Source organism: Convolutriloba macropyga, unplaced genomic scaffold, assembly GCF_964194025.1.
Source record: "Convolutriloba macropyga unplaced genomic scaffold, txConMacr16.3 SCAFFOLD_665, whole genome shotgun sequence".
Classification (NCBI taxonomy): domain Eukaryota; kingdom Metazoa; phylum Xenacoelomorpha; order Acoela; family Convolutidae; genus Convolutriloba; species Convolutriloba macropyga.
Window position 1 is genome coordinate 1 of NW_027451959.1, and position 72,089 is coordinate 72,089.

At 35.8% G+C, this 72,089-nt stretch overlaps 1 protein-coding gene across 1 annotated transcript; it reads right to left on the bottom strand.

The window, feature by feature from the left end:
* Positions 1-5,168: 5,168 nt before the first annotated feature.
* Positions 5,169-45,456, bottom strand: LOC142357077 (uncharacterized). The gene is made up of 4 exons (XM_075408789.1): positions 45,183-45,456; positions 22,097-22,367; positions 18,701-19,283; positions 5,169-6,388 (listed from the first exon to the last, which is right to left on the bottom strand). The coding sequence occupies exons 1-4, from the start codon at positions 45,369-45,371 to the stop codon at positions 5,188-5,190; spliced, it is 2,244 nt and encodes a 747-aa protein (XP_075264904.1). The 5' UTR covers positions 45,372-45,456; the 3' UTR covers positions 5,169-5,187.
* Between the last annotated feature and the right edge of the window lie 26,633 nt (positions 45,457-72,089).

The window sequence follows — 72,089 nt, forward strand, 5'->3', positions numbered from 1 at the left end:
ATCAACTCTTGAGATAGATAGACAAATTTTTTGCAGTATTACAAGCTGTAATTCAAAAGATGTTTAAAAGTACTTAGAAAATATCTCGAAAGAAAGCTCATTACCAGCAAAACGATTTAAAGTGACAAACAAGACCTGAGAACATATGGGAAACTTTCAATAATCATTTGGCATCCGTTTTATTTTGGGACGAATCGGTTCTATGTGTACCAAAAACTTCCGAATAACCCATATTTGCCTAGACGATAAAATTTTTTTCTGAGAAAAAACTTGGAGAGAAGCTAATAAAATCAAATCGGTTTAAAATCTCTTGACGAGATGTCACCTGTTTTCCTAAAAACTGCTGCAACATGTCTGATAAACTATATTTTACAAATTTTCAATTGTTCGATTAGCAAATGCCAGATCCCAGACATACGGAACGTTCATGACAGCCCTAGTTTTTAATATGAAACCTAACTTGATACCGAAAACATCCGACCTATTGCAATGTTTTCGTCTTTGTCATTTGTGTCTGAAAAACTGCTGTACAAATATTCTTAGCAATTGGCTCGGAGCTATTTTTGTCATGAACAATTAGCAACAACTTAACATTTTGTTTGTTTTGACAAACTTTGTTCTGAGCTATAGGCGGAAAATGAACCAAAATCTGTCCTCTTGAATTCGACACAATTATTCTCAGAATTATCATCCACAAACTATCTCAACATGGTTTTGTTGAGAAGTTCCTCCTGTACGAAACATATAATTTAGGCAGGGAACAACAAGTAGTTACTGCAAATTTTGCGTCGAATAATGTGAACGTAACCAGTGGTGGATCACAAGTGTCACTTTTGCAAATTTTATATTCTTGGTTTATAAAAACGATTTGTCAGAAATGTTTTTGATTGAAGGTTTTTTGTTTGCGGACTACAAAAAATCGTTGACTTTGAGACGTTTCAATTATGTTATAGAGTTATATTGACAGTGCTGTCAACTGGGGTGAAGAAGACAATTTGAATAAGAATAAACAACAACTTAACATTTTGTTTGTTTTGACAAACTTTGTTCTGAGCTACAGGCGGAAAATGAAACAAAATCTGTCCTCCTGAATTCGACACAATTATTCTCAGATTTATCATCCACAAACTATCTCAACATGTTTTTGTTGAGAAGTTCCTCCTGTACAAAACGTATAATTTAGGCAGGGAACAACAAGTAGTTACTGCAAATTTTACGTCGAATAATGTGAACGTAACCAGTGGTGGATCACAAGTGTCACTTTTGCAAATTTTATATTCTTGGTTTATAAAAATGATTTGTCAGAAATGTTTTTGATTGAAGGTTTTTTGTTTGCGGACTACAAAAAATCGTTGACTTTGAGACGTTTCAATCATGTTATAGAGTGATATTGACAGTGCTGTCAACTGGGGTGAAGAAGACAATTTGAATAATAATTTCCCAATGTCCAAGATCATAAAAATTTTCTCTGAAAAATCGCGCCGACCAAGAACTGATTTTTGCAGCAAAAGAACATCAGAATGAACAAATCAAGTAGATACGAGATCTGGACTACAGTTTGTCGCGATGCGTTTCTTGGGACTTTCACAATGATAGAATAGCATGAAAAACTCCACAAAATACAGTTCGCTTTCGACGAGTTTTTTTACCTGCTGAAACGAAAATGATAATAAAGTGTGTTCTGTTGAGTGTTATGCAAATTCAGTTTATTGGTGTGGATCAAAGGTATGGTTCCCCAGTACAATTATACTAGTGCGTTTGAGAAATGTTCGAGCAGGTATTAAGTGGATCTGTAGAATTTCTCCGACTCATACTATGTCTTAAGTCTAACTAATCAAGGTGCTTCACAGATTGGGTACAAGCTGGTCTTTCAAGCTCTTCGACTTTTAAACAAAAAAACTTGTTGGACAGGCAACTCTCATTTCAAAGGTTTTCTGGAAAACAATATCACACGACAGCAAAACAACATTCATTGGTAAAGTCTTGATATACGCAAGAGAGACGAGACAAAAGTAATGTCAAATAAAATTTTTTCATTCTTGTAGGTAAGCATAACCATGCGTTTTCTTTTTCTGCAATTTTTCCTGCTGTGTTCCTTTGGTCAATCCCAGAATATTCCAGCAAAAAGCAAACAAATTTTTTGAGTGAGAAGCAAAATCGAAGACCAGATACTAATGCTATTCTTCTAGAAGGGATCCACTCGAAAATATAAATAAAAACTCTATCGTTCCTAAATAGGACAAAACCAAAATGGAGGATTGAAGTCAACGATATTATATTTCTTACTAAAAGAATTAAATGATTGAGAAACTACAATCTGAATGTGACAAAAAAATATTGGGCCGTAAATTGAATAGGTATCAAAACTTGTTTATCTGAGATAAATGTTTTTACGGAAAACAAAATAGCGTGGTAACAATAAATGTTTATTGTAAGCAAAAAACAAATTCACTTTCCCTTTTAATTGGCAGAGTTGATTGCTGGAGTATAAATTCTTTTTTGAAAGAGACATAAACGGAAGCAATTAAGACAAGAAATGTAAACAAAAAATCTAAAGATGTCTCTAGTTCTTTAATGATTTCATTTTTTTTAGTAATCCCAGTTTTATACGGAGGCACAGACTGGCTACACGCTCCTAAAACTAACAAAGTCAGTATTTTTTTTAAAAGAAAATTTGAAAAAAAAACTAATATAAAATGAGTTCCCAGAATCAGTGTTGTCAGTTCTATTAAAACAAATTTTTTTTTTGTTTGACGTTCTTCAAAAGTAAAAAAAGTAAAATTAGTGGGAAAATTGTCTTACTAAAATGTGACAAATTGAAAAAATTGTAAAAGTTTGGAAGACAAGAACAAAATTTTTAACTATTTCTCAAAAAATTGTCAATCATTTAATTCTTTTTAGTTCTGGTTGACTCGCTTCCCAAAATGAAATCTTCACAAAATTCAATATTTCAAAGCCAGCTCAGTCTGTCAGAAAAACAGACTTTTAAGCCTAAATTATCAAGGTCCTTCACCGATTGGGTTTAAATTGGTCTTTCAAGTTCTTCGACCTTTGCAAAAAATACTTGTTGGTCAGACAGTTCTCGTTTCAAGGGATTTCTGGAAAATCATATCAAACGACAGCAATACAAGATCCAGTGGTAAAACCTTGATAAACGCTAGAAAGGTTAGACAGAGGCAATGTCAGAAAAACTTTTTCATTAGTGTAGCTAACTATAACAATGCACTTTTCTTCGTACAATATTTCCTGCTGTGGTCCTCCGATGAATCCCAAGACATTCCAGAGAAAATTAAGTAATCTTTTTGAGAGAAGCAAAATCGAAGACAGTTACTACTGCTATCTCTCTAGAAAAGATCCACTAGAAAATCTAATTAAAAACAACCTCCTCTTAATAGGAAAAAACAAAGATGGTGGATTGTGATCAATATTATTATTTTTTTTCTTATTGTTATTATATTTTTATTATTATTATTATTATTATTATTATTATTATTATTGTTATTATTATTATTTTTATTATTATTATTATTATTATCATTATTATTATAAGATTGAGAAATTAAAATTTGAAAATCTTTAGACATTCGATTGAAAAAGCTTAAAAAATGGTTATCTGAGATAAACAATTTTATGGATAACAAAGCAGCGTGGTAACATTTAACGCTAAATGTAAACAAAAAGAAATTCACTTTTCCTACTAATTGGCAGAGTTGATTTCAGGAGTTTAAACTGTTTAATGATGTCTCTAGTTATCTAGTGACGTCATATTTTTAGTAATCTTATTTTGTACGGAGAAACAGACTGGCTGGACGTTTTTTAAAAAAACTAACAAAATAAATAAATTTTTAAGGAAAAAAGAAAAAAACAATATAAAAATAGTTCCCAGAATCAGTGTTGTCAACTTATTAAAACAAACTTTCTTTTGTTTAAAATTGTTCAACAACTAAAAAAAAAAGAAAGACAAGAACGGAAGAAAAGTCTTGAAGACAAGAACAAAACTATTAATCATTTCTCAGAAAAAATTGTAAATAATCTATTTCTTTTAGCATTCGTTGACTCGGTTCCCAAAGCTAATTTTTCGCAAAACTCAATATTTTGCAGTCAGCACAGTTGGCGTATCAACTTTCTGAAAATAGCAATTGAGTCTTAACAATTTGGAAATCGAAAGAAGATCTAAATAAAACGTTTTAATTTTCTAGGTCTCCCATGATTCTATTTTCATCGGAAAAACAAATGTTGGGTTATTAAATAAACTGATTAAATATTGCATCCAATCAAAGTAAAGTAAACTTTACTGCTTTTAAAGGGAATAGTTGGCTCGTGCGAGTCTGTGCTTAGCACAGTACGTTCCAACTTAACCCTGAGGCTCCCTAGTAGAGGCGAAAAGTTTACCTTCTAAGAAAGTTTCTCTTGCAAGATTTCTCATAAAAATTTTTATCTTGCAAGATTTTGCAAGAAAAAGTTTATGTTGCAAGAGTTTTGCAAATAGATAAACCACGTTAGGAAAAAGCTGAAATTGAACAAATCTAGCCGAAACAAAAGCATTTTTTTTAATACAGAGACAGAGTTGATATCTAACGCAAGTCAATTATCTCTTTGTTCAGGAGATAATTACATATTTTTTGAAGCTAAAGAAACTCTCTTCTTCGCCAGGGAAGCTTGAAACACAAGAAATTAGAAGATTGATGCAAATTTTGAAAAACGAAGACTGTTTTCTCATGCCTTAGATTAATAACTTTTTGATGTTTATTTTCTTCGGCTTCAATTTGTCGATGCCAGAATTTGTGTACATTAATTCATATCTTTCAACATTTAAGATTTTTTTCTTTGAGTATAGATCATAATAATAGGTGCTGGAGAACCAGTTTTGAAATTAAAGAAGGCTATATTGCGTAAGATTCTTGAAAGAAAAATTTTATCTTGTAGGATTCTTGAAAGAAAAAGTATGTCTTATAAGATTCTTGCAAAAAGAGTTCATCTTGTAAGATTCTTGCAAAAAGTTTATCTTGTAAGATCTCGAAAGATTTAGGAAAAAGTTCTTGTAGGACGTTGCACCGTCTTGCAAGATTGAGCCTATTGTCGTCAAACTCACGAGAGAACGAGTTATTACAAAATCGAGATTTTATGACCATGATGTACATAAGAGTTATAACAAAAAGGTGCGCAGAAATGAGAAACTAATCAAATTTAAACATTTTCCTGAAATGCTTCGTTTTTCCACTGACTTGGTTCTTTCAAGTTTGTTCGAGTGCTGAATGCACTCGCAGCTCGCTTGTCCAAAACTTTTTTACTCCATAAAAATTCACCCGAATCCAAATCATTGCTGAAAATTTCCCGACTATAATCAAATTTGTCGTCGATTTCAAAGTTCGGATTCGTAGCCTGGAACCGTTTCTGCTTTTTTCGCTTCATTTCTTTCATATGTACGGCGTGTGGTAGTGGCTTTGCTGAAACGTCAGGTGCCGTTTCCTCGGTGTTCGATTCGGGAGTCTTCGACTTTCGGGATGTTGCATCGTCCGGATCGGTACTTCGGGTGTTCCAGCGACTTTGAAGTTCTGCCTCCATCAATCTTTGAACTCTATCGGCTTCCATTCGGTCCAATTCGGCCTGCCGAGCATCGTTTTCGTGCAACATTTTCCTCAAAATTGACCGGTAACTTTTCCATTCGCAAACTCGTTTTATGTCATTGTCAATAACACTTTCGTCCACGATTCCGCTTCGAATTGCCATTTTCTTTTTGATTTTGTTTATTTTTCGCTCTATTTTCTCGTTTGTCCGTTGCTCGAGCAATGTTCGTTTTTGGTCCATTCGACTTATGCGTGTAAACGTATTGTCTAGTCGTTTTAGAGCAATAGTTGACGTCAGCAAATTTGTTCCTGAATTTTTTACAGCTTGTAACATAGCATACTCGCTCGAATCTTTCTCGTATTTCATCATGTAAACTTCAGTTTTGGCCGCCAAAAATTTTTGAACCACTCGACCCCAAGTTGACCATGCTCGGTCGAGCATCAAAATGATTCCGGCAATTATGGCGAAAGTGTCCCACACAGATACGGAGATATACCTGTTCATTTCCTGTAAATAACCGTCTTTCCAGCTGTAAACAACCTCGACTGGCCTGTAATCATAGTTGAGGCTTTTCGAGATGTTGACCCGAGTCATAACCGTCTCGGCACTTAGAGCCATCTCTTTCGTAACACCCTCGATCTTCGCCTTGAACTGCGTAAGCAAAGTGTGGGCTCGAAACCCGCGTGAATACATTTTCCACTTTAGGGTTTGAACTAGATCGAGAAGGAATTGAAATTTGTTCGTTTTTCGCATAATCTGACTAAGCTCGTTGAAGTTGGGGTGCTCTGCGACCCATAGGCCTGCTTCTTTTGACTGGAGTCTGAAACCCGCGAACAACATGTTAGCTGAACCAGCAGTAAATTCTATATAGCAGCTCTTGTTTTTTGAGAAAGAGATTTTCCATCTCTTCCGTTAGTGTGAAAAAAATATTTTTTTTGAGTAAAATATTCTTTGAACCAAATTGTTTCTTGCATTTTTTGGTTAAAACTTTTGATAGGCTTTCGTTACAGATAAAATCTGAAAAATATTTGAGTGTATTTCGAGGGAAAACAGACTAAGAAAAAGTCAGTCAAACTTTACTTGCATCGTTTTAGGTTCTAATACATTCTAATCCAACTCTGAAGGAGGATAATTTCAAAACAAAAGCAAGATAATCTGTTGTACCCTACCAGGAGTGATCATGTCAAAATATGGACCCCGTTCTATGATGTCAACCTTAATTAACTACTCTCTTTTTCCTGCTTTAAATCTGGACATGAAAGAGATAATTTTTTTGGAATAGAATATTGGTTTATTTGTTAATTGTTCATAGCTGTATACTCCGCAAAAAACATGAAGTCAAACATTATAGAAGGAAAATAAAAATTGCAACGATTTATAAAACTGTCTCCAGTTTTTTTAAAAACTGTAATAGATTTCAAAATAAGTATATTCTAAGTACACACAACGAACCACCACCAATTACATTTAATCAAGAAATTGTTATCGCAAGATTTATCGATCTTTTTTCAATGTTTACATTTGATAGCGTTGTACTGTAGATTATGAGTTTCTCAATTTTTTTATGGGGCAAGAAGGCTTGTTAATGTGCGTTCGCACATGATCTTCCGACCCGACCTCATCTATATTTTTGATTTAACTGTCAACCAAATGAAAAGATAATCAAAAAAAGATTCTTTCAATCTTAAAAATCGTTACACAAACTACTAAATGAATGACATAATTCCAAGCCTCATTAAAACACTCACGAGCTCATTCATCAATAAGACTACAGGAGGAAAACAAACAACAAAATAACCAAAAACAATAACATTTTAAAAAAAACTCAACATCTAAACATAAAAACACCTAGTAACAACGTCAAAATACAATCAGAAAAACCTTAACTACACAAAATTACTTTTTCATTAATACAAGGCAGATGCGACTTTATATTAATGAGACTACGTAAAAAGTCGACAGAAAGAAGAAATAATGACGCGAAATTAGCTGTTAATGGAAAAATTCTTGATAAATTTACTAAAAAAATCTTTCCGAAACCAATAAGGCCTGTTTTTGTTTAGACTAAGCCACAGAAAGAGACTAAAGATGAAGAAAAACTTAAAAGGTACAAACAATTTGCAAAAACAAATGTTTTTGAAGCCATTAAAATCCTCCGCTGTTTTCTGAATAACAGGGTTTTTATTTCAAAATGTTATGCAAACTAATCCAGTGAAAAACAATTCCTAGTGAAAGATTAAGCGGTTGTAGACTTATGTTTATGATATTGTTTCTTTCCAAACAATTTGTTAAACTATTTAAATTTTGTTGTTATATTTGTCGACTTGTATCTAATTCTCTTCATCGAGAGTGTATTCCATTCCATTTACTTCCTTATAAATTGAATATTATCCTGTCTATTGAATGTACGTCTTAACTGGTGTTTTATTTGTTGGACAGTATGCGTTTTAATAAAAAGTATTATTAGTGGTCGATATTTGTGTTCTGTTTCTCTTCTTTAATCACATTCTCGTAATAACAGACCCCAATGATATTCAATTGAGGGCAAAGTACCTGCTATAATTTTACTCCATTGAGCCACTTAATTCAACCCTCAGTTAGAAGTTTTTGAGACCTCTCAGCCTTTTACGACGACATAAGGAATAAAAATAAAGGCAAAAACAGCAAATTGAACCAAAAAAATTAAGAGGGAAACGTTTCAAAGCCATTGAAAAATGAACTGATCAGTAAAAACTTTTTTTCAATTTTTTTTGTAAAAAACTTTTTCAGAAAAAACTTTTTTGCGATTTTTTTGTAACAATATGGCTTCAAAATACAACAAAAATTATCAACAAATATAACAAAACCAAGAAATTTTTGAGAAAAACCGAAGTATCAAAGCCATTAAATTCAATAGCTTTCAACGCAAATCAAAAAATAATTAGTTATAATAGCTTATGCCACGATGGTAAGTAAATAAATTGCGTCATTCTTAAACCATCAAAATGACATCACAGTTTTAAATTGACATCAAAATGAGTCGCATGATGCTGAAAACTACAACAATTACAGGCAAAAAAAAAACCTGTAGAAATGTGCCAGAAGACAGCGTCGAAGACATTAAAAACCACACATTTTTCTTTCAAATCTTAATGTATGCACAAATGCACGTCTTCCATAAGCCAATGAGAGATTTCAATAACATGATAATATGATAAGGTTCATAAAGATTCCAAATTATGAAAAAATACCCTAAGAAGGTAAAAAATTATGAAGAGTTGTGATATCGAAATTATAAAGAAAATAGTTAGAAAATAAAAGTGCTGACCAAGTTAGCGTTGTTCGCTGTAGAAAAATTGGGGTCCTGGCAATATTGAGATATGTTTTCAGTTCCCAGAGACTACTGTAAGACTGGTTAAAATTCATAGAAAATTTTATTCATAATTTTTTTTGAAGTCTTAACAATCTTTAGACGTTCTTTCAAATTACTACATAGGTTTAATTACTGCTTCTTAGGAAGAGCATTGCAGATTTAGTCAACAAGTCTATGCCATTGAACAGCTTTTTTTAAAACAAAAATCTCAAAATAGCATCAAAAATTACAAAAAATGCCAAAAACTCATGGTCGCAGCCATAAAAAACATGAGCGATAACTTGAAAACGAATTATTTGTTCTTTGAGCATTGTTTGACAGCAGAATAGGTTTGTCATAAGCAGAATTTTGATTTGAAAATCCCTAGTCTCTAAGTGAGTTGATATAAATCAAAAAATTTTAAATGGTCTTCAAAATAAAAGCTCTCAATTGGAAATCAGAACTTTTGATGGTAAACTTGCCTATGAGACTTTTTTATGGACTTTCGTGTGTTAGCAACACAAAATTTTTGTTTTTATAGCACAAAAAACTATTTTATAATAATATTTTTACAAAAACCTTTATATTTGAGCAACAATTACGCTAAGAGTGAACAGAATTATGTCAAACATCACGTGTACACGCAAAATATTCAACCTGGATAACTCCTCAAACAAATCAAAATTTAAAAAAACTTATCACTCCGATCTCTACGCTGGACGATCTTTTTGATGATATCACTCACATTTCTCCACGATGAATATGTCGATTGGCCATAACTGACTGAAAAAAAAACCCATTTGAGTTCATCTCTCCTCCCCCACAATTGGGGTTGGAACGAAAATTATTCATTGTTTATCCTCACAGGAAAAACTTTGAGACACCTCTGTTACAATTTTAATCTTTGGTCTTAATGTATTCATAACTTCAACTATGATCAATTGAAAGTCTTCGTTATGCCAATGCGAACTGTGAATAATACGATAATGTGATAGGATTTCATAAGGATCCAAAGTTATGAAAAAAAAAACCAAATAATTAAAAAGATTATGAAAAGTTGTGACAATGAAGTCATTATGAAAACTGATAGAAGATGAAATCGCTGACGAGGTTAATTTTGGCTTCTGTAGAAAAGAATGGGGTCCTGGCAATATTGAGAATGGTTTTCAGTTCTTAGAGGCTAGTGCAGGATTGGTTAAGGTTCATTAAAAAATTTTTTTTGAAAAATTTTTCTCGAGGCTTTAACAGCCTTTAGATGTGCACTCAAACTTCTATACAATTTCAATCACTGATCTTTAGGAAGCGCATTGCAGTTTTAGTCAATGAATTTATGTCATAGAACTGCATAATTTTACGAAAATTTCAAAAGCAACGTAAAGTTTTCAAAAAAATTACAAACACTCATAGTCGGAGCCATAAAAATATGAGCAACTCCTTGAAAACGATTCATTTGTTCTTTGAGCATTGTTTGACTGCAGATTAGGTTTGTCATAAACAGTACTTTGATTTGAAAATAACTAGTCTCTTACTGAGTTGGTATAAATCAAAAAATTTTAAATGGTCTTCAAAAAAACAGCTCTCAAATAGAAATGAGAACTTTTGATGGTAAACTTGCCTATGAGACTTTTTTTATGGCCTTTTGTGTGTTAAAAAAACAAAATTTTTGTTTTTGTAGCACAAAAAACTATTCTAAAATAATGTTTTTATGAAAAAAAATTAAATTTGAACAAAGATTACGCTAAAAGTGAACAAACTCATGTCAAACATCACGTGTACACGCAAAAAATTAAACCACGATAACGGTTTCTTCTTCTTCTTCCAAAATCTACGCTGGACGATCATTTTGATGATATCACTCACATTTCTCTACGATGAATATGTCGATCGGCCAAAACTGACTGAAAAAAAACCCAATTTGACTTTATAGTTCTTCCCCCCACAAGTGGGTTCGGAACAAAAATTATTCCTAGTTTATAATTGCAGCAACAATTTTGAGAAACATCTGTCAAAATTTAATTATTTAGTCTTAGTGTCTTGATAACTTCAACTTCTGGAAACGATTATTAGTATTGGAATCTTGATTCTCTAAATTCATTACAATACGTTGTAGCATTGAAACTCCAAATAAATTTTTATGGACACTTTTTTTGTCAATTCTGCAGTTGCCACCATATATTTTTGATCAATATTGTTGCTGAAATTACAATTTACAATATGTCGAAAATGTCAATAAGAATGGATATCAACGATAACTTTCTCAAGAATAGATTTAGCCAACTGAATAATAATTGTCACTTAAAATATGCAAATGGCAGTACTTTTTTAAATTTTTTATGCTATCTATCTACTTTTTCCAATTTTTTCCAAATGTGAGAAAATATATACGAGGCGGGCTTTTTTTGAGGTCAATTTTTCACGGTTTGTCTACAAAACGAGAGCAAAAGAGAAAAATATTGTGTAACACCTACCGTCTAGGTTTGATTTATGTTTAAAAACTACAAATCTCTTTGCATTTTGAAACTGGGGAGCTGCTTAAAAAATTGAAAGGAAACCTGAAAAAGGAATAAAAGATTTATTTACAAGAACTAATTATTACATAGACAAAAACTAAAAAAAACAACAATTTCTCTACTGCTCGCAAGCCCCTTTTCTTCATAGTTGCCAATTAAGGTTCTTTTTTGTTGTTGAAACGAGTTTTGAACAATTTCAACAAAAGAGAAATTTTTTTAGGTCATGGGAAATGAAAGGAAAAAAAATCAACAAGAAAATTTTCAAAACAAACAGAAAAAAAAATAAATTCGGTCTTTTTTGAAATCTTAACTGATTTTTAAAGCCTTTCACTGACGTAAACAATTTTTTCAATTAACTTTCCAGATGCTGTAACCAAACCAAAACTTTGTTATACTTCTTATGTATAGGAATAGAACTGAAAATAACTTTTGTAGAGAAAAGTAAAAAAAAAAACCAATAAAAATGGATATCTTTTGTTCAAATGGTGTCTTTTTTTGATATTAGAATTTTGAATTCACCCGCAAATGTACAGAAACAATTCTATTCCTTACCGAGGAATGAAACAAAGAATAGAACAAACAGAGATCAAATATTCATTTTTTTAAAAGAAAGAATAATTTTTCTAAAATCTTGTGGGTACCTACAAACATAAGAAAGTCAATTGCGGACCAGAAGGGAAAATCAGGCTCTTTTCTGAACAATTTTGAGTAACTGCAAGCTATACATTGTAATAGCTCCTTATATAAACTATCAAGGATGCTGAAGTAGATCAGACATAAAATTAGAGGATTGTTGCTCTGAAGGTCATTTGAAAACATAACAACAGCACAGGAAACTACTTTAGGAAAGAGCGAAAAAATTGTTTTTCTGATTGAACCACCTTTCTTTTGCACGGATCATATGGTTCTATGAAATTTAGAATACAGGTTTAACGGAAAGTCTAAATAAGTCTGTCATATAATTGCATTCGAAATGATAAAAAATCTAAAACATAGAAAAAAGAATTGTAGAAATTGGTTTTAATTACTAGGCAAAAAAATAATATATACTAAAAAAATTCAACAAAAAGAGAGTGAATAAGTCATTTGAGGGAAAAAATTGAAGAGTCTAACCTTTGCAAACACTGCAGCACACTTTCACTTTATGCGTTTTAGACTTGAAACGTGCTTTATCCTGTGGACTCAAAATTAATTGAGTTTAACATATTGACAAATGTTGACATATTGAGCACCTGCTTTTTTGTTTTCTTGATAATCGTTCAAAAAAATCAGTCCTTTATTTCCTGGCTACTTTCAGCTTGTTAACTGGTTGCATTTTACTTAATATTTAGTACTGTGTATGTTTTCTTAAGATATTTTTTTCAACTGATTGCTTTTGCTGAACGAGCTGCTTTGTGTCACAATACAATTGATAATGCATTTGGTATAATATCTGTTAAAATCATATCGAAGTGAGAGTTCAGATTTGTTTACTTTTCATATCAAATATAGTTGTTATCAAGGTTGCTACGAAAATTTTTTCAATTGAATTTTTTGCAAAACTGATATTCATAAGATGTTTTTTTCTTAGAACAAAGATAATTTTTGGATAAACTTCAGTCCTATACAAGAACAATTTGTGCTAAGCACAGTCTCACATGCGTCTTGTTCTAAATGAAGATTGATTTTAAAATGATATTTTACCGCCGCGTTGAACCATTATTGTATAAAAATGCATATCAAAATACGTGTTTCAGACATTTGGCTAGGAAAGAAAGCCCCCGGTACCAGTTAGTTCAGTATAAACAAGAACTCTCGACATAAAATTCAACGCCCAATCAAAATATCGAAGATTTTTGTGATGCACGAAATAATTTCAATTACAGTCAATTACAGAATTTAAAAAAATTGACCTATCTTTGTTTGAAAACAAAAATTTGACTTTTTTGGATTCTGCTATGGTATAAGAAAACTCAAATGGGCATTAAGTATGAGAAAAAATTGAAGAAGCTAGCAGGAAGTTTTATCCTGCTTTGCTTTTTTTTATGCCCGAATAACTTCTCACAAAATATTGTTCTTCAATTTGTTATTATTGAGTTGTTCTATGGGGTGAACAGTTTAACTTGATAAAATTAATTAAAAAATTACTTAAGAAAAACATGCGCTGAACCAAGAGAGGACACTATAGTATAATTTGAAAACTATCGACTAGACCAAAGAAATAAAATAACGAAAGAAAATAAATGTATAACCATTAACAATCAAGTTTATTACAATAGCAGTTACAAAAGTTTTTTAATTTGTGTTTGCAGTTGGGCCAATGGCTCGAAACTGTGCACCGTTACTGGGGTACGGAGCCATTTTATACAACGTGGAGGGTTTCTACTGGCTTTTCTTGATTGCGACATTTCTCTTTGTGGCTAGCCGCGTTGTCAGTTGTTAGTCGTCATTGTTCGGCAGGAAGGTAAGTAAAACTGTTTTGCCTGGGAGAGGAAAGAAAAAAGTATAAGCAAGTGAGAGGGAGAAAAGAAGAAAGTGAATCAAGCTAAAACTAGAAGGGTTGAGCATCAACCTGCTATGTCTGTTTACTCGAGAGGGCTGTGGCGCGTTGGGGTATCGAACTCCTGCTGTGTTTTTCATCTCGTATACTGTGTTGCGCCAATTTACACACGTCCTAGCTGGGGAATTGTCTTTGCGGTTCATTTTTCGTTCACTTATTGTGGCTGATGAGATGGTCTCAAGTTTTGAATTGAATCTTTGATACGTAATTTCGAAACTCTTAGATCAGGTGCTCACTGATTTTCAATCAGTAAAAAAAGATAAGAAGCTTGATTGTCAGGTAATTTGCCCAATCAGAAAGCCCAAGATGCTTTTGCAATTGTCTTTGGGCCTTACCTTTTTTTATGAGACGTAACATTGATTGAATTTTGTTCTTTTTTGCGCGCTTGATATAGTATTTTGCCAATCATATCTGAAGTTGCCTTATAGTAGGTGAGTTAGATTCTTCGTATAATTTTGTACGTCATACCCTCGAGGTTACCTTAAACAGTTTCTCAGTGCTCTGTTTTGCGCGTTTTGCATGTTAGAGATGACCGTTTGCAATTTGTTGAGCCAGCAAGCGTTTGCATATAGAAACAAAAGCCGGATCCAGGACTTAAACAGCAGAATTGAATTTTCCTTTTCAACATTGAGGTTGTTTAGACGCCACAGCTGGAAGATTTGTTTATTTGTTCTGGTCAATATGTCTTTACAATGTTTATTTCAGTTGAGGCGTGTTGTCAATGTTATTTCTAAGAATTTTATGGTTTTAGCATCTTCAATTTGTTTTTCGTTAATATTTAGGCTAAGGCTTGTTATTTTTTCAATGGTTTTCTGAATAGCATGTGCTTGGTTTTGGAGGGATTGGTTTTGATTTTGAGCCTATCACATCATTAAGTGATGTTTGGAATTTTTTTAACTGACTCGACTTTGACCTGTTATTTTATGCAAAGTCATCTGCGAACCGAGAAATTTTGGCTGGAGTTTCAGAAATGTTTGAGACATAAATTGAGAACCATATAGGTGCCGCAACGCTACTCTGGGGAACAACCGTTGTCGATGAGAGTTCCTTGCTTATTGTATTCTTGAATTTCACGTAAGCGTTTTTGTGAGAAGAAAGAATTCTCTCACTTGATAATCTTCTTCTAAATTTTAATTTTATTTAGTTTGTCAATCGACCGTATTCACCGGACTAAATCAAAGACTTTTTTAATATCGAAGAAACAAGTCACACCCTTTCGGACCACTGGTGTGCTTCACTTATATGCTGAGTCAATGTAATGAGATTGTCAGTTGTGCATTTGTTTGCTTCTCGTATGCACTTTTTTGTGATCCAAAGACATTGATTGCTTCACAGTGGCCTATAATATGAACTTTTACAATAGTTTCACAGACCTTTGAAATGCAAATGTTGGGGCTGATTGGTCTGTAGTTTTCTGCCTAAGAAGCATTGTTGTGAATTCTGCCTATGATGATTAAAGCGCCATTAATATCACTTTCAGAACAATATTTCAAAGTGTGACAGAAAAGCCACAAGTAAGTACTGCACTTTGTGTAAAAACGTCCTGTCGGAGTGAGAGCTTGAAAAATAGAGATTTTTCACTAAAAATTGCTTAAGGTTTTAAAACCCGACTTTTTAATTCCCGAAATTTTCATTTTATTTTTCCGATGTTTTCAATTACTTTTCTGCAATTGCAATTTGTGTTATGTTGTGTATCAGGAAAATACTGCTTGAAAACATCTTTTTCGTATTGGTATTTTTTCATAGCCTCACTCAGTAGGCCTTTAAACATTTCATATTTTTCATGGTCAGTTACACTAACTTTGTTTTTAAACGTTATTGGTAAATTTGATCCGGTTGGCTCCTGTTCATCCCACGTGATGGTTTTAATTGCTCTCTAGTACCCCTTATTTCCTGCCTGTTTTGCTGTGCTAATTAGTTTTCTGTTTTGTCTTTCATTCGAACGATTGAATGCCCTTCTAATTCTCTTTGCTGGTTATGATTTACATCGTTCAGATTGTCTTTGTTTGGATGCTTTGGTGGGTACAAACAGGAATTTTTTGATCGAATTTTGAATGCTTTTTGAGCTTCTTGAAACTGACGTTAATATTCACTCAATTTCTGTTTGATTTTTCAGCCTCAATGTAGTAGGTGTCACTGAGTGGTCGCTGTCAAAATTTTCTGTTACTTGGAAATTGTCAAAGTATTCAAATATTGAAAAGCTGCAGAATTGAATATCGGTGTTGAATAACGGTTGTTTAGTAGTTTGAAGTTTCCGTCACCATTTATAGCCAGCAGTTTCTTGCCGTTTTCGGTGATTCATGTACAGTTGAGCTCTTAATGAGGAGAATTGAAATCTCCACAGGTGATCATGTTCTGGAGTTCGCTGTCAAATACTTCATTTAAATTTAGATTGGGCGAATTTTAATCATTTTTATCCATCAGTTTCCAATGATTGATGTGTGTCTTTAATGTCTTTTCTAAATCTAATTGATTTGAACTCTCTGAACGTTGTCCCCTTCTTTGCGATGATAACAGACCCATGAGAACTGACTGCTTTTGCTTCTTGCAATAAAGTATTTTTCAAATACCAAATATTTTTGCCCTTTCTTTACTTCATTTAGGCAGAAAATGTCAATGAATTCTTTCGTCGGAAACAAGAAAACAAGAACCATTCATGAATTTCGTTTTCTAGGCCACGACAGTTGCATTGTAAAATTTTAAGATTGTCCATGTTGAAGGTTTTTTTGGGCTGCTAGACTGACTCATGTTTGTTGTGCTAACAGTTTGCATCAGGTTTGTTTCACTGATGTTTTTATAAACCTCTTGCCCATCAAATCTTCCGTTAAGCATTTTGAAGGCACTGTTGCTAACGATGCTGGTTATATCGCAATAGGACATTGTATTGAAACTATTTCTTAATTTACTGAGAACTTCAGCAACTAGGACCGTAATTTTTGTAGTGCTTATTGCCTGAGTGTTTTGAGTATCTTTCTTTGAAACGGCACTTGAGTATTTCTTTTTTTGGTTTCTGTTTATTTGCTTCGGTCACCGCGTGTTGATATGCGAGACAGCCTCTATACTTTGTTGCGTGTGAGTTAACAAAGTATGCACATTTTGCCTGTTGTTTCGATTCGTTGCAATTTTTTATGTTGTGATTGCCTGCACATCGGAAACATATCAATCGTTCTTTACAATCGCTTGACGAATCACCAAGTTTTTGACTGTTGAACCACTGTTTGAAGTCGGGTGGTTCCTAACTTGGTTCGCAGCGATGAAGTACCCAGTCTATTTCAACGCCATCTTTGACTGCGGATGTTACGTGGTTCGAGCAATCAGTTATCACGCGAATCAATTTCGTTGCCGAATCACCAAGTTTTGACTGTTGAACCAGTGTTTGAAGTGGGGTGGTTCCTAATTTGGTTCGCAGCGATGAAGTACCCCGTCTATTTTAACGCCATCTTTGACTGCGGATATTACATGGTTTGAACAATCAGTTATCACGCGAATCAATTTCGTTGCTTTTCTTGTGGCCCTGTTTGTTATCGGATGCACCTTGATAACATTCAATGCATTGTTTTTGAGAAATTTTTCCATTACTTCATTTTCTTATATGCTATGTTGAACATTTACAATTTCAAAACTGGGTTTAGACTTGGCTTTTGGTAGTGTTGTATCTTGGGTTAATATAAGTGCTGGCTAAGACAAATTATAGATTTGAAACTTTAATCAGACTTTCTCTTGAGTTTTGGTCACTGGGCTGGAAAAAGAAGTCATTGTTATTTGGAAGTTCCCGGATGCAACTTATTTTGAGTTGAGGGAAGTTATTTGTCATCGAACGGGCAAATTGGATTTGTGTTGGTCTTGGATTACTCGTTATTATAACTGGTCTAATTAATTCAGAGTTGGTTTTTGGATAATTTCTGGTTCGGTTGCGTCTTTTTCTAACTTGAACGACGTCTTGTTCTTCTTGTGATGTTTCGTCTGCAGTGTTTCGTGCTCCAGAGAAGTGCACTTAGCTGACTCATTTTGGCCAGCGCCGTTTTGCGCCGTCTTGTTATAGCAAATCGAGTAAGGAAGGCTTAAATGTCATCTTAAGGCTTTTGACGATATGAAAAAAACTGGAAGAAAAGTAATTGAAATTTCGGAAATTAAAAAGTCGGGTTTTAAAACCTTAAGCAATTTTTATTTGAAAAATCTCTATTTTTAAAGGTCTCACTCCCACAGGACGTTTTTGCACAAAGTGCAGTACTTACTTGTGGCTTTCCTGTCACACTTTGAGGTTTTATTCTGAAAGTGACAATAATGGCGGTTTAATCATCATAGGCATCATTCACAGCAATTAGGCTAATAAGGCTTTGAAAGCTATCGACTAGCTAATTGATTGCTGCTATTTATGTTTGTTTTTTTACTTAAAAAACAGTTGGTTTTTGCACAAATGTCTCAACTCATCTAAAAAGTCAGAAGAACAAACACATTTTACAGAAGAATGTTTTCAAACTGTTTTGAGCTCATGAGAGCTGCCGTTTTCATAAAATTATTGCTAAAAGAATACTATTGTTTTTGAAATTCCGGCACCCAGAGTTAAAACAAAGTAAAGATAGGTGTGAAAAAAGGGGTTAAACTTGAGACGTTGCAGATTTTATAAACATCTCTGAAACAATATTGAGCCTCAAAATGTATTTATATGCCACAAAGACAAACATTTTGGCTTTTTGTGAATAACAGTGACAACTCATGCAATAAGCAGCAAAATTCAAGTAATTTTTTTACCTCATAGAAGCGAAGACGTAGTTTTTCTCAGAATAGTCAACTGGTCCCTTCACTATAATCAACCTCAGGGGATCGTTCTTCTGTTTTGCCAGACTTTTATCATCTTTCACAACTGAACTATACAATGAACAGCTTCGTTCCAACTCGAACCCATAAAGCGGAATTATGGTTGTCAAATCCAGACATTTGGGCTCAATTTGATCCTCCATACATTGGAAAAACTCGTAGCAGTACCCGGTTTCTTTTTGCCCGACCAAGAAGCAATCACGTGCAATTTCACACTCGCGCTCCATTACGTAATCTTCGTGAAGACATTTAAGATATTCGGAACAACTTTGCTTCAAAACTGGAGGTCCGCTCACGCATTCTTTAGTAGTCAAACATGGTTCGTGGTCTTTTAGAGGACTTTGTGGGTTAAAACACTGTTCAAATAAGTGGCTGTTCTCACACGTTTGAGGGTCGTTTGAACATTCCCAGATCTCGTGGCATCCTCCGTCGCATTTGTCAAGATCATCAGCCGAGTCTCGTTTTGACCTCTGTCGCTTTTTGTCGTCAGAATTTCCACTGAGGCACTGTGCCGAACCTGAAACGGTATTTCAATTTTTCGGTCTTTTTCGTTATATCTTTGCAGTTTAGAGGTCATATAACGAATGGACCTCCCCCCCCCCCCCCCCCCCCCCCCCCCCAATAGCGTAAACATATCATAATGGAGATATAATGGGTAAAGATTTCATTTTTTAAGAGACAAAATTAATTGTTGCTACCCCACTTGTGGGGGAAGGAACTATATACTCAAATGGGTTTTTTTTGTTCAGTCAATTTTGGCCGACCGATATATTCATCGTAGAGAAATGTGAGTGGTATCATTAAAAAGCTCGTCCAGCCTAGAATTTGAAATGAAAAAGGTTCCTGCTGAAATCTTTTCACATTATCCTAATATTGATTGCTCCCATTGGTTTTGAAACAACTTTAAATGGGGCATAGATAACATTAATTAAATAACAGGATATGGTTTAAATGGCTGCCACACTTTCTTCTCGCATTTTTCTAATGAATTATTGATTCTGTATTTGTTTTTGTTCTCATAGTCACAAGACCTATTGTGATATCTTATTGATTACAAATGCATTAAAAATATTTTTTTCTTTCTACCGAGTTATGACTCAGCGCTTTGTTGACTTCTGTTGAAAGCTATTGAACTTAATGGCTGTTAAGTCTTCAAAAATAATTTTCCAAAAAATTTTTTAGATCATTAACCAGTCGTAAATTATCTTCGTGAACTGTACTAACATCTCAGTAACTACCAGAACTCCTTTTTTCCTACTTCAGCAAAAAACAATTATTTGGTGGCTTTATTTTCTAACTATTAGTTTGACAAAATCGATGTGTGAGTTTTCATAAGTTTTTTGGTTATTTGGAAAGTTTTTGGATTTGTTTTTGGTTCTACTGAAATTTTTATCACATTATCCTATTAGTGTTGGTTCCGATTGGCTTAGAAAAAATTTTCAATGGATTGTAGATATAGTTCTCAAAGAAAAGTTTATGTTTTAAATGGCTTCGAAACTTTCTTCTCGCACTTTTCTACTGAATTTTTGGTTTTGCCTCTTTTTGTTTTTTTTGTTAGTCAATGACTTATTGTAATGATTTTTCGTATAGATGAACTGTCAATGACAGAAATCTTTGTTGTCCTATCGAAGCATAACCCTTATGCTCTTATTGAGCAATTTAATTGCTTCTCGTTGAAAGCAATTGAGTTTATTGGCTTTGACAATACCGGCTTTCACAGATTTTTCGTGGTTTTAATGTATTTGTGCATATTTATTGATATTTTGAAGTCATATGGAAAAAAATTTCATGCTGTTAAAAAATAAATGGATGATAGAAAAATCTTTGCCGAAGAGTTGTTTTTAATGGCTTCGACACTTTTCCCGCCCAATTTTTTTTGAATTAGCGGTTTTTGCCTATTTTTTTAATCTTTAGGCGTAAAATGCTGATGGGTCTCAAAAGCTTGTAATTGAGTAATCAATGATTGATGTTACCCGAGGCAGTAATTTTATTGCGAATAGTCTCAAAGTTTATGACATTAAACATTTTAAATGATTTTTTAAACTTTTCAGTTTTTGTTGTTTTTTTTGTCGACTTGTAGCTTATTATCATCATTGAGATGTCTCATTCAATTTCTTGTGTTCGAAAAATTTCAATGTCCAGTGATTTCATGTCGTAAATGATGTTTTGTTTGTGGACGGTATGCGTTTAAATAAAAGTTTTAGTGGTGTACTTGTGTTTCTTTTTCTCTTCTTTTAGCACATTCGCGTAATTACAGATCCCAATGATTTTCAAATGTGACCGAAATGCACTTATTTAATTTTCAGTTTAATTTTAGTTGTTTTTATTATGAATGAAAATGGAAGGAAGAATACATAGTATTCAGATTATAGCTAATGATTTTAACGGCTTCAATAATTTGTGTTTTCGCAAATTGTTTAATTTTTTGAGTTTTTCTGTTTATGTAGTCCGTTCCTATGGCTTAATCTAACCAACGGCAGATCCTGTTGGTTTCATAGTAAATGTTTTTTAAATTTATTAAGAAGTCTTTTGTTTAAAGTTAATGATTTTTAAGACTTTAGAAACTATTTGGTTTAAAAAATGTTGATTGATTTTTCAATTTCGCCTTATTATTACTTTTTGTCGACTTTGTTACCTAGTCTCTTTAAAGAAATTTGTCATCTGCTGTATAGTATGAACAAAGTAAGTTTGTGCAGTTGAGGTTTTATACGATTGCATTTTGGCGTTGTTACTAGGTGCGTTCAAATTTAGATATTTAGTCATTGCCGTGAAATTTTTGTTTCTGCTTCTTTTGTTGTTTGTTTTTTTTTCTCTCCTAGTTTTTTTCAGTGAAAGATCATCTCTTCAGCGCTGTATTGAGGCATGGTATTATGTAATTCAAAAAGTAGTTAGGTTTTTAAACGTTTTTTAAACTCAAACATCTATTTTTATTATCTCTTCATTTGGTTGACAATTAAGTCAAAAGTGTAGATGAGCTCGGGTCGGAACATCATGTTCGAACGCATATTAACGAGCACCCTTGTTGCGTATTAAGAAGCTTATTAGCTTTTGATTCAGAATGTAATTAGGTTTGAAGTTGCGTGTTTTTGATTGGTGAGTTATAGTTTTTTTTTTCATTCCTACGAAGGTAAGGCTCTTCACAATTTAACACATCCTTCGCTCCTGCCCCAGACTTAATGGGACCATAACCTAATTGCTTTACTTAATCCATATTGGGGCTCAGTGTTAATTGAACCGGTTGACGGGGGGGTGGCGGCTAATGAGAAAATGAGTTCAAGTTTCTTCACTCTGGGGGGCAAACGAAGAGAAAGATTTTGAAAAAAAATTAACCAGGAATAGTTGTGACGATGTTTTTAACCAGCCAATCAGGGAACTCTGAGATGACATCCCCAAACTCGTTCAGATCACCCAGAGTCAACTGGTACGAAATGGACGTCTCATTGCACACGTCTTGTATCTGGGATCTGACATTCTCAATGTTGTGGTTGTCAAAGTCTGATAGGGTGGGTTGGGGGTCTACTCGGAAGGCACTGGCTATGCATGAGTACGTGAACACCCCGTTTGAGAGGAAAATGAGGGCAGGTGCGTCGTACTGGGATACCTGTTGATATAAACAAACAAACAATGCAAAATAAAGTTAATTGTTATCTCTTATGTGAAGACATAGCGTCGGGAGGTTTGAACAAATATCACGAAGAACTATGATACGAAGAAACTGTGGTGTGCTAAAATATCTCCTACAGTAGCAAAAAGTTAGTAATGTAATAGATGTATCAATTTTTCGACCACAAAACTAGTAGAAAAAAGCTAGTAAAAAGCAAAGTAGCGTTTTACAAAAAAAACTTTTTGAAAGTAGAGGTGCATATGAAACATAGATATTTTTGAAGTCAAGATTGTGATTATTCTATATAACTAAACCGATAATGCAACATTCCGTTCTTGTAAAAACGCAGAGTTTGGAATTAAGCAATCTCTTACTTCAGATTTAAATAAAAACAATTATCAATTGACAACAAGTAACAGATCTCTACCCAGATTTAGAGTTCGACTATAATAAAACGACTTAATAATTCTATCAGGGGTGATCCAATGGTGACTATAAATGCACGGTCCAGCACATGGATTCAGCAGATTATAATCGGACATGGTCTTTTCATGGGTTGAGCAAGAATCTTTTCATGGGTCGAGGCAGGAGTCTTCTCATAAAATGTCTTGAATCGAGGATGATCTTTTCACGGAATTAATTTTTGGATCCATAATTTGAGTTAAGCTAAAATATTTTTTATCAACCGTTTGTGTCAAAGCATGGTTTTTCAAAGCATTGTTGGTCACGCTTGGTCTTTTCATGAGTCGAGGTCTAAACTTGGGTTTTGATTTTTGTAACTGTGGTCCGTGCTTGATCGTTTAAGACTATTGCAAAAATTTAGCAGTAATGCAAGTAATGCAGGTAAATATGTTCGAGTTAAGTTCTTTTGAGATTTAGAAAATTCTCGGAAAATCATCTATTAGAGGTTACTTCCTCCCCTCTTTTCAAGATCATCATTTGTCACAGCAAAGAAGCAATGTTATGTGCGACTTAAGGCACTGTGAAGGCAACTTATAAAAAGACACTATTTAAATTTATTAAAAAGTGTCTTCATTTTGGTGTAAGGGCAGCCGTCATGGCCCTTTATAAATGATCATTGTTGGAACCAGTTCATTGTTTAGTTCCTTGAAGACTCTCGAGCCCAAAGCGAGGGCATGGCTAACGATCGATACAACTGCGTTAATCCTGGACTCAACATACACGATAAGACACCAAACCCGAGGAAGTTGGCCTTCTTTTATTTCAACAGCGCAAAGTACAAGGACAAGAAGCTTGTGATTTGACACGTTGCCGTCAACAATTTCTCTCGCCCCACAGAAACAACTACTACCAGTCTTTCAAGAACGGTAGACAGGTTGTAAAGCATCTCAAAATCCAACTGAGCCGAATAGAAGCCATCGTATACTGTCGAAGGCAAAGTACCTCGAAAATTTACTCGAACCTTGTCAGAGACAAATTTCCCGTAGTCAACGTTTTCCGAGATATCTTTTCTCCAAATAACGCCAAAATCCCAGCTGTAGTAAACAAATTTAGTCAATTTCAGCTGAAACCCAACCTCGAATTGATAACGCTGCACGTTGTTCTAAAGCACGGCGCAGATTGCAACAAAAAAGCACTCAGAAGAAGCGCCCCAAACGATTGTCAAAACGAAGAAAACAGGCCCTTACGAAGAAACAGCAACGCGTGGAAGAACAATTGGAAGTCGCTAACTGAGGTAACTAACAGCATTTCCTTATTAGGGTGGCACAGCGGGTGTTAGCTTTTCTTTTGTGACCTTGTTTCTGACTGCATAGTCAACTGTGCAAGGGCGCGGGTGGAAGCCTTTCCCTTGGTACTATTCCTAAAAATGGCTCGCCACAACACCAGATTCAAGGCGATAGCAGAAGTCAAAACCTCTGCAAAACGGGTGAACTCGACACACATGCAGTCGAACAGGATTTTCACTGTTTTATTTGTGGTTGACGGATGCACCTCAATAAAAACTGTACCAACTCAGCAAAGTGGCCCATGATGGTATCAAGGAACTTGGACAAAATGCACTACTACCTTGCAGCTTGTTTGTTTTTCTGAAGAAACATCACAAACTGATTGAAATAGCCAACGCTATCAGACAACCCGGAGCCTTCAATGATCAGAAGCTCAAAGCACTTCAAATCAACTTCAACGAAATGATGAAGAATATCTCTGAAATCAAAGAGTAGGTACAAAGAAGAGCGGAATGCCGCCCCCCCTTCGATACCTAAGCACTTCGAAATTCCCATTCCGTAACCGAACGAATTGTGGAGTTGCCAAGAATACAGCAAAGACCCCGAGAGAGAAGCGAGCACAACATGAGTGAAATCCAGAACGCAATGACATTCATAGAACCGACTGTGAAATCACCGACGCCAAGCAACTTGGCACCTACCAAGTAGACAAGAAGAGGACCATTCTGCTACGAGTGCCAAACAACTATCATCGACAGCTGATAATACTTTTGGTGCAAAGCTGAAAAACTATGACAATGAGTACTACATGGACAGAGAACTCAACAAGGACGAACTGCAACAATTTACACTCCTGCTGAAGAGAAACGAAAGGAGCTGATAGATGAAGGAGTTAGTCGAAAGAACCTGCGGATAAAAGATTTAACTCTACTCCAAAAAGAGGGCAGAAACTGGGTCAAAGCGGAAATGGTTGAGTCCAGTGCATGACTCGTCGACACCGCAACAGAAAGTGCTATCCTTACCCCTACTATTCAAAGTAAGAGGTCTGCTAGATCTCACCTGAAGGCAGCTGTTCTCAAACTCAATACCTAATTGTGATTTCTACGACTTTGTCTGCATCATTAAAACCTGGCTCGTTGCCAACTCCGCATTCTTCTAAATCAAATTCGTCCTACATAGAAATGACCAAAACACAACAACGGGAGGTTGAAGCACGAATGAGCATTAGTAGCCGTCAACGGGTCAATACTACATGCAAGAGTAACACTCCCGGGTAACTGAACTGACACAGTAGCAATCCGATTTGAAGCACCGGATCAAAACTTTCTCATTGTATGCATATACAACGCACCAAAAAACAGTCCGTATCGACTGAGTTTAGAGTCTATTGAATCTCTTATTGCAAAAATTTTACTTCTGAAACAAAAGCTATGATGGGATACGTTCATAATAACTGGAAATATAAATTTTGAGTCCGCGCGTGGGAATGAAATGGAATCTTAGGAGCTTTACGAAACAGTTATTGTAAAATATCTCCTCAACGCCCCGGATTTCAACAGCTAATAACAGGCAGAAGAAAACAACTGAATATCATACTGACAGACAATCCAGATCCAATTGTGAATACCACCGTGAACAACCGAATGAAACAGCTCTTTTCATCCGACCACCTTCAATACCAGATAACGATAACGAGTAGCACATGGTACACAACTCGAAACAGCCTCAAGCAAGGAGAAAGTGACTTCTCATTTTTCTCATATACTAAAACGGACTGGCAACACTTGGAGAAAAACAGAATGGAAAATCCCTTCCCACCATACTGTTCAGCAATGACAACCTGATTGTTGAACTGTCGTTTGACTGGCTTTATGAAATTTTGCAGACGCACAATTCAATGAAAAGCAAATATAGGAAGTCACTGGCATCATGGGTCAAAAGTGAGACTTCAAACCCAATCAAACGTCTGAATACATTCCGACGACAAAATCTTTAGTTTCCAAAATCGAGAATCTAATCAAAATGAGCCGCAAACTAGACTCCGAAATTCAGAGAAACCAAGATGAGTTCGAGAGCAAAATCTTCCCAGCCCAAAAGTTCTCTGAGATAAAAAAATAAATCAAAGAGTACACGTAGAGGAACCCAGCTACCATCTGAAATGTATATCGAAGACGGGAAAGTGACTACAGATGAGGAGAAAGCCAATGTGTTCAACACTTTCTTCCAGTCAGTTTTTACAAAATCCGAGTATCAAGGGAAAATTGACAAACAAAACTAGTCCGAATTGACAAAATCCGTTTTTCAAGAGAAGAAATAGAGACTGCCCTAAAACCACAAAAACTTGTGAAGGCAAAGGGACCAGATGGATTTGAAAATCTCCCTTTGAAACGACTAGCGACCAGCTTGAGTAAATCACTTGAACAAGTTCTTAAAACTATTGTCAATGAAAACACAAAATTTTGTTTTGGAAAAAAATGGACTGGAAAACTGTATCAACTTTTCCTCTGTTCAAAGATAGAGATAAGCAGTCCAAAGCAAACTATGGACAATTAACCCTAACGGCATCTCAAAAGTGCTTGAAACTCTGATATTTGACAAACTGTACGAAGATTTATATAAATTTGTTGCACAATAACACGGGTTGACCAAAAATAAGTCCAAGATGACACAAGTGATTCTTCAAGTGTATCTCAGCGAATGAGTGAAAAACACTCAATGAAAATGTACGTGCTATGGGCATGGCTGGTGGGGCTCTAACTCTGTTAGAGAGCTACGTCACAGAACGGTACCAAAAAGTCAAAATAAGCCCCACGTTACTGATTCATTACAGGTATTGAGTGGTGTTCCCAAAGGAAGCGTCCGTGGACCTCTATTCTTCAATGTGTTTATCAAGGATCTTCCAGAAACAATAATGAGCAGCTGATATGGTTATACTCGCATTGGTTAAATTAGTGTTATATTCGCTGTTACGGCTATTCGCTGACGATTATAATGTAGTTGGCACCAACACCTTGAAACTTCAGATAGACGCAAGCAGAGTCCGGCAATGGTTTTCAAGAAACATGATGAAACTGAATCTGGCAATAAGCAAACTGCTGAGCATCACGGGGTAGGCAAACGTACTGCTTGGAAAGAAATTCTTAGGAAAAACAGAATTAGAGAAGGACATCGGGGTTGTTGTTTCCTCGGATCTTTATTGGACAACACAAGCAGAAGAAAAGGTTGAAAAAGCTATGAAAGCTTTCTGGAGCATCAAACCAAATTTCTTCAAACTCTCGTGCTGGATCACAATGAAAAACGTCTACAACAGCTGCGTTGCTCCAGTAATTTTCTACGGATCATCTTTGTGGAAGGCAAGCAAATCAGACACAGAAATCAGACAAAACAGATAGAAGCTGTGCAGACAAATGCGGCTTCCTAGATACTACACACAACACAACTGGAGTACAAACAGTGCCTTCAAAATTTCCCAATTTTTCCAACGGCAAGTTATCTTGAGGCTCACGTTCTCTTGATATTTATGGACATACATGAAATGCGAGGATTACGTCTTCAAAAAAATCCATACAAACGAACGAACTAGAAGGGCAGGGAACACGATCTTTAGTACCAGACGACTTCTAAAACAAACAAAAGAGACCGATTTCTGGACAAGAGCAGTGTACCATGCAAATCCGTTCGACAAACGCTTCAGCTGTGATATTCAGCGCACGAAGAACTTCAAAGAACGGCTCACAAGAGTGCACTTCAGATACTTTGACAAAAATTTGACTACGGATACATTTGCACATGGAGTTTATCATGTTTATGCAATGAATGCAGAAATATAAGGAAAATGAACTTTGACTAAAACTACTGGAGGAAACGAAAAGTTTCCTTGGATGGCATTAAATACTTTGTTATTATTATTATTATTAAAATTAATATTATTATTGTTATTATTATTATTATTATTATTGTTATTATTATTATTATTATTATTATTATTATTATTATTATTATTATTAATATTATTATTATTATTATTATTATTAATATTATTATTATTATTATTATTTTTATTATTATTATTATTATTAGTAGTAGTATTATTGTTATTATTATCACTATTATTATTATTATTATTATTATTATTATTATTATTATTTTTTATTTTTATATATTCGAACAAAGTTCAGAAATTAAGAAGAAGAAAAGTATAAAAAGTTTTTGTGACCACTTAAATTCACTAATTTTTGTCAATAAAGGGCTATTAGTCAAACGTTTTTTAATAACTGTATAGCAGCAAAATCAGCAAACGCCATTGATTTACCTCCAATTTATCCGAATTCCCCAATATAAGCAACATTTCTATAATTTTTTTTATAAAAAACTTCATCGCTTTTGATAATCTAAACAAATTCATGATTTCCAAGTTCCAGACATTTAAGCTGCTAAAAGATAATTGTTAGTTATGTACCACCTTCCTAAACAAAAACAAAAATTTGGATCGAACTGAACGTTCTACGACTGTTTCTTTATTTAGTTTTATTTTTTCATTGCAATAAATTGATTGAGCACAGTGTTTTCAGCTAAATGGAAGGATCAAAAAAATCTGAGCAAATACATTTTCGCTGATTTAAACGTTTTTACATTTTTTTCTTGAAAAGTTAAAAAGTATTTCTCAGCCCCTCATTCACGGTTTTTAATCACAAGCAAAATTAACCGTGGGTCTGGATCCAAAGATTAACAGCAATCCGGTTTTCAAAAACATCTATGCTCCAACTTTCACTAAATTGAGAGGAAATTAGTCTGGTCTCCTATTAAAATCAAATGTGAATAAAAGATAAAACATTTCAAATTTGATTTAAGTAAAACGTATCATATTATTAATCCGCTGTCACAGTCTTGATTGTTGCGCACATTAGAGTTTCTCTTCTAATAACTGCTCTCATTAATTCACTCGATAAAGTAACAAATATAAATTGAGACATTCGATTAAATTCGCCATGATGAATTTAGTATCCGTAGTAGTAAGAGAATCTGCCATATGCTTGTGGGGGGGGGTTCGGACCCCCCCCCCCCCTACAAGACATTTTACCACCGAAAAACTGATTTTCTCTTTGTGAAATAAAGTTTTTTGGATAAGTTTTGCTAGCCTGTGAGAAGATCTTGGGTTAAGCAGTCTGGCGAAACTTATCCAAAAAACTTTATTTCACAAAGAGAAAATCAGTTTTTCGGTGGTAAAAAGTCTTGTAGGGGGTGGGGTCCGAACCCCCACCCCAACAAGCAAATGGCAGATTTCTGCTGTAGCAATGTTCGCTGTATATAGAATTAGGTGTTACCTAGGTTTTGGACTCTCACTAAATGTTTTTGGTGAAAACTTAAAAAATCCAATATAAGACACCAGAAGCCAAAAAATTTCTAATATTTCAAACTTTTTTTCGAAAGTCTTTCAAAGTTTTTCAAAGTCCTAAAATGGTCTGAAATGGATTTTGCGCTATGAAAGAGCACTCAAAATTGATTTTTTGTTGACTTCACTTTTTTTCACCTATGCAGTATGGGGGGTCATAACATTGAAAATTTTGAATTTTTTTTCGAAAATTTTTCCAAGTAAACTTTGATCCTAAAATGGTTTGAAATGGATTTTGCGCTATGAAAGAGCACTTAAAAGTGATTTTTTGTGGACGTCAATTTTTTTCGAACAAGTAGGACCGGAACAACTCAGTTTCTGAAATAGTCTGAAATAAGTCAAAGAGCAGTCAGAAGCAGTTTTTGTTGACAATACTTTTGCAAATGTGCAGGATAATGTGGAAAGCATGCCTTTTTTTTATATAAATGTTTAACTATGTATGTTTCCCTCAAAACAAGTATGTATGTTTGCATGCATGCATTCATAATTCTACTTTTTATGTATGATCGAACAATTGAAAGAAAGGAAAGAATGAAAATTTTATGTATAAAATCATGCGTATTCATGTATATAATAGTAAAAATATTCATGGAAGTGTATATTTGTTTAAAAAAAAATATAACTGTGCTTAAGTTTAGTAATATATTTGTATGAGTTTAAGCTGAAGTGTAGGTTTGTGTGTAGAAATTGTAAATGTGTCAATATGTCAAGACGTTCTTGGTTTTATGTGTGTATGTTTTTTCTATATGTATACAGTGGAATGTTTGTATATATTTCTGAATGTGTTTATGTATTTATGTATTTATATGCTTGCAAGTCAGACGAGAGAGAGGTGATAAGTCCCTGGAGGGTAATTTGTTGACAAGAAGAAATATGTTGTTATTTGTCTCCACGATCCAATAATATTATATCTTGCAAACAGATTTTGACCTTCAGCGTTGAAAAACTCTGACCTTTGTACATTGGCAAGCAAAATGTCACAACCGAAGACGACCACAATTTTTTGATGTTCTGAGCATGCTTTTTTAAAAATTGAATTTTCTACACCTATCCAGCTACCATATTAAAAACTATCAAGATTTTTTACGGAAAAAAAATTGATGCTCTTTGTCTTTTAATCCTTGGCAAGAAAATGATAAAGTGTTGCAACACAGAAGGCAAAAACAACTTTCTGATGTTCTGAGCATGCTTTTTTGACAACAGTTTTCTCTACACTTATTCAGACAGCCGTCTAGGAATGAGCAAGATTGTTTACAGGAAAAAATATATGAGATGAATTGTTGAGAGATAAACAATAAATTGAGCTAAGTAAAAAGAATAAGCTCTGTAAAAAACCGAACATGTTGGTGGAAAACAATGATATGTAGGAGCATCTGAACTTTTTAGTTAAATAAAGTAGAATGATAAGAACTTATCAAGAGCTTGAATCACACAAAAAAGTTTAAGGATGTACAAGAAGAGTAGTTTGCACGGGAACTGTAAAAAGCGCTAAAATTTTCAAAAGTTAATTAGTCATTTTATCAATTAAGCAAGAACAAACACAAACTATTGATCTCTGGGTGTTTTCTAGAAACAGCTTCAGAAATGTATGGGTCTTGTTTGCGTACTGGTAATATCAATAATGGATACTGCGTGCTGAGACTGAAATATTGAACACTAGCGAAACGCATCGTCAGTAAATGCTTCCGATAAATTCAACCATTGAACACTGCAAAAAAGGTACCAGAGCACCTCAAGCAACCAGAAATCAAAAACGTTCGTTATAGTGTCTTCTTGGATCAAATTTACTGCGTTCAGTAACCCTGTGTTAAAACTTTGGACTGCTTATTGTTCTGACCACGTTTTAAAATGAGATTACCGTAACGATATTTCATAGAGCATCGGAAAGAGGTAAATCCAAAGTAATCGGAAATTAAAAGGAGCAGAGTCTTTATAACATATAATTGGGCTAAGCAGTCTGGCGAACATATTGGATTTTAACACAACACTACTGCTACCTACTACTGCTACTGTCTACTACTACTACCTACAACTACTATCTACAATTAGTACCTACTACTACTGCTACCTAGTAGTACTACCTACAACTACAACTAGATACTATTACTAACTACTACAACGACTTATTGGTTCTAAGTTACACTAGTACCTACTACTACTTCCTTTTAATACCTTCAAATATTACCTATTGTTTACTAACTATCTACAAGAATGTGTTTCTGTTTTTCTTAAAAATGAAAACCATTCCTATCTGTAGAGACTCGTTGAGCGTAAACAACAGAAGCTTTTATCTATCTCAAAGTAATATGCCCTGACTGACACAGACCGATAGAATTTACCCGCCAATTTTTTCAACAAATCATTAAGTGTTTGAAGTTTTTTCAAAGATATAAAAAACGCTAAAGTTTTGTCGTATACATTGACCCAGTAATTTTCAACTCAATGTTAATTCGTTAATTAACAATTGAAAAATCCATGCTAGGATATATCAGGTTGATATTTAATTAATTAAATCAATGTAGGTTTTTTTTGCTTTGCGAACGAGTCTGATTTTTAGAACTTCAAATAAGTTTTATTGCTATGACCTTTTTTTGAAAAAGCAAACTTTGTACAATTTTTTTCACTTATGAGGGATCAGTCATAAGCTTAAGTCTTTTGTTCAAATGCTGTTTTTTTGTTAATTCAATGTTTGACTTAATTCAATGTCTGATTTCATTTGCAATTAATTGATAGATATGAAACGTAAACTTTTTAAAATTTCTAATATGAAGGATTGTATAGCGTAAAAATTGACTGGTTCACAATTGCGTTGCACTATGTCTTTTTATAATATCAACTTTATAGAAACATGCTTGCTTCAAAAATAGTGTGTACCATAATGGAAACAAACAATTTACAGGGTACCTACATAATCCAAAAAACTGAGTTTTTACGCTATATAGTTGTTTTCGTATGTTTATTCAGAGTCACCTGTTGTTTCAGTTGTCGGGTAAAACACAACATTTTCTGAATCTTTACGTTTCAAAATTTGTATAGACTGAAAACTGCTGGGATAGCTTGCCAGAAGGACATATGTTAGTTGAGTTTGAAATTAACCTGAGCTTCGGCTCAGGATGTGTCCACAGCCCAGACTGTAATTGTGAACTTTTTATTCATTAAAAGTTTAGCGCTACATAGTTTCACATTTTTTTTATATTAACTTCTTCCTAATTTTATTGAAATTCAATTGGTCATTGTTTATCTGATGAAAATTAAAATTAAATCAACCTCGTGAAACGTTTCTCAACAAAATTAAGTGAAACAGTCTTGTTGGATTTCAGAGCTGAAACAAAAACCTTAAATTTAGGTGTTTAAGTGAAAAAATTTTTGTTTGTTTTCAACGTCTGCTTACACTCAAGGGGCACCAAATGGTTTCAGAGATGTACTTTTTGTGGAATATGAAACAAAATTCTTCTTTATTATAGTTCAAAACTCAACAACCGGAGACGGTATGGCTTTAGATAAGCAAGTATAATATAATTGTGAAACCTGGCCAATCACTTTACCTAAAAGTTGAACCATTGAGTTCGAATTCGAGTTTGTGATCTAAATATAGTATTCAACGAAAATTGACTTTTTAAAAACAAAAAGACCTCTTTTTTTAGTATTCAAAATTCAACAATCGGAGGCGGTATGGATTTCGATAAGCAAGTATAATAAAATGGTGATGCTTGGTCAATCACTTTACATAAAAGTGGAAGTTTTGAGTTTCTGTCTCAATTTATGATCTAAAAACACTATTCAAGGATAACTGACTTTGAAAAAAAGACTACTTTTAGTACTAAAAACACAATAATCGGGAACCGTGTAACTTTGAATTACCAAATATAATGAAATGTGAAAGTTTGGCCTATCGCTCTAATCAAATGTCAAAGTTTGAGTTTGAGTTTGATTTTGTGATCTAAAAATAGTATTCAAGGGATAATTAAGAGGCAATTAGGCTTATTTTTGATTTCCAGATTTTTTAATGCAGTATTTTAGTTTTCTCTGAGCTTAAACAATGTGAGAAATATGTAAAAATGTCTCTTAGAAAAAAGTTTCAGGTAGAATTTTACTACTATGTGTTTTGCTAAATGCCACTATTGTCAATAAAAACCATTGTAATTTAACATGATTTCTATCTTCATGAAAGTTTGTATCCTCTATAACGATAAATGGTAGAATCATTATGTACAAGAAAGGGTTTTTTCTCACGATTAATCATATTGCAAAACCTTAACCTTCAATAAAGCTTTTTTGATCTGCAATTTACGCTATGAATCAGCGGTCTCACACGTAGTATAAAAAATTTTTTTGTGGTGCTCAAAAAAGTAAAACCTCAGCGGAACTGCAAAATTAACAAAGGTAAGAAAAGAAACAATTTCCACGTTAACTTTGTTTTTTTATTTGAAAGAGTTAAAGTAGAACAATGCCTAGCTGACATAAAGAAGATTTAGACTATGCAAAACAAAGTTTTATAATACTTCCTTGTCAAACAAATGTTTATGAACAAGCTGAATTTTCATTACTACTTTAACGAATTTGTACTTTTAGAACCTCAATGATTTGCCTGGAGGAAACTCATAAGACAACGGACAAGTATTCACATCTTGCACTTATTGGAAATTTCGTTCTGATACGTTAAATGCTTACTTTTCTTGATACCATTGCCTTATGGATTAACGAAGTTTTGCGTTCGCGTTAATGAATACTTAGGTTTTAAAAATTTTTGAATTACTTAAATAACATACTGAAATACTTCATATTGACACATAGCTTTAAAAACTACTGAGTGATTTCTGTGAAAACTAAATGTTCCATGACAAACACAAGTTGTTGCACATGTATACAGAAAACACTAGTGTATACTTACATCTATGGTTCAGGTTGAGCCTTGAGCAAAACATGTTTGTTCCTCAAAATAAACGTCATAACTAAGCAAAATCAAAACTATTGTAAAAATAACTTGGCATTAAACGTACGACTTAGAACCAGTTGCTATATAACCTAGAAGCAATTGTAACCATGAAAGTCAAACAATGAAGCCAATAGGTGAATTTAAATGAATTTGATTTGTCCTGTTTATTCAATTGCTTTATTTAAGTTAACGTTATATGGAGCACATTGTGGGTCGAAATGTATTCCGTAACAAACAATTCCAAGCCTATGTACTCACTCTCTTTTTATCTCAACGTTTGCTGCAACACAGTAGAAAACATTTATGTACGGCTTCTTGATCACAGACAAGAGAATACTTAAGCAACCTAAAAAAAGTGCCTTTATCCGAAAATATTATGCAAGAATTTTGCAGAGCAGACTGAACTTCTCACACGCACAGTTCAATTCTTTTGCTTTATGCCTAGCAATTAGATCAAAACATTGAAGTGTCAATGTCCGAGGTACTTAGGAGAAACTTCAATCCATTTTACGAATGAAAACCTATAAGAATTGGTCTAACAGGTTTAACAACTGAGGCCTCCTTGACATGTTGTAGGTATTCATCGGAAACTATTTGGCTAATTAGGCTAATAGAACGAATGCTAACATTCCAGCCAACAGTTTGAATTTATATTTAACTGAATGACTTGCTTCTCAAAATGACATTTTAGCGTTTTATTCTTGACTGGTATTCCATTCAGTTAGTGTATGCCAAAACCCAACGGTTTGTAACTTATAATGTATCATATCCTAACGCAATTTGAAGGCTCATTTCAATGCACAATTGTCTATTAAACTCAATTTGAAAACAATATTGCTTTTATACAACAAAGGAAGGACAGTTCAATTTCAAGTTGGACTAACTTCGATCAATGCCTCATACCCAAAAAATTTATTGACTTTATTACTACATTACCTAATATAACCGAAGAAGAAGACTTTATCAACAACTCAACCCCCTCGGAAACTGAAGTAAATTCTCAGCATATACCCAATCCTTTGTTTTCTGACATAGAATCACTTCCCATGGACATCAAAAGCATTTTGCGCAGTTACGATTTCGAAAGTATGCCCCTCTTCAGGAGCCATAAAGAATACTTCGCTGCTTTAGAAGATTTGGAAAATCTGTGGAGAAAGCTCGAACCATGCAGAAATGAAACCAAACTAAACACTATTCACGATAAAATTGATCATACTACATCATCCACATCCGATGATAACAGAAAGACTGTGATATCTTCCATCTTAGAACGGTTCCCCAGTCTTCTTGAAGAAAATTCAAAAATTGAAGAAAACTTCCAGAAAACTAGCACTGAGCCGTCGTCTAACAATGATCGACAGAAGAAGAGACATTTTCGTGTAGTTCGAGGATGTGTACTTCAAAGTGGAAAATTTCCAAAAAGAATGAGATTCGATGAAAATGTGAGGTTTTCATGTGACAATAACAACTAGAACTGAAAAAAGCTTCTTGTTGATTAAAGCTTATGAACTAGACGTTGGTTTTTAGTATTTAATTTTTCCATTTACAACCTGTTATTTTGAAATACTGTGCATTATAAATATTCATTGTGTGTGCTTATTATCCAAAATTTAGTAGTTGCAAAACCACTCCTTTAAAATACAGTTTGTTTATTCAACTTTATCCACGTCAGAGAAACAAGAAACGGTGTTCTGCCTGTTCAAGGGAGTAGCAAGTCAGAAATTTGTTGTAGATTAGGATCCCCAAACCGTAAATTGTTGTTCTGAAAATGTTGAAACGGATACACGCAAGAGATTCGACGTTGTAAAGAGCTTACGTTAGAAAACGCCGCAACTTGTTTTGATTTAAGTAGAGCCGAAATCAAAATTTGCCGTTAACTACCCTAAATTGTTAGTTGATTACTAATAAAAGTACCTGAGTGGGTTAATTGGTCTCATGTTCGGTTATGATAGTTTCATATCAAGTCCCAAGAGCTGCTGAGGCATGGCCATGGTCCGCGATGGTTTCAAGATAATTAATTTTTAATTTACTTTCAGTGTCTATACTAGGAGGTACTAAATTTTTTTTCTCAAATACTCGGTTATGATTGGTGAAAAATTTATTAGTCTCATTTGAGAAGCCAATTTAGTCGGCCACAATATTTATCTTAAATTATCAAACTAATAATTTAAATAAAATGTCGCCTCTCTTTTAAATCGGCTCTTTTCACTTCAGCTCTCTTACAAGTCACCGGTTGAAATAAAAATTCAACTTGACCACTTGATAATTCATGAAGAAAAATACTTATATTGTGAGAAGTTCAGTCTGCTCTGCAATATTCTTGCATAATATTTTCGGCTAAGAGCCTTTTTATAGTTTGCTTAAGTATTCTCTTGTCTGTGATCAAGAAGACTTATATAAATGTGTTGCAGCAAACGTTGAGATAAAAAGAGAGTGAGTACATAGGCTTGGACTTGTTTATTACGGAATACATTTCGACCCACAATGTGCTCCAGTATAACGTTAACTTAAATAAAGCAATTGAATAAACAGGACAAATCAAATTCATTTAAATTCACCTATTGGCCTTATTGTTTGACTTTCATGGTTACAATTGCTTCTAGGTTATATAGCAACTGGTTCTAAGTCGTACGTTTAATGCTAAGTTATTTGTACAATAGTTTTGATTTTGCTCAGTTATGGCGTTTATTTTGAGGAACGATAAGAAACCCTCTGCTCACGTTTTCTGTTAGTAGATAACAAACATGTTTTGCTCAAGCTCAAACTGAACCATAGTATACACTAGTGTTTTCTGTATACATGTGCAACAATTTGTGTTTGTCATGGAACATTTAGTTTTCACAGAATTCACTCTGTAGCTTTTAAAGCTATGTGTCAATATGAAGTATTTCAGTATGCTTTTAAGTAATTCAAAAAAGTTTAAAACCTAAGTATTCATTAACGCGAACGCAAAACTTCGTTAATCCATAAGGCTATGGTATCAAGAAAAGTAAGCATTTAACGTATCAGAACGAATTTTCCAATAAGTGCAAGAAATGAATACTTGTCCGCTCTCTTATGAGTTTCCTCCAGGCAAATCATTGAGGTTCTAAAAGTACAAATCGGTTAAAGTAGTAATGAAAATTCAGCTTGTTCATAAACATTTGTCTGACAAGGAAGTATTATAAAACTTTGTTTTGCATAGTCTAAATCTTTTTTATGTCAACTAGGCATTGTTTTACTTTAAGTCTTTCAAATAAAAAAACAAAGTTAACGTTGAAAACGTTTCTTTTCTTACCTTTGTTAATTTTGCAGTTCCGCTAGGGTTTTCCTTTATTGAGCACCGCAAAAAAATGTTTTCATACTACGTGTGAGACCGCTGTTTCATGGCGTAAATTGCAGATCAATAAAGCTTTATTGAAGATTAAGGTTTTGCTATATGATTACTCGTGAGAAAAAACTTTTTCTAGTACATAACGATTCTACCATGTATCGTTATAGAGGATACAAACTTTCATGAAGATAGAAATCATGTTAAATTACAATGGTTTTTATTGACAATGGTGGCATTTATTCTGACTGGAACTTTTTTCTAAGAGACATTTTTACATATTTCTCACATTGTTTAAGCTCAGAGAAAATTAAAATACTGCATTAAAAAACGTGGAAATCAAAATTAAGCCTAAATGCCTCTATAATCAGGATTTGTTTTTTGCTGGTTTTTTTTGTCTTTGACTCAGTTGAAAGAACTCAAATCGACTCTTCATAGCATCCATAACAAACAAACGTTTGAAAACATAGAAACCCTTTCGGTAAGATACCATCAAAACGGGGTACACAAAGCCAAGAATACTTATTAACACACAGAAAAGTAAAACACTAATTTCCGAAAATTTTGAATACTTTAAACTTTGAACTTAATGTACTATGGATACCAAGGTTTTAACACTGGAACATTTTCCAAATTGACCAAAAGAATGTAGAAATGTACTTGTCAGTTTAACGATGGCATCAAAGCGCCTAATCTGATTTCTACTGTCTATGTTGACGGTTTTTATGGTAGCAAAATTCACAGTTACTTGTGTTAACTGTTACCTAATGTGGTCATAACTTAAAAGTATCTCCATATTAGTTATTTTGCTATATTTAAAGTTCATTAGCCGAACATTCTTCAAAGAAAATTAATCATTTAAGAAGTTGCACTGCCTGCTCTTTTCAAAAAATTACTGGTAAAATATGTCAACGCTGCTTATTTCGGAAAATCATGCCTTTTTTCTGTTCTTTTCTACAGAAAAATACAAAATTATAGTCTTCAGGAACGCTTGTAGAACTCGTGCAGTAAAGATTACATAATATACGATGTGAATATAGTCTATATAATACAGTAAACTATATCAAAAAGCTTAGTAAAACCAGAAGGTCGCCTTCGCTTTTTTGACAAATATATAGCCTTAGTTTAAATAGATTGTGAGAACGTGTTTCAATTGTTTTGCGTTCGCAACTTTATAACACAACTCAACTATTATGACGTAATTATCCCTTGAATACTATTTTTAGATCACAAACTCTAACTCAAACTCAAATTTTGACATTTAATTAGAGCGATAGGCCAAATTTTCACATTTCATTATATTTGGTAATTCAAAGTTACACGGTCCCCGATTATTGTGTTTTTAGTACTAAAAGTAGTCTTTTTTTCAAAGTCAGTTATCCTTGAATAGTGTTTTTAGATCATAAATTGAGACAGAAACTCAAAACTTCCAATTTTATGTAAAGTGATTGACCAAGCATCACCATTTTATTATACTTGCTTATCGAAATCCATACCGCCTCCGATTGTTGAGTTTTGAATACTAAAAAAAGAGGTCTTTTTGTTTTTAAAAAGTCAATTTTCGTTGAATAGTATTTTTAGATCACAAACTCAAATTCGAACTCAATGGTTCAACTTTTAGGTAAAGTGATTGGCCAAGTTTCACAATTATATTATACATGCTTATCTAAAGCCATACCGTCTCCGGTTGTTGAGTTTTGAACACTAATGAAGAAGAATTTTGTTTCATATTCCACAAAAAAGTACTTCTCTGGAACCATTTGGTGCCCCTTGAGTGTAAGCAGACGTTGAAAACAAACAAAAATTTTTTCACTTAAACACCTAAATTTAAGGTTTTTGTTTCAGCTCTGAAATCCAACAAGACTGTTTCACTTAATTTTGTTGAGAAACGTTTCATGAGGTTGATTTAATTTTATTTTGATCAGATAAACAATGACCAATTGAATTTCAATAAAATTAGGAAGAAGTTAATATAACAAAAATTGTGAAACTATGTAGCGCTAAACTTATAATGAATAAAAAGTTCACAATTACAGTCTTGGCTGTGGACACATCCTGAGCCGAAGCTCAGGTTAATATGAAACTCAACTAACACATGTCCTTCTGGCAAGCTATCCCAGCAGTTTTCAGTCTATACAAATTTTGAAACGTAAAGATTCAGAAAAAGTTGTGTATTACTTGACAACTGAAACAACAGGTGACTCTGAATAAACATACGAAAACAACTATATAGCGTAAAAACTCAGTTTTTTGGATTATGTAGTTACCCTGTAAATTGTTTGTTTCCATTATGGTACACACTATTTTTGAAGCAAGCATGTTTCTATAAAGTTGATATTATAAATAGACATAGTGCAACGCAATTGTGAACCAGTCAATGTTTACGCCATACAATCCTTCATATTAGAAATTTTAAAAAGTTTACGTTTCATATCTATCAATTAATTGCAAAAAGAATCAGACGTCAAACATTGAATTAACAAAAAAACAGCATTTGAACAAAAGACTTAAGCTTATGACTGATCCCTCATAATTGAAAACAATTGTAAAAAGTTTGTTTTTTCAAAAAAAGATCATAGCAATAAAACTTATTTGAAAATCTAAAAACTAGACTGGTTCGCTAAGCAATAAAACCCTACCTGATTTAATTAATTAAATATCAATTTGATATATCATACCATGGATTTTTTAATTGTTAATTAACAAATTAACATTGAGTTGAAAACTACTGGGTTAATGTATACGACAAAGCTTCAGCGTTTTTTATATCTTTGAAAAAACTTCAAACACTTAAAAATTTGTTGAAAAAATTGGCGGGTAAATTCTATCGGTCTGTGTCAGTCAGGGCATATTACTTTGAGATAGATAAAAGCTTCTGTTCTTTACGCTCAACGAGTCTCTACAGATAGGAATGGTTTTCATTTTTAAGAAAAACAGAAACACATTCTTGTAGATAGTTAGTAAACAATAGGTAATATTTGAAGGTATTAAAAGGAAGTAGTAGTAGGTACTAGTGTAACTTAGAACCAATAAGTCGTTGTAGTAGTTAGTAATAGTATCTAGTTGTAGTTGTAGGTAGTACTACTAGGTAGCAGTAGTAGTAGGTACTAATTGTAGATAGTAGTTGTAGGTAGTAGTAGTAGACAGTAGCAGTAGTAGGTAGCAGTAGTGTTGTGTTAAAATCCAATATGTTCGCCAGACTGCTTAGCCCAATTATATGTTATAAAGACTCTGCTCCTTTTAATTTCCGATTACTTTGGATTTACCTCTTTCCGATGCTCTATGAAATATCGTTACGGTAATCTCATTTTAAAACGTGGTCAGAACAATAAGCAGTCCAAAGTTTTAACACAGGGTTACTGAACGCAGTAAATTTGATCCAAGAAGACACTATAACGAACGTTTTTGATTTCTGGTTGCTTGAGGTGCTCTGGTACCTTTTTTGCAGTGTTCAATGGTTGAATTTATCGGAAGCATTTACTGACGATGCGTTTCGCTAGTGTTCAATATTTCAGTCTCAGCACGCAGTATCCATTATTGATATTACCAGTACGCAAACAAGACCCATACATTTCTGAAGCTGTTTCTAGCAAACACCCACAGATCAATAGTTTGTGTTTGTTCTTGCTTAATTGACAAAAAGACTAGTTAACTTTTGAAAATTTTAGCGCTTTTTACAGTTCCAGTGCAAACTACTCTTCTTGTACATCCTTAAATTTTTGTCTGATTCAAGCTCTTGATAAGTTCTTATTCTATTTTAATTAACTAAAAAGTTCAGCTGCTCCTACATATCATTGTTTTCCACCAACATTTTTGGTTTTTTACAGAGCTTATTCTTTTTACTTAAATCAATTTAGTGTTTATCTCTCAACAATTCATCTCATATATTTTTTTCCTGTAAATAATCTTGCTCATTCCTAGACGGCTGGCTGAATAAGTGTAGAGAAATCTGTTGTCAAAAAAGCATGCTCAGAACATCAGAAATTTGTTTTTGTTTTCTGTGTTACAACACTTTATCATTTTCTTGCCAAGAATTAAAAGACAAAGAGCATCATTTTTTTTCTGTAAAAAATCTTGATAGTTTTTAATATGGTAGCTGGATAGGTGTAGAAAATTCAATTTTTAAAAAAGTATGCTCAGAACATCAAAAAATTGTTGTCGTCTTCGGTTGTGACATTTTGCTTGCCAATTCATAAAGGTCAGAGTTTAGCAACGCTGAAGGTCAAATTCTGTTTCCAAGATATAATATTATTGGATCGTGGAGACAAATAACAACATTCTTCTACTTGGCAACAAATTGCCCTCCAGGGACTTATCCTCTCTCTCTCTCTCTCTCTCTCTCTCGTCTGACTTGCAAGCATATAAATACATAAATACATGAACACATTCAGAAATATATACACTCAACTGTATACATACAGAAAAAACATGCACACATAAAACAAAGAACGTCTTGACATATTAACACATTTACAATTTCTACACACAAAACTACATTTCAGCTTATACTCATACAAATATATTACTAAACTTAAGCACAGTTATATTTATTTTCAAAAAAATATACACTTTCATGAATACTTTCACTATTATATACATGAATACGCATGATTTTATACATAAAACTTTCATTCTTTCCTTTCCTTCAATTGTTCGACCATACATAAAAAGTACAGTTATGAATACTTGCATGCAAACACACATACTTGTTTTGATAGAAACATACATAGTTAAACATGTATATAAAAAAAAGACATGCTTTCCACATTATCCTGCACATTTGCAAAAGTATTGTCAACAAAAACTGCTTCTGACTGCTCTTTGACTTATTTCAGACTATTTCAGAAATTGAGTTGTTCCCGTCCTACTTGTTTGAAAAAAAATGAAGTCCACAAAAAATCACTTTTAAGTGCTCTTTCATAGCGCAAAATCCATTTCAAATCATTTTAGGACTTTAAAAAATTGTGGAATTTTTTTTCTAAAAAATTCAAAATTTTTATATGTGCTGACCCCCATGCTGCCGAGGTGAAGAAAAATGAACTCAACCAAAAATCACATTTGAGTGCTCTTTCATAGCGCAAAATCCATTTGATACCATTTTAGGACTTTGAAAACTTCCGAAAAATTTTCGAAAAAAATTTGAAATTTTTTGAAATTTTTGTGTTACGACCCCTATACCGCATAGGTGAAAAAACTGAAGTCAACAAAAAGTCTCTTTTGAGTGCTCTTTCATAGCGCAAAATCCACTTCATACCAATTTAGGATCGAAATTTACTTGGAAAAATTTTCGAAAAAAAATTCAAAATTTTCAATGTTATGACCCCCCATACTGCATAGGTGGAAAAAAGTGAAGTCAACAAAAAATCCTTTTTGAGTGCTCTTTCATAGCGCAAAATCCATTTCAGACCATTTTAGGACTTTGAAAAACTTTGAAAAATTTTCGAAAAAAATTTTGAAATTTGAAATTTTTTGGCTTCTGGTGTCTTATATTGGATTTTTTAAGTTTTCACCAAAAACATTTAGTGAGAGTCCAAAACCTAGGTAACACCTAATTCTATATACAGCGAACATTGCTACAGCAGAAATCTGCCATTTGCTTGTTGGGGTGGGGGTTCGGACCCCACCCCCTACAAGACTTTTTACCACCGAAAAACTGATTTTCTCTTTGTGAAATAAAGTTTTTTGGATAAGTTTCGCCAGACTGCTTAACCCAAGAACTTCTCACTGGCTGGCGAAACTTATCCAAAAAACTTTATTTCACAAAGAGAAAATCAGTTTTTCGGTGGTAAAAAGTCTTGTAGGGGGGGGGGGGGGTCCGAACCCCCCCCCCCCCCTACAAGCATATGGCAGATTCTTTTACTACTATCCGTAGCAATATTTTTTACTGAAAAATGACAAAACTGAAAACTTATTTACGTGCAAATTTTCGATAAAGAAAAACAAAAATGTTGGAAATTGAAACTCTTCTTTGCAGAGAGTGTACATTCTCATTTCTTGGTTAAATTGGTTCAAATTTGATCTTTGAGATAATTCTTTATCAAAACGTATTGTAAGCTGAGGAAGGGCTGTTTTCTTTTTTTTACTATTTGAAAACCTTCACCGAAATGTGGTTCCTGTCACACAATTTTTTCATTTTAGTTTTATCAGATCCGAAGTTATTTGATTGTCCAAAATCTTTGCTACGCCCAGGACGATGTCGGCGACCCAAGACAAAAGGCGGTAAAATCAACTTGGGTACCATAATGGGGGTCCAGTGAGACCCGCTCATTGTCTGGACAAGGTTTCTGTAAATTTATTGTGACTGACGCATACCTGCTGTTAGTTCTGATCTGTCTGCGTCATGTAAAATTTAATTCTGTTTGGTTGTATTTATGGCTATTTTTTGGTCTGGCTGGCAAAAAAGCGTCCAAATTTTATAACCTGCATGCATAAGTAGAAACAACAGATTTGGCTCTAATCAGAGTCCGAACAAGATATGTGGACTGAACAAAACCCAGAGGTCTAGTCCGCTCCTCTACAAAAATGGGTGGCAAACTGGCCATTTTGGTAACATCCGATCTATTACAACTAGCAACATAGACATTTGATTAAAAATAACGGCATTATTTCTAGAAACTGCTTCATTTTTCGAATTGACGTTTGTATTAAAAATAATTCAAGCAGAGAAAATGCGGCGCATTATTTTGTTCCAGGCTTCTGTTGTTTAATTCGAACTGGCTTAGGGTCTGGTTTAGGTCTAGTCTTCTCCAGGATGACTAAACGTTGTTTAGTCTAGCCCAGGAAAGTCAAATTTTGTTCGGTCTGGCCCATACCTGACGTTAAACTTGTTCGGTCTGGACTCCCCTGTCCGTGACTTAAGTCTTAAGTCTGTCTAGCACCGGCATGTTTTGAGTCGAGAATCTTATCCTGGGCATTATCAACTCGAGTATTGTATTTTTTTTTCATAAGCAGAAAGCGCAAACACACTCAAACAAATTTGTTAAATATGCATAAAATGAGAAAATTTTTGGCTAATTTTTGACCACTACCCTCAAAAACAAGTTGATGGAACGATGAATTAGAGAACAAAATATCAAAATTGTGTGGCAAAACATCAATATTTAATGTCATTTTTCGACCATTTTCATTATCTATTTGTCATTTTCCGGTTTTAGTGTCTTGTTATCGTTTTGAGGTCATTTTGCGGCGTGACTTAATGTCTTTTTGTAGTTTTGATGTCATTTTCAGGACTAACTAATGTTATCGTTTTGAAGTCACTTTTCGGTTTAATGTCTTTTTGCCGATTTGATGGTTTTTGCGGATAAGATGATATTTTGTCGTTTTTATATCATTTCAGGCAAAAGATTATCTTGTTGTTTTGTTGATTTCTTGTTGTTTTGTCGATGTTGTTTTGTCGATTATCCTTCATTTTCCGGCTTAATTACATTTTGCCATTTTGGAGTCATTTGCCAATAATCTCTACTCATGCGAAACAACAGCTAGTTACCTTCTGCATAGTGACTTCAGTGACTAGAGTGTCCAGTTTCTTTGATAAGTCGATTAAAGAGTAAATAGCGGACACTACACACAGGACAACAAAGCCCAATGTCAACAACACAGACAACAACAGAAGCACAGTTCTGCACTTGAAATACTTTCTGTACTTCTTGAAATTTATTTCCAGGAAATCCATCATCTTTAGAACTTTTGTAAATGCATAGAACTGAGACCAAATTCAGACCAGGTTATAAACTAGTAATCAATTAATCTAGAATGTAATAATAATCATAAGAAATACAACGTCAGTTATCTTGTTTTTTTTCATGCTTAAAAACTTGCTGTTACAACAATTGAATAAATTTGCAACAAAATTGAAAATTTATTCAGGCGAAATTATAAAAAGCAAAAAAAAAAATCGTGCAGTAAAAAAATTTTCAACCTGCTTGCAATTTTTAAAAAGGTAACTAAACGGTAATAAAATTGATAAAAATTGCAGAATAATATACAGAGTACAACTTCAGTAATCTTGTTTTTGTTGGCGTTTATAGACTTGCTGTAACAAAAATTAGCATAAATAGAACTAAGTATGGAACAATTCCGAAAACCGAATTTTAAAAAAAATTGAGTTGTTATCTTTCTGCTTGTAAATCATTAGAATTAAAGGAATATTCACTTGGTAAATTCAATACTAAGTGCTGTAATTTCTTCAGAAAACATGTAGTTTATGTATAACGCAGTTTGAGTATAACTGGAACGACTTCTCAAAATTTGAAATAAAAAAATGAATTGAAAAAAAATTAAATGATAATTTTGAAAGGATAGTACAGTAATGGTCTTAACAGTAAAAACTATTAATCTATTCAGAAAAGCTATACATCAAAGGCTACAAAATCCACGCAAATACAGAATAATAAGAAGGTCGTTTATTGATATTCCAACGCAAAAACAAAAATCGAGAATCTTGTGGGGGAATTATATCTGTTCAGTTTATGTTCAGCTGCGCTACCGGATATTGTACAGATGGTTTGCTATTTTTTTTCCACAAAATTGGACCTTCTTATTTTGTTTATTATTTGGACCAAATCGTTCATTTTGACTGCTGAGATTCACGTCACATGATATGTTATTTCAATTATTTAGTATTCTGCTGTTACAAAAATTGGAATAGACAAGCACAGACAAGCTGTCTGCATATCTGACTATTTTTTTTACATTTCTAACTTTGAGGAAAAAATACATTGGAAGGTTTTTGTTCAGGCTTCTCTTCTTGCGTAAAGCTTCAGACAGTTGAACAGTTGAACTGAATTGAATTGAATTGGATTGAATTGAAATGAATTGGATTTAGTTGGATTAGTTACAGGTAGAAGTTTATGTATTTATAATAAAAGCAAATAAACATGAATCCAACAAGGACAACCAATGAGGAAATCATTTCTCTTCGAGTGGTTGCACAAATTGTCAAAATTGTTAGGATTTGAGCTAATAATGGGCCGGGTTCTGCAAAAATGACATAAAAGTCCGGATATTTTTTGATATTAATAAGCCAATAGAAATAAGTAAAAACTTTAATATTAATCTCATCAAAAGCGTAGACTTCGGAAGCCAACAACCAACAATAGCCTATTTGGCAATAGAACTTCAATTAAAGAGAAAAAGCTTTGAAAAATTATTTTAAGATATGCTTTTTTGTTTGTTTTATGGCATCAAAACATTGAAAATAAATTTAAGTATAAAGCAAAAAATAGCGCATGAAAATTAAAACTTTCAACCATCAGATCATTTAATTCCGTTTGAAAAACTATTAGTGAGCAATCGATGCCAACCCCAACTACAGAGTATATTGGAGGAAACAACAAAAATTCAACACAATTTTGAATATAAATGTTCTCAAAATCATGCAAATATATAAAAAGTATATCAAAACTCTTAATATCATCCAATTTTCTACAACTTGAAACACCTAATATTTTTAATTTTTATGAAAAAAAGAATTTAAAGACATTATAATATTAAAAACATCAACAAATCTTTGAATATTGTTTAGAGTTGAGTTTTACAAAGATAATCAAAATTTTTGGCAGAAAAAGTAAAAATTCAAAATTAGAAACTAAATCTGACCGCCTATCGATGCAGCTAAGTCACTAAGTAAAAAGTTTCCATAATTTTTGGAAGTTAAGTCCTAAATCTATTTTTTTGCTTTCTTCAAATTTCCCTCAAAACTTGATTTCTGGTCTAGGACTAGCTCTAAATTTACGCCGACCATCCACATACTCCATATACAGGTTTTATCTAAACACCAGTAAAATTAAGTTTGCTTAAAAATTTGATGTTGCTGCAAGGTCCCCTGTCTCAATTGATGAGGCAATATGCATAATTCCTTCATAACACTGAACATTTGCGTAACTTATCGAAAATCTAAATTTTCACCAAATTGACACCAAATTGTAAGAACTAATTAGGAAGAAGAAATTTTTCACGAATGAATAGCACTTAAGACGTAACGAATAAAGCAAACTTAATTGCTTTGAAAGTTTTAGGCTGAGTTTACGTTTTTTTCTACTGTGGAACTCTAAATGTTTCCCATGCAAAACACTTTTTTCCATGTGTTAGAGTTTTAATTCTGACAACTCACTTACTGATAAACGTCGGGTTTTGTTTGTTCAAGAGGCGTCCCACAACTGCCCGGTAGCATTACCAAATTCTGCATGGAATAGCAGTTTTCTAATTTTCCTTTGAGACTTAAAACGCTACAGCAGTACCAAAAGTTCGCTTGTACTAAGTTATGGTGAAACAGGAAAACAGAATCAGAAACAACAAACAAAATTTGACGATAATTTTAAAATGACATTTTTTCTCCGCGTGAAGACTTGAGAACTATTTCAGATCTGATTGAATAAAAATATTTGCTTGGTTTTCATCAGCAAAATATACAATCAGTCAAAAGCGCAACAAAAAATCTAACCTCAAAATGTTTTTTTCTTCAACTGTGCGTTCAACTGTGCTGTTTGTCACATTCACAGTGTACAAAGTTATATCGTAGATAAAACATACTGAAAAAAAATCTTATTTGGAAAATTGTAATTCAGCTTCTGATTTTCACAATTTTTTAATTGAAAAATCATATTTGCTTTCTGAAAGAGATTTTAGAACAAATAAAACTATCATAAATAATAATCTCAAATGCGGTTAATATCTAAGATTGTTCCTAAACTGTTAAAATAACTGTTTATGGAAAAAATTGTGAGTTGGTTAAGGTCGTTCGAAGGCGATGTAAAGGAATCTTTAACTGAGTTTTTTTAAAATTTTGAGAGTGATAAAATGGTGTTCACAGTAAGAATTTAAAAATTGCGAGGAGAGATCTGGAATTTAATTGAAGTTGGTGATTTTGATTTGAGAAGTGGAAAAATTTTCGAATGTATATTTTTTTCTTAAGCTAACTTCTAACAGATTCGAGCTTTTAATGAGAAAAATTATCATGTTCCATTTCAACCAGGTAAATCATCAACCTAACTGAATTTGCGTTGCGTACTTTAAAACTTTTTATAGGCGTTGTTGCACTATTTTTGTTTTTTATAAAATGAAATGTTTGCTTGAAATAATGACAACGCCTTCTATATTTGTTGGATAAAATGTATTTGAGAACACAAAGGCTTTAGAAACGTTTGAATCGCAAATCTAATGTATTCAGCTGGTCTCTTTTTCTCTGTTTTATAAAAAATGAGCTCACGTGATTACATCACAACTTTTTCTGTCTGTTTGCTCACTTTTGTTTCATCTGACGTCTTTTAGTGCCTCAAAAATATTATATGAAATGGAATCTAATCTAAAACTCCAAACTAACTCGTTCAAAAACGATCTCAAAGCGAGATGCTTAAGTTTTTTTTATCTGACAGCATGAAACTTGTTTAAATGAGCAAAAACTAAATGGAATTTGTTTTGAAAACCGATATGTGGTGTATTTTGTTGCTTGTTAACTTTATTATCTTAGTTTGTTGTCTTGTTCGAAAAGTCTTGTCCAAAACGCCAAAATCAGTAAAATAACACAAGAAGATAATTGGAATCATGAAAGAAGTCTGTTTTTTATTTGACGAGCTTTTGAATTTTGTATGCAGACGATACTGCGATTTACACCAATGCCGACCTGAAAACCAGAAGAAAGAGCACCAAAAGGCTCTGGATTGATCTGCAGTTTTGCTCAAAAAAATAGTCGAATATCTAATGCTGATAAAAAATCAATAGGCAATATCAAAAAAATACCCAACGCCAAAACAATCTAAATATTGACAACGCGGAAATAAACAATGCTGTAGTGAACAGGTACATTGGCTTCCTATTTGACAAAAATTTTACTCTCGAATAACATGCTGAGACTGTAGAACAAACTGACAATTTTCTGTTCCTTATTCAACCGATTGGGAAAGTGTTCAAGCACAAGGAATCTTGTAACAGTTTATATATTATATATGCAGCCATTTTGCTCAAAATAGAGTTCTAACTTATGAATGGGCAAAAAGCAAAACTCTCAAATCACTGAACATGATGATAACAAAAACTGATCGCATTTTGACATTCAAAAGTAGGTTTGAGTCCATTAAAACAACTGCTACTCGTTTAAAAAGTATCAAGGGCGAACCTCTATGAAATTTTGATAACAGTAAGAAAATTAATAAGAAGCAAAAACTCAATTTTATGTAGAGAGAATCTGATTTCGGATGATGAGTTTCTGAAAAATGCGAACGGTCGAACGAGACTAAGGAGGTTTTGTCTGCTAAAAAAGAAATATGACAATTTTTCTGTAAGAACTAAAATCAGGCAGATAACGAACTATTTTCTAGTTTATCTCCAAATTTTTTGAACAACATTCGTACTAAGTCACACGTTAAAATTAGAATTTTTTTGTTGTTACATATTACTGCAAAAAAAACTATGAAATCAAGAGTCTTTACTATGAACAATGAAGTAAAAAACTATGAAGTACTTTACAAAAACGACAAATTATCTTTTTTTTGTGTCCAGCTGGAATTAAGAAAATTCAAATCATTATTTAGATTACAAAACAAAGCAGTTTTTCAATTCATTCTGAAGGCATCTTTCTGAACAATTGTCCCAAGACCTGAATTTGTTGTGAAAAATTATATTACACATTTTTTTCTCATTTGATTTTTGCGTCACTGTCTACCTCATACTTATCAAAAATTAACTACAAAAATCAAATTTTGTATCATAGAAAGCATTTCAACAGATAATTTACAGGAAATTTTCTTTTTTCATCCCAAATCACAGTTTCTAAAAAGTTGCAAACGAAAAAACAATAGTTGGAATTGACTAAAACGTCAGTCAGTTCTCAGTTTTCTATCAAAGAACTTGCAACGGTATAATATGAATTCAAAACTTCCACTAGATTACGGATTGCATGTTTTATTGAACTGAGTTTTAATTAACGGACGTCCGAAAAACTATTTTTCAAGAGCAGAGCAGAAGTCCACTGCGCTTATGGGTTAAACAATGCGTTTCAATTGAAATGATAAATTGTTCAGAGATCGGCCGTTTCATTATTCTTAAAATCTTTGCCTCATATTACTTTAACCTATAAATTTGTCATGATACTAAGTTTGGTCGCTTTTGCAAACATGTCTGAAGAAATTAAAAAAATTCTCCTGCAACCTCAACGGGAAAATTTCAATATCTTTATAACGATCACAGATTTGTAATTGTGCTTTATAAACTCGACTGCCTCGAGTAAGTTTTGAAAAAATATGAAACTTCGGTTTTTAGAGGTTGGAAGAACTTCAGACAAATTCAAAGTACAATTCCTTAGAAAAACAAAAAGACCAGAAAGGCACCAGTTCGAGGAATAACCAATACATACAGCGGAACCAACTGGACAATTTACGTTGAAGTTTTCTGGGATCCTAGATCAAGTAAAAAAACCAAAAACACAATGCTAGCACTATTGACGCAAAAAGACAAAACTTTCAATCCATAAAGCGGCACTGACTAAGCACTAATCAGGGACTCAATTGCCAACAGCCCTAAGTGCAGGCACATGTGACCGAATTTCTGAGCAAAAGGTTCCGGCGGTCAAAATAACTCAAAACTGCCTGGAGAGTTGCAATAACCAGAGCTACTAAAATGAAGGAAAACGCAAAACTAATGAAAATATTAGATTGTCCGGCGACTGATTTTGAGATTATAGAGTCCATTTTTTTATGTCCAAGCTTGGTTATCATGACAAGGACAATCATAAATTTACAGTAGAAGCATTACTAATCTACAATTTATTACGGGTTGGTGCGTTTATGAAAAAGATTAACATTGGCGTCAATAATTTCAATAAGCATCAATCTCCATTATCATTAAAAATTGAAAAACTTACCCCAATTACAATTTAATTTGACTACTTTTAACAATATTTTAATATCAGAGTAACGTTTTTCACAGAGATGGTCTCCGTCCTTCTAAAGACGATGTGCAAAGTTGTGTAAAATGAAATTGCAACAATGAGATTGACCCAAATATTGAAACCTAAGATTATGCTGCATCTCTATGTTCATAACAAGGTCAACAGGCAACAAAATCTGGCCTAAAGCATGTATTCATTTTTAAAAACAATATGTCTAATAAGAGAGCACCGTGTGAATAAGGTTTTCATTTTTCTCATCAGTTTGCTCGATACTCTCATTCTATTGTTTTTTAGTCACACAAGGGAAAATAACACGTTCTTTTTGTGATGAGTCCAGTGCTAAGTGGAGAAGTGGAGTCAGATATGTGAAGAATATTTTCTTTTGAGTCAATTATTGCGATAGCGAAAAAATTCCTGAAAATTTTGTAATTTTCTACTTGAGCGCTCAATGAACTATTTGGACTCAATGAACTATTTGGAAATGAGTTTATTTTAAACGAATCTCTAAAAACATTGAGAAAATTATTTTTATTGGACTCAGTGACACGTTGTTAACAAAATCTAACTGATTGCTGTAAGTTTTTTTGCGTTATAGAGGATACTAAGGTTTCATGACCAAAAATGCAGGATCTAAAAAAGAAGGGGAAGGTGGATTGAGTTAGTTTTGGCTGAGTTTAAAAAGAGCTTGCAAAAAAACTCTGAGATATTCTTTCTCAAGCTAACCAACAGTCCTTCAAATCATCATTCAGATAAATATTGAGGTTAGGTGTCATACCTAGCTTCAATCGTGGCTATTTATTTTTGGAGACTCGTGGTAATATATTTTCTATAAACTTTTGCAATCAAATCAATGAGCTTCTCTTGTAATATTTGGAAATAAAAAAATCAAATACAAAAAAACGTATATTGTTTTGTTGAGAAGAACTTCAGGAAAAATTATTTTGCTACGAACTTCGTATTTTCCCGCTGCAAATTATCTAACAATGAAGCAAAGTTCATTAATGTTTAATCCCTTGATACCAAATTTCAACAACGCATTCGAAATTGTGAAACAATATTCTGAAATTGCAAATACGAAATGTTTCTGAAATCTGAAAGCTAGCACGAAAAATTTAAAACAACCATATAGAGAAAAAGATGTCAAACAAAACGTCAAAATCTAACGTCTATCTACTAAACCTTTTTAACAGGAAACGACCAATATTCAAAAGTATATTTAAAGTAATAAAAATGTAGTACTTCAGATTTTTGTGTGACAATCTTGACACTAAAAAAAAAACAGATGATTCATAGTTCAGTTACAGATGAAAAAAACGATTTACCACTGTAAATCCGCTGCAAAATTTTATGTACACACTATGTAGTTTTTTGAAATACCAAAATATTTTTAATTACACTTTTTCTACTGTTGTTAGTTTTTATTGACGAAATTAAGCAACGATATGCCCACGAAACTAGGTCCACTTCAAGTAAAGCGTCTCTACAGCCATTTTTTTAAAATATATTTTTAACAAAACATTTTGTAAAAGTATTCCTCCAACTATGTTGTTTAAAAAGCATTTTTGATTTTTGATTAGACACCTCCGGATATTCTATTAGGTGAACTAGAAATATGAATTCGATAGCCATGCAACCAAAAAAAGATTTCTCTATTGCGAACTGCAAACAACTATAGCAATTGAATCAATTTACTCCAATTGGCAAAAAAACCACAATTTGCCAACAATCGCCTTGCCTTTGATTCTAGTAAAAATTAAACAATTGAGAAAAAATTGCGGAGTTAAATGTACAGAAAACAGCCAACTAATCTCATGAGGCTATATAACTTGATAACAAAGTATTCCAGAAGTCTTACGATTGTAATTTTATTGGAGAATCAATTATCGTCAACTTCAGTTTTCTGAGTCACACTAATCAGACATTAACAAATTGGACAAAGAAGATAAATCTGTGGACAAAACTGGAACTCAAACCATGCCTTAATCTTACAAGTTTTATTTTACCAATTGTTTTTGGCAACTGACTTGTTCAACTCTTTTTTTTCAGTTAAAAAGTTCTTCAGAGAAGGAGTTTGTACAGAAGGCTTCACAGGACAAGGTTTTGTTCAAAAAAATCCCAAACCCCTATTGCATCAACAAATTCAAAATTTGATTTCCTGACATTTGTGTTCGGTGGAATGAAATACAAAGTGGATGTGGTTCACATTTTGAACTTTCTGCTGAAAAATTCAAATGAAGTTCTCACCTGATTGAGAGTCTTGCTGACTTTTACCGAGATCTTTCACTCTGCTGGAACCTCTCAAGCTGCTTCTATCAACTTGTTACAGTTGGAAAACTTTTTATCATAGTAGTAGTAATAATAGTAGTAGTAGTGAAAGTAGTAATAGTAGTGGTAGTAGTAGTTGTAGTAACAGTAGTAGAAGTAGCAGTAGTATTAGTAGTAGTAGTAGTAGTATTAGTAGTAGTAGTAGTAGTAGTAGTAGTAGTAGTAGTAGTAGTAGTAGTAGTAGTAGTAGTAGTAGTAGTAGTAGTAGTAGTAGTAGTAGTAGTAGTAGTAGTAGTAGTAGTAGTAGTAGTAGTAGTAGTAGTAGTAGTAGTAGTAGTAGTAGTAGTAGTAGTAGTAGTAGTAGTAGTAGTAGTAGTAGTAGTAGTAGTAGTAGTAGTAGTAGTAGTAGTAGTAGTAGTAGTAGTAGTAGTAGTAGTAGTAGTAGTAGTAGTAGTAGTAGTAGTAGTCCAGAACGGGCGTTGGGCAGGGTGATGTGTGGTCCCCAATCCTATTCGGCCTTGTCATCAACTACATTTTGGCTAACTCGGTGCATGGAGGATTAGACATTGGGAGATTGGTGGCTGACTTAGATTTTGCTGATGATGTTGGTCTCGTGGGGGTCTCAGACAGTGAGGTGCAAGAAAACCTACATCGAATCGAGGCCCTTGCGGAAGCCGCTGGTCTGAAGATTAGTCAATGGCCGAAAAGTTCACCAATCGAGATATTGTGGCAAACCTAAAGCAGTTGCCACACGCGTGTTTTCCTGCAAAGTACAAGATGTTCTCGGAAACGAGTTTGAAAACATAGAAGCGTTCAAGTATCTCGGATCATATGTCAGCCTCAAGCATGGAGACCGGCAGGAAGTCAATTGCAAACTTGCAGAAGGTAGACAACGGTTTGCTAACTTCCAAAATCTCTGGAAGAGCAAGCAGCTCAGCGTGCACCTCAAGTGCAATTTGTACAAAGCACTCGTTTTATCAGCCGTGCTGTACAGCTCAGAGACTTGAACTCTTTCGAAATTAATGGAGAGAAAACTTGAGAGTTTCCACTGTGGTTGTCTTCGGAGAATTCTACGTGTGTCATATCTGGAGAAAGCAACGAACGAAGAAATTATGTCAAGATCACGAATGCCCCAACTATCCACGATGATCATGCTCAAACGGATAAAATGGTACGGACACATCCAGAGAATGGAACCAGGAAGATTAGCCCGCAGTGCCTTCGATTGGGACCCGCCCGATCAATACGTCCTTGCCAGACGCGCTCCTAGGGGGCAACGGAAAATGTGGATGAGTCAAATCGAAGGAGACTGTGTACTGTGTACGAAACAAAGTATCGTTCACCAGATTGCAGGAGAAAGCAGCAACCGGGTCAAAGAATGCCTTCAACAATTTCGTCGTACAGCACTTCACAGAATAACCAAACAAATAACTCTTCTTGTTTTGTTTGTATTTGTTGCCAACAGTGCCTTTATTTCATATTTGGAATTAAAGTGTTGAAACAGTAGTAGTAGTAGTAGTAGTAGTAGTAGTAGTAGTAGTAGTAGTAGTAGTAGTAGTAGTAGTAGTAGTAGTAGTAGTAGTAGTAGTAGTAGTAGTAGTAGTAGTAGTAGTAGTAGTAGTAGTAGTAGTAGTAGTAGTAGTAGTAGTAGTAGTAGTAGTAGTAGTAGTAGTAGTAGTAGTAGTAGACATAATTTCGAAATTAATGGAGAGAAAACTTGAGAGTTTCCACTGTGGTTGTCTTCGGATTATTATACGTGTGTCATATCTGGAGAAAGCAACGAACGAAGAATTTATGTCAAGATCACGAATGCCCCAACTATCCACGATGATCATGCTCAAACGGATACGGATAAAATGGTACGGACACATCAAGAGAATGGAACCAGGAAGATTAGCCCGCAGTGCTTTCGATTGGGACCCGCCCGATCAATACGTCCATGCTAGACGCGCTCCTGGGGGGCAACGGAAAACGTGGATGAGTCAAATCGAAGGAGACTGTGTACGAAACAAAGTATCGTTCACCAGATTGCAGGAGAAATCAGCAACCGGGTCAAAGAATGCCTTCAACAATTTCGTCGCACAGCACTTCACAGAATAACCAAACAAATGACTTTTCCTGTTTTGTTTGTATTTGTTGCCAACCGTGCCTTTATTTCATATTTGGAATTAAAGTGTTGAAACAGTAGTAGTAGTAGTAGTAGTAGTAGTAGTAGTAGTAGTAGTAGTAGTAGTAGTAGTAGTAGTAGTAGTAGTAGTAGTAGTAGTAGTAGTAGTAGTAGTAGTAGTAGTAGTAGTAGTAGTAGTAGTAGTAGTAGTAGTAGTAGTAGTAGTAGTAGTAGTAGTAGTAGTAGTAGTAGTAGTAGTAGTAGTAGTAGTAGTAGTAGTAGTAGTAGTAGTAGTAGAAGTAGCAGTATTAGCACTAGTAGTACTAGTAGTAATAGTAGTTGTAGTAGAAGTAGTAGTAGTAGTAGTATCAGAAAAGGACGTTCCTGCTATTCGGAGCAGCGGATGTCCTTATCAGCGTCCGTCTGGGACGCCGCTCCTCGGTATGATCAACTACGTCCTATAGGCACAGCCCAGACTAGGGGTGTAAGGCAGCGAGTACCGGGCTAAGATGGTAGTTCGACATCGGATCTATCAGATAAGCCTCTAACTTTTAACTTTTTGACAAAAAAAGGCCCACTACCGGATTGGTAGTGGGCCTGCTTTTCGTGGGTGAGTAGACAGTTCTGCTACACCGGTTTTTATCTCAGACACTTCTGCTAACTTTTCTTTGTAGGCTGATTTCTGCACTTTCCAAAGGCGTCTGGAGGTGGTCTAAAGTGCAAATGAAAGCTCACTAGCAGTTCTTCATTTTGTGTTTTCGGCTTTTTTGAATTTCAAGCTATAAATAGGAGCTGCTGTTCTAGTAGCGGATTGGTGAGTAGGCCACGCTGCTAGTGCCTATACGTGTAGGAGATTCCCAATTTACATTTTGGATGACTTTTTTTGCACCAATATCATTGTTTTGGCCTGGAAAGACATCCTAGTATAGGAACTAGATATCTAAAATCATTATTTGTGGTACCTACTTAGCGTTGGTTGTACAATTAGGGAGGACGCCGCTGCTAACATTGATGATCAAACTCCTCTCAATATCTAACCTGTTGATGATTACTAACAGGTTTTTCACGTTCCCCAACTATAATCGCAGTGTATGAACGCAAAAACAAAGATAAAAAAGATTCTACAAAGCTCTGACAGAGCACTGTGCTCACTTTTGAGCTAGATTTGAATTTTTAACAGAAAACCAAGGACCCGCCTGATAGGCTTCTACCCCACTACTGCCACTACTACCCCAATACTTACTTTTTCCACATTTAAAAAGCTGCTCTCTATCGAGTAGACATTGCTCTTTAGTAAACCGGTTGTTAGCTTAGTTATTGGGTAACTGATTTGAAGTTTGACTCATTTAAAAATCAAGGTAGGCTAGCAGCGGGGTCCGTGCTAAATTTTTGTTGCTAAATCGTTCCTGAGCCTTTTTTCCCCACAAAAGGGGAAATTTTGAGACTGCTAACAGTAACTAGGGTGTTTTTTTGACTCCATACGCCTATTTATTCACCTTGGAAACAATAGGACAGTGCTGTGAAAGCAAGAATAGCATTAGCGCTTATACCTAATTAAACCTGCGATGACAGGAGATTTTCAAACCCGTTTTCTTGGAGGTAACTGGTATGGTTTAATCAACGTGGTTGCTAGTGAAGAATCTACCGCGCTGTTGAAAGCTTCGATTGGTTTTGTTTTAGGCACTGTGGGGGGGGGGGGTGGCCTGAGTTAGTAGTCAAAAAAAGTAATGGCCGGTGAACTCTATTCGCTCACCATTACCTCTCAAAGGGTTCCTGTGACATGCAATTTGTCCAAAAAGACTCGTATGTGACTACTGTATGAGATTAGGTTGAAAAAACAACACTAGCAACACTATCTGAGAAAAAGTACTGATCTGGGAGTTCTGGTACTAGTGAGAGCAGACCGCGCTGATAAATGCTTTTTTTCCAGCCTCAAATAGTTGTTTTGGTCATAAACTTTGGTACTAAAATTGTTCTAGCTTCTCTCAGGGGACCAACACCAACCTTTTACTACCATGGAAGAGGTCCAAGGTTGAAAAAAATGATTTTTTCAAAGATTTAAGTACAAATTTTTATGTTGGGAAAATGTACAAAGTTCTTCAAATTCTAGCGTTTTTTTGTTTTTAAACTTCCAAAATGCACTAGGAACAGCAAGTACATTGTATATGGACACTCTCCAATGCTTTCTTTGCAGCAGTGTTCTCCTGCAGCAGTAGTAGTAGTAGTAGTAGTAGTAGTAGTAGTAGTAGTAGTAGAAGTAGCAGTATTAGCACTAGTAGTACTAGTAGTAATAGTAGTTGTAGTAGAAGTAGTAGTAGTAGTAGTATCAGAAAAGGACGTTCCTGCTATTCGGAGCAGCGGATGTCCTTATCAGCGTCCGTCTGGGACGCCGCTCCTCGTTATGATCAACTACGTCCTATAGGCACAGCCCAGACTAGGGGTGTAAGGCAGCGAGTACCGGGCTAAGATGGTAGTTCGACATCGGATCTATCAGATAAGCCTCTAACTTTTAACTTTTTGACAAAAAAAGGCCCACTACCGGATTGGTAGTGGGCCTGCTTTTCGTGGGTGAGTAGACAGTTCTGCTACACCGGTTTTTATCTCAGACACTTCTGCTAACTTTTCTTTGTAGGCTGATTTCTGCACTTTCCAAAGGCGTCTGGAGGTGGTCTAAAGTGCAAATGAAAGCTCACTAGCAGTTCTTCATTTTGTGTTTTCGGCTTTTTTGAATTTCAAGCTATAAATAGGAGCTGCTGTTCTAGTAGCGGATTGGTGAGTAGACCACGCTGCTAGTGCCTATACGTGTAGGAGATTCCCAATTTACATTTTGGATGACTTTTCTGCACCAATATCATTGTTTTGGCCTGGAAAGACATCCTAGTATAGGAACTAGGTATCTAAAATCATTATTTGTGGTACCTACTTAGCGTTGGTTGTACAATTAGGGAGGACGCCGCTGCTAACATTGATGATCAAACTCCTCTCAATATCTAACCTGTTGATGATTACTAACAGGTTTTTCACGTTCCCCAACTATAATCGCAGTGTATGAACGCAAAAACAAAGATAAAAAAGATTCTACAAAGCTCTGACAGAGCACTGTGCTCACTTTTGAGCTAGATTTGAATTTTTAACAGAAAACCAAGGACCCGCCTGATAGGCTTCTACCCCACTACTGCCACTACTACCCCAATACTTACTTTTTCCGCATTTAAAAAGCTGCTCTCTATCGAGTAGACATTGCTCTTTAGTAAACCGGTTGTTAGCTTAGTTATTGGGTAACTGATTTGAAGTTTGACTCATTTAAAAATCAAGGTAGGCTAGCAGCGGGGTCCGTGCTAAATTTTTGTTGCTAAATCGTTCCTGAGCCTTTTTTCCCCACAAAAGGGGAAATTTTGAGACTGCTAACGGTAACTAGGGTGTTTTTTTGACTCCATACGCCTATTTAGGCACCTTGGAAACAATAGGACAGTGCTGTGAAAGCAAGAATAGCATTAGCGCTTATACCTAATTAAACCTGCGATGACAGGAGATTTTCAAACCCGTTTTCTTGGAGGTAACTGGTATGGTTTAATCAACGTGGTTGCTAGTGAAGAATCTACCGCGCTGTTGAAAGCTTCGATTGGTTTTGTTTTAGGCACTGTGGGGGGGTGGCCTGAGTTAGTAGTCAAAAAAAGTAATGGCCGGTGAACTCTATTCGCTCACCATTACCTCTCAAAGGGTTCCTGTGACATGCAATTTGTCCAAAAAGACTCGTATGTGACTACTCTATGAGATTAGGTTGAAAAAACAACACTAGCAACACTATCTGAGAAAAAGTACTGATCTGGGAGTTCTGGTACTAGTGAGAGCAGACCGCGCTGATAAATGCTTTTTTTCCAGCCTCAAATAGTTGTTTTGGTCATAAACTTTGGTACTAAAATTGTTCTAGCTTCTCTCAGGGGACCAACACCAACCTTTTACTACCATGGAAGAGGTCCAAGGTTGAAAAAAATGATTTTTTTCAAAGATTTAAGTACAAATTTTTATGTTGGGAAAATGTACAAAGTTCTTCAAATTCTAGCGTTTTTTTGTTTTTAAACTTCCAAAATGCACTAGGAACAGCAAGTACATTGTACATGGACACTCTCCAATGCTTTCTTTGCAGCAGTGTTCTCCTCTCGCCACTGTGGTGATGATATCTGTAAATTTAGCAGCGGAGTCTCGTCTCACTTTTTGACTGTTTTTTCTCCCTCAAACCACTTGCAGCACAGCGACATTCGTAGATGCCATCGACTCTAACATTCTAAAACAGTTCAAGGCCGGTCAGTCTGTATCAAAATTTGATGCGAAAAGGCTCTGTACGAGGCAAGTACAAGCATCCCCTCTAACTTCGCTGATGGCTAAAAATGAGATCATAGATGCTCTGATTGTGGTAGTAGTGGTTTCTTTTCATCCCCAAAGTCATGTAAACTTGTCCAAACCTAACTGGCAGCAACGCATCTTTGATTTAAAGTTCAAAATAATCTGAAATATTCAAATTACATTGCACAGAAGGAAGTACTACTATATGACCCAAAGAGAGAGGAGCCTACTGCTAGTCGGTGGAAACTTGAAAAACCCAATTCCCCATTAAAATAGATCTAAAACCGCGGAAACAGATGCTAAATTTGACCAGGAGTTCAACACACTGACAAAAAATGTTTTTCCCACATCCATAATTCACAAAGATTTCACTCTTCAAAAAAAAATTATTTCACGGTATGAATTGTCGAAAGCACAAAATGCCCGACTACTTAGTGTTCTGCTGTATTAGATGGTATTTCCGCAACAGTTTGTGCTCAGGAAGTTTTTTTCTGATCAATAGCGACCAAGACCGTCATACGAGCTTCCGAGTGTGTTCACTTATTGATCTCTGTTTTTTTCTAGTTTGAGGGTCTCCCTATAATTTTTACGCCGAGGATATCCGACTACTGAAATTACTCTAGCAGCAGCGTAAAACCTCTAAGTAGTAGTAGTAGTAGTAGTAGTAGTAGTAGTAGTAGTAGTAGTAGTAGTAGTAGTAGTAGTAGTAGTAGTAGTAGTAGTAGTAGTAGTAGTAGTAGTAGTAGTAGTAGGAGTAGTAGTATTAGTAGTAGTAGTAGTAGTAGTAGTAGTATTCTGCAAAGCCGGTTTGTCAAAGAATGTCGTCGACAAGTCAAAGTTCGAGCAACTAGAGGCGAGCCTTACCTGTGATAAGTGTGAAAGAAAGTTCAAAACAGTCAATGGCCGAAAAGTTCACCAATCGAGATACTGTGGCAAACCTAAAGCAGTTGCCACACGCGTGTTTTCCTGCAAAGTACAAGATGTTCTCGGAAACGAGTTTGAAAACATAGAAGCGTTCAAGTATCTCGGATCATATGTCAGCCTCAAGCATGGAGACCTGCAGGAAGTCAATTGCAAACTTGCAGAAGGTAGACAACGGTTTGCTAACTTCCAAAATCTCTGGAAGAGCAAGCAGCTCAGCGTGCACCTCAAGTGCAATTTGTACAAAGCACTCGTTTTATCAGCCGTGCTGTACAGCTCAGAGACTTGAACTCTTTCGAAATTAATGGAGAGAAAACTTGAGAGTTTCCACTGTGGTTGTCTTCGGAGAATTTTACGTGTGTCATATCTGGAGAAAGCAACGAACAAAGAAATTATGTCAAGATCACGAATGCCCCAACTATCCACGATGATCATGCTCAAACAGATAAAATGGTACGGACACATCCAGAGAATGGAACCAGGAAGATTAGCCCGCAGTGCCTTCGATTGGGACCCGCCCGATCAATACGTCCAAGCTAGACGCGCTCCTGGGGGCAACGGAAAACGTGGATGAGTCAAATCGAAGGAGACTGTGTACGAAACAAAGTATCGTTCACCAGATTGCAGGAGAAAGCAGCAACCGGGTCAAAGAATGCCTTCAACAATTTCGTCGTACAGCACTTCACAGAATAACCAAACAAATAACTCTTCTTGTTTTGTTTGTATTTGTTGCCAACCGTGCCTTTATTTCATATTTGGAATTAAAGTGTTGAAACAGTAGTAGTAGTAGTAGTAGTAGTAGTAGTAGTAGTAGTAGTAGTAGTAGTAGTAGTAGTAGTAGTAGTAGTAGTAGTAGTAGTAGTAGTAGTAGTAGTAGTAGTAGTAGTAGTAGTAGTAGTAGTAGTAGTAGTAGTAGTAGTAGTAGTAGTAGTAGTAGTAGTAGTAGTAGTAGTAGTAGTAGTAGTAGTAGTGGTAGTACTAGTAGTAGTAGTAGTAGTAGTAGTAGTAGTAGTAGTAGTAGTAGTAGTAGTAGTAGTAGTAGTAGTAGTAGTAGTAGTAGTAGTAGTAGTAGTAGTAGTGGTAGTAGCAGTAGATTAGTAATAGTAGTAAGGTGGTGGTGGTTGTGGTAGTATTAGTATTAGTAGTAGTAGCAGCAGCAGCAGCACTAGCAGCAGCAGCAATAGCAGCAGCAGCAGTAGTAGTAGTAGTAGTAGTAGTAATAGTAGTAGTAGTAGTAGTAGTAGTAGTAGTAGTAGTAGTAGTAGTAGTAGTAGTAGTAGTAGTAGTAGTAGTAGTAGTAGTAGTAGTAGTTGTAGTAGTAGTAGTAGTAGTAGTAGTAGTAGTAGTAGTAGTAGTAGTAGTAGTAGTAGTAGTAGTAGTAGTAGTAGTAGTAGTAGTAGTAGTAGTAGTAGTAGTAGTCAACCCTCCCGATCCGAGTTGTCGAAAAAAGATGCTGGATCACATTCTGTTTGCAGAGAGATACAGAGGATGTCTGACGAATGTGAGGTCCAGAAGAGGGAAAACCACAATTACCGATCACGAACTGGTCATTGCGGAAGTATCTATGAAACTTTTGTCTAAAAAGTCATGCTTCACGCCCAGAATCAGTTCTGCAAAGCTGCAAGATGAAACAACGCGTGACTTATTCACGCAGGAGGTCAAGTTACATCTTGATAAGAGCGGCGATTTCGAGAATACAGAGCAGTCTTGGGACAATTTTCGAAAAGCCCTGAACCAAGCAGCAGTGAAATGCCTCCTTCCGGACAAGCGAGTGAACAAACCTTGGACACAGCAGCGCGGAGGCGCTGTTAGAGTTCACAAACTGCTGTAAGGAAGTCAGAAAAGCTCTACGTGCAGACAAACGGGCATGGCTTGAACGCAAAGGCCAAGAAGTGCAGAGCTTCGCGGACAGAGGCAACTTAAATGAGGTTTTTGGGGCATCACAGCAGATTTGCCGAAACTGGAGGCCCCAGTTGACCAAATTAGTTTCAAGCACTGGCGTCAACTTACGGACGAAAGAGGAACGACTTGAACGCTGGACGGAACATTTTAGTCAACTCCTGAATCCCTCAACATTCAGTTGCAGTACGAGATTGGATCCCGAAGAAGCAGCTGAAAGCTTGCCGATTGACCTGAGCCCAATTCGATTTGAAGAAGTGCTTGAAGCTGTCCGCAGGTTGAAGAATGGCAAGGCAAGTGGACCCGATAACATTTCCTGTGAGATGTTGAAAGCACACAAGGGTATTGTCGAGTGGCTCTGGGACATCATAGATAAATGTTGGTCGACGGAAGTTCTGCCCGATGACTGGAAGGTAGCAGAAATTGTCCCATTATACAAGAGTAAAGGAAAGAGGTCAGAGTGTTCGAACCACCGAGGGATCTCTCTATTGTCAGTACCAGGCAAAGTGTTCGCTTCCGTTACTCTCAATCGATGCAAAGATTCAGTGGATCGCGTCTTAAGGGAAGAGCAGTGCGGCTTCAGAAAAAGCAGAGGATGCGCCGATCAACTCTTTGCCCTGCGTCAAATAATAGAGATATCAATGGCGTTTCAATTGGATATTAGCTTTTGCTTCATAGACTTTCGAGCGGCATTCGATTCTGTCGATCGTGAGCAGATGTACCAGATAATGAAACACTATGGTCTGCCGCAAAAAGTGATAAACATCATAAGAAACAGCTATGATGGATTCAAATGTCGAGTCAAAGCCGAAGGTGAGAAGGGACGCTTATTTGATGTCAGAACAGGCGTTAGGCAGGGTGATGTGTGGTCCCCAATCCTATTCGGCCTTGTCATCAACTACATTTTAGCTAACTCGGTGCATGGAGGATTAGACATTGGGAGATTGGTGGCTGACTTAGATTTTGCTGATGATGTTGCTCTCGTGGGGGTCTCAGACAGTGAGGTGCAAGAAAACCTACATCGAATCGAGGCCCTAGCGGAAGCCGCTGGTCTGAAGATTAATGTGGCCAAAACAAAGAATATGGGCGTAAAATGCGACAGCCCAAATGTTGTTGCAGTGCCTAGTATCCAACAGAACGTGGAGATACTCACTGGAACACATAAAGGCAAACTAGGAGTCCTGGCAGAGACATCTAGCCAGTCACGACTAACCATCGGCACGGAGGTGCTGCTGGGAACGAAAAAGAAAGCGGGCTGGTTCGAAACACAAGATGGCCGGAAGCTCAGATTGAAAAGCTTAGCGGAGGCTAAGCCAGCGTTGGTAGCTTCACAACAACAATCTGCAGTAGCGGATTTAGAGTCGCTAGAAAATGAGAGTGGGTCAGCGGTGGCTGATCAAGAGTCTTTAAGATGTCAGAACTGTCAGCGGCAATTCAGTACAGTTACTGGACGCAAAGTGCACCAAACAAGATTCTGCAAAGCCGGTTTGTCAAAGAATGTCGTCGACAAGTCAAAGTTCGAGCAACTAGAGGCGAGCCTTACCTGTGATAAGTGTGAAAGAAAGTTCAAAACAGTCAATGGCCGAAAAGTTCACCAATCGAGATACTGTGGCAAACCTAAAGCAGTTGCCACACGCGTGTTTTCCTGCAAAGTACAAGATGTTCTCGGAAACGAGTTTGAAAACATAGAAGCGTTCAAGTATCTCGGATCATATGTCAGCCTCAAGCATGGAGACCTGCAGGAAGTCAATTGCAAACTTGCAGAAGGTAGACAACGGTTTGCTAACTTCTTCCAAAATCTCTGGAAGAGCAAGCAGCTCAGCGTGCACCTCAAGTGCAATTTGTACAAAGCACTCGTTTTATCAGCCGTGCTGTACAGCTCAGAGACTTGGACTCTTTCGAAATTAATGGAGAGAAAACTTGAGAGTTTCCACTGTGGTTGTCTTCGGAGAATTCTACGTGTGTCATATCTGGAGAAAGCAACGAACGATGAAATTATGTCAAGATCGCGAATGCCCCAACTATCCACGATGATCATGCTCAAACGGATAAAATGGTACGGTCACATCCAGAGAATGGAACCAGGAAGATTAGCCCGCAGTGCTTTCGATTGGGACCCGCCCGATCAATACGTCCATGCTAGACGCGCTCCTGGGGGGCAACGGAAAACGTGGATGAGTCAAATCGAAGGCGACTGTGTACGAAACAAAGTATCGTTCACCAGATTGCAGGAGAAAGCAGCAACCGGGTCAAAGAATGCCTTCAACAATTTCGTCGTACAGCACTTCACAGAATAACCAAACAAATAACTCTTCTTGTTTTGTTTGTATTTGTTGCCAACCGTGCCTTTATTTCATATTTGGAATTAAAGTGTTGAAACAGTAGTAGTAGTAGTAGTAGTAGTAGTAGTAGTAGTAGTAGTAGTAGTAGTAGTAGTAGTAGTAGTAGTAGTAGTAGTAGTAGAAGTAGTAGTAGTAGTAGTAGTAGTAGTAGTAGTAGAAGTAGTAGTAGTAGTAGTAGTAGTAGTAGTAGTAGTAGTAGTAGTAGTAGTAGTAGTAGTAGTAGTAGTAGTAGTAGTAGTAGTAGAAGTAGTAGTAGTAGTAGTAGTAGTAGTAGTAGTAGTAGTAGTAGTAGTAGTAGTAGTAGTAGTAGTAGTAGTAGTAGTAGTAGTAGTAGTAGTAGTAGTAGTAGTAGTAGTAGTAGTAGTAGTAGTAGTAGTAGTAGTAGTAGAAGTGGGGGACAAAATCCAACCTCACCTCCACGTGGTGTCCCCTGGGGGTAGGTCATGTGCTGCGGATCTACGCTCACATGGTCGAGCTAACGAGGCACTGGTCTTCTAGTTTGTGGCGCAACTAGTCGTATCTCAGCCTTCAAACACCAAAGCAATGAGTACAATCAACCATGGCCCCGAGTCCCGGGTAAGGGGTGCTAAAAATCTCCCGAGGAACCAACTCAGAATTGCAACTTTAAACGTCAGAACACTGACCCAAGCCGGATCTCTAGAGGCTTTGAAAATGGATCTGGCGCGATACAAGTTGGATATTCTGGGAGTGCAGGAGACGAGATTGCAGGAGCAAGAAATTGATCTCGGAGACCACAAGCTCTACCTGTCTGACTCGTGGTTGTCTGGTGTAAAGTCGAGACAAGGAGGAGTGGGCGTTGCTGTAAAGAAGTCATTGATAAACAGCATCGTAGAACAAGTGGCTCTAAGTGAACGTATTTGCTACGTCAAGTTCGCGGCTCAGAGGAGAGCCAATCTAGCTGTTGTTGTCTGCTACGCACCTACGAATGAAGCTAGTCTCCAAGAGAAGGATTTGTTTTGGAGTCAACTTTCAGACCTAGTTTCCAGTTTCAAACATAGGGAGCGTATTTGTGTCATCGGTGACCTCAATGCAGAGCCTGGACACCAGTTGAATGACACCATGAGCTGCAGAGGCCCGTTTGGAATGGGTGAAGAAAATGAAAACTCTGAAAAGTTGTTATCATTTTGCACTTCACACAAATTGCTCGTAGGTGGTACATGGTTCCAGCATCGACAAGTGCATCGGTACACCTTCAACCCTCCCGATCCGAGTTGTCGAAAAAAGATGCTGGATCACATTCTGTTTGCAGAGAGATACAGAGGATGTCTGACGAATGTGAGGTCCAGAAGAGGGAAAACCACAATTACCGATCACGAACTGGTCATTGCGGAAGTATCTATGAAACTTTTGTCTAAAAAGTCATGCTTCACGCCCAGAATCAGTTCTGCAAAGCTGCAAGATGAAACAACGCGTGACTTATTCACGCAGGAGGTCAAGTTACATCTTGATAAGAGCGGCGATTTCGAGAATACAGAGCAGTCTTGGGACAATTTTCGAAAAGCCCTGAACCAAGCAGCAGTGAAATGCCTCCTTCCGGACAAGCGAGTGAACAAACCTTGGATTTCTCCAGATTCTCTGGAACTTATCCGGAAACGAGCCGATCTACAGTTAAAGAAACACAGCAGCGCGGAGGTGCTGTTAGAGTTCACAAACTGCTGTAAGGAAGTCAGAAAAGCTCTACGTGCAGACAAACGGGCATGGCTTGAACGCAAAGGCCAAGAAGTGCAGAGCTTCGCGGACAGAGGCAACTTAAAGGAGGTTTTTGGGGCATCACAGCAGATTTGCCGAAACTGGAGGCCCCAGTTGACCAAATTAGTTTCAAGCACTGGCGTCAACTTACGGACGAAAGAGGAACGACTTGAACGCTGGACGGAACATTTTAGTCAACTCCTGAATCCCTCAACATTCAGTTGCAGTACGAGATTGGATCCCGAAGAAGCAGCTGAAAGCTTGCCGATTGACCTGAGCCCAATTCGATTTGAAGAAGTGCTTGAAGCTGTCCGCAGGTTGAAGAATGGCAAGGCAAGTGGACCCGATAACATTTCCTGTGAGATGTTGAAAGCACACAAGGGTATTGTCGAGTGGCTCTGGGACATCATAGATAAATGTTGGTCGACGGAAGTTCTGCCCGATGACTGGAAGGTAGCAGAAATTGTCCCATTATACAAGAGTAAAGGAAAGAGGTCAGAGTGTTCGAACCACCGAGGGATCTCTCTATTGTCAGTACCAGGCAAAGTGTTCGCTTCCGTTACTCTCAATCGATGCAAAGATTCAGTGGATCGCGTCTTAAGGGAAGAGCAGTGTGGCTTCAGAAAAAGCAGAGGATGCGCCGATCAACTCTTTGCCCTGCGTCAAATAATAGAGAAATCAATGGCGTTTCAATTGGATATTAGCTTTTGTTTCATAGACTTTCGAGCGGCATTCGATTCTGTCGATCGTGAGCAGATGTACCAGATAATGAAACACTATGGTCTGCCGCAAAAAGTGATAAACATCATAAGAAACAGCTATGATGGATTCAAATGTCGAGTCAAAGCCGAAGGTGAGAAGGGACGCTTATTTGATGTCAGAACAGGCGTTAGGCAGGGTGATGTGTGGTCCCCAATCCTATTCGGCCTTGTCATCAACTACATTTTAGCTAACTCGGTGCATGGAGGATTAGACATTGGGAGATTGGTGGCTGACTTAGATTTTGCTGATGATGTTGCTCTCGTGGGGGTCTCAGACAGTGAGGTGCAAGAAAACCTACATCGAATCGAGGCCCTAGCGGAAGCCGCTGGTCTGAAGATTAATGTGGCCAAAACAAAGAATATGGGCGTAAAATGCGACAACCCAAATGTTGTTGCAGTGCCTAGTATCCAACAGAACGTGGAGATACTCACTGGAACACATAAAGGCAAACTAGGACTCCTGGCAGAGACATCTAGCCAGTCACGACTAACCATCGGCACGGAGGTGCTGCTGGGAACGAAAAAGAAAGCGGGCTGGTTCGAAACACAAGATGGCCGGAAGCTCAGATTGAAAAGCTTAGCGGAGGCTAAGCCAGCGTTGGTAGCTTCACAACAACAATCTGCAGTAGCGGATTTAGAGTCGCTAGAAAATGAGAGTGGGTCAGCGGTGGCTGATCAAGAGTCTTTAAGATGTCAGAACTGTCAGCGGCAATTCAGTACAGTTACCGGACGCAAAGTGCACCAAACAAGATTCTGCAAAGCCGGTTCGTCAAAGAATGTCGTCGACAAGTCAAAGTTCGAGCAACTAGAGGCGAGCCTCACCTGTGACAAGTGTGAAAGGAAGTTCAAAACAGTCAATGGCCGAAAAGTTCACCAATCGAGATACTGTGGCAAACCTAAAGCAGCTGCCACACGCGTGTTTTCCTGCAAAGTACAAGATGTTATCGGAAACGAGTTTGAAAACATAGAAGCGTTCAAGTATCTCGGATCATATGTCAGCCTCAAGCATGGAGACCTCCAGGAAGTCAATTGCAAACTTGCAGAAGGTAGACAACGGTTTGCTAACTTCCAAAATCTCTGGAAGAGCAAGCAGCTCAGCGTGCACCTCAAGTGCAATTTGTACAAAGCACTCGTTTTATCAGCCGTGCTGTACAGCTCAGAGACTTGGACTCTTTCGAAATTAATGGAGAGAAAACTTGAGAGTTTCCACTGTGGTTGTCTTCGGAGAATTCTACGTGTGTCATATCTGGAGAAAGCAACGAACGATGAAATTATGTCAAGATCGCGAATGCCCCAACTATCCACGATGATCATGCTCAAACGGATAAAATGGTACGGTCACATCCAGAGAATGGAACCAGGAAGATTAGCCCGCAGTGCCTTCGATTGGGACCCGCCCGATCAATACGCCCATGCCAGACGCGCTCCTGGGGGGCAACGGAAAACGTGGATGAGTCAAATCGAAGGAGACTGTGTACGAAACAAAGTATCGTTCACCAGACTGCAGGAGAAAGCAGCAACCGGGTCAAAGAATGCCTTCAACAATTTCGTCGTACAGCACTTCACAGAATAACCAAACAAATAACTCTTCTTGTTTTGTTTGTATTTGTATTTGTATTTGTATTTGTTGCCAACCGTGCCTTTATTTCATATTTGGAATTAAAGTGTTGAAACAGTAGTAGAAGTAGTAGTAGTAGTAGTAGTAGTAGTAGTAGTAGTAGTAGTAGTAGTAGTAGTAGTGTTTGAAGGCTGAGATACGACTAGTTGCGCCACAAACTAGAATATGGGCGTAAAATGCGACAGCCCAAATGTTGTTGCAGTGCCTAGTATCCAACAGAACGTGGAGATACTCACTGGAACACATAAAGGCAAACTAGGACTCCTGGCAGAGACATCTAGCCAGTCACGACTAACCATCGGCACGGAGGTGCTGCTGGGAACGAAAAAGAAAGCGGGCTGGTTCGAAACACAAGATGGCCGGAAGCTCAGATTGAAAAGCTTAGCGGAGGCTAAGCCACCGTTGGTAGCTTCACAACAACAATCTGCAGTAGCGGATTTAGAGTCGCTAGAAAATGAGAGTGGGTCAGCGGTGGCTGATCAAGAGTCTTTAAGATGTCAGAACTGTCAGCGGCAATTCAGTATAGTTACCGGACGCAAAGTGCACCAAACAAGATTCTGCAAAGCCGGTTTGTCAAAGAATGTCGTCGACAAGTCAAAGTTCGAGCAACTAGAGGCGAGCCTCACCTGTGACAAGTGTGAAAGGAAGTTCAAAACAGTCAATGGTCGAAAAGTTCACCAATCGAGATACTGTGGCAAACCTAAAGCAGCTGCCACACGCGTGTTTTCCTGCAAAGTACAAGATGTTATCGGAAACGAGTTTGAAAACATAGAAGCGTTCAAGTATCTCGGATCATATGTCAGCCTCAAGCATGGAGACCTCCAGGAAGTCAATTGCAAACTTGCAGAAGGTAGACAACGGTTTGCTAACTTCCAAAATCTCTGGAAGAGCAAGCAGCTCAGCGTGCACCTCAAGTGCAATTTGTACAAAGCACTCGTTTTATCAGCCGTGCTGTACAGCTCAGAGACTTGGACTCTTTCGAAATTAATGGAGAGAAAACTTGAGAGTTTCCACTGTGGTTGTCTTCGGAGAATTCTACGTGTGTCATATCTGGAGAAAGCAACGAACGATGAAATTATGTCAAGATCGCGAATGCCCCAACTATCCACGATGATCATGCTCAAACGGATAAAATGGTACGGTCACATCCAGAGAATGGAACCAGGAAGATTAGCCCGCAGTGCCTTCGATTGGGACCCGCCCGATCAATACGCCCATGCCAGACGCGCTCCTGGGGGGCAACGGAAAACGTGGATGAGTCAAATCGAAGGCGACTGTGTACGAAACAAAGTATCGTTCACCAGATTGCAGGAGAAAGCAGCAACCGGGTCAAAGAATGCCTTCAACAATTTCGTCGTACAGCACTTCACAGAATAACCAAACAAATAACTCTTCTTGTTTTGTTTGTATTTGTATTTGTATTTGTATTTGTTGCCAACCGTGCCTTTATTTCATATTTGGAATTAAAGTGTTGAAACAGTAGTAGTAGTAGTAGTAGTAGTAGTAGTAGTAGTAGTAGTAGTAGTAGTAGTAGTAGTAGTAGTAGTAGAAGTAGTAGTAGTAGTAGTAGTAGTAGTAGTAGTAGTAGTAGTAGTAGTAGTAGTAGTAGTAGTAGTAGTAGTAGTAGTAGTAGTAGTAGTAGTAGTAGTAGTAGTAGTAGTAGTAGTAGAACCAACTCAGAATTGCAACTTTAAACGTCAGAACACTGACCCAAGCCGGATCTTTAGAGGCTTTGAAAATGGATATGGCGCAATACAAGTTGGATATTCTGGGAGTGCAGGAGACGAGATTGCAGGAGCAAGAAATTGATCTCGGAGACCACAAGCTCTACCTGTCTGACTCGTGGTTGTCTGGTGTAAAGTCGAGACAAGGAGGAGTGGGCGTTGCTGTAAAGAAGTCATTGATAAACAGCATCGTAGAACAAGTGGCTCTAAGTGAACGTATTTGCTACGTCAAGTTCGCGGCTTGGAGGAGAGCCAATCTAGCTGTTGTTGTCTGCTACGCACCTACGAATGAAGCTAGTCTCCAAGAGAAGGATTTGTTTTGGAGTAAACTTTCAGACCTAGTTTCCAGCTTCAAACATAGGGAGCGTATTTGTGTCATCGGTGACCTCAATGCAGAGCCTGGACACCAGTTGAATGACACCATAAGCTGCAGAGGCCCGTTTGGAATGGGTGAAGAAAATGAAAACTCGGAAAAGTTGTTATCATTTTGCACTTCACACAAATTGCTCGTAGGTGGTACATGGTTCCAGCATCGACAAGTGCATCGGTACACCTACAACCCTCCCGATCCGAGTTGTCGAAAAAAGATGCTGGATCACATTCTGTTTGCAGAGAGATACAGAGGATGTCTGACGGATGTGAGGACCAGAAGAGGGAAAACCACAATTACCGATCATGAAATGGTCATTGCGGAAGTATCTATGAAACTTTTGTCTAAAAAGCCATGTTTCACGCCCAGAATCAGTTCTGCAAAGCTGCAAGATGAAACACCGCGTGACTTATTCACGCAGGAGGTCAAGTTACATCTGGATAAGAGCGG

Coding starts and splice junctions, on each gene's coding strand:
- LOC142357077 (XM_075408789.1), bottom strand. CDS start 45,371: ATGATGGATTTCCTGGAAATAAATTTCAAGAAGTACAGAAAGTATTTC. Junction 22,368..45,182: donor CTGAAGTCACTATGCAGAAG/GTAACTAGCTGT, acceptor TTATATCAACAG/GTATCCCAGTACGACGCACC. Junction 19,284..22,096: donor CATCGTCACAACTATTCCTG/GTTAATTTTTTT, acceptor ATACCGTTTCAG/GTTCGGCACAGTGCCTCAGT.